The sequence below is a fragment of the Microplitis demolitor genome, chromosome 2, assembly GCF_026212275.2.
Source record: "Microplitis demolitor isolate Queensland-Clemson2020A chromosome 2, iyMicDemo2.1a, whole genome shotgun sequence".
Taxonomy (NCBI): Eukaryota; Metazoa; Arthropoda; class Insecta; order Hymenoptera; family Braconidae; genus Microplitis; species Microplitis demolitor.
The window spans coordinates 10292621-10364709 of NC_068546.1; the positions used below are offsets into that span (position 1 = coordinate 10292621).

The 72089-nt window shown below is 34.2% G+C and overlaps 1 protein-coding gene across 1 annotated transcript; it reads right to left on the minus strand.

Annotated features, from left to right (window-relative positions):
- Nucleotides 1–44042: 44042 nt before the first annotated feature.
- On the minus strand, nucleotides 44043–51379 carry LOC128667337 (uncharacterized). The gene is made up of 2 exons (XM_053736996.1): nucleotides 51376–51379; nucleotides 44043–44458 (listed from the first exon to the last, which is right to left on the minus strand). The coding sequence occupies exons 1-2, from the start codon at nucleotides 51377–51379 to the stop codon at nucleotides 44043–44045; spliced, it is 420 nt and encodes a 139-aa protein (XP_053592971.1).
- Between the last annotated feature and the right edge of the window lie 20710 nt (nucleotides 51380–72089).

Genomic DNA, 72089 nt, shown 5'->3' on the forward strand with positions numbered 1-72089 from the left:
TCCATTTCTTTGAGCTCCGTAGGCTAGCTTTGCAATAATTTGGAGTCGTTTCGCAACTGTTTTTCTTAAGCAGCGACCGCGTTTTCTCGCTCAACCAGGTCACGTTCTTGGTTATCCAGTTTTTCCTGAATTTCCGACAACGCGTGCTCTCGATTGGTTAGCGTAATCTCGCGCTTATTCAGACGCTATGTCTGCATGATTTTAGCCTGCTTCAGAAGCTAACTAGATTTTGCTTCACGCTCTTTCAATTTTCGAAACCGATGTTTGAACTCGGCCTTGATTTCATTGGGTTAAGCTCTATTTATTAATTCACGTGATTTTAACTCGAGTTAAAAAAAAATTTTTAAGTATGGAATTTTATGTCTCGCCAATTGTTTAGCGTACAGATAAGGTCAAGACGTAAGTTTTTGGTGAATAAAATGCTCTACAAAAAAAGTCTCTTATAATTTTTTGATAAATCTATCTGTTCAAAAGTTATTGGAGCCAGAAGTCAAGTTAGATTAAATATCGAGATCGCTTTACTTTTCCGGCGAAACTATTGGACTTATCATAAAAGCTTTTTTGTAGATAAATTTATTATCTACAAATAATCATTGATAATTTTTTTTTAATTCTGTATGGTTTTCTAGTTATTTCCATTTTAATGCCAAGCTCTTCAAATTTATCAGAACACTATTTTTTTAGGAGCTTGGCATTAAAATGGCAATAACTATAAACCAATGTAGAATTTTAAAAAAATTATCAATGAATATTGGTAGATAATAAAATTGTCTACAAAAAAGATTTTACGACATTTTAGGATAAGTCCAATTGTTCAGTCACGAGCTTAGTTAATTTAAATAAGCTTCGTGCATTTTCGCTAAGTCCGGGAGCTTCCGAATTCTCTACTGACTTCAAGGTCAGAAGAGTGCCGGGTCACTCGCTACCTGGGCCCGAGACGCACAAATTCTAGCTCATAGCTGTGTCAAGATGCCATGAGAACCCGCAAGAAGCCCGCCTAACAGATCATTCGTTTTAGATTGGCCAGCCAATGAGTGCCTTCGCTATCAACTACTTCCCGTTGGTGCGCTTTGAAGCCAATGGGAAAATTCGTCTTATGCAGCAAGGCTGCCACGTCGACACCAAGCTTTCTCGACGACTCAACGACTCAACGACTCTACTATCATTACCAATTCTGGAACGTCCTTTGCTACTTGCAATCTCGTGTTCTAAAGCCACTTTGATAATTTCATTCTTGTGTGATATAAATCTAAACCATTACGCTAAATTCTGTCTTGCACTGAGAGAAAAAATCGGTTTTCTGAACTAAGAAATCGTAGTTCACAGACGACTCAGCTTAACTAAATCAGTTTCAGTAACTAATACACCATAGTAAAGTGATTTATGACTACATAGTCATTCTTACTATTTTCAGTTACATATACTAAGATAAAGTTAACATAACTATAATTTATAGTGTAGTAAATAATTTATTCTTAGTCCAATGAGCAATAAGATTATAGTGATGTTAATAATGTACACTTAGTTCTTCAGATCATTTATAATTGTAGGAATAAGTATTTGTGTCTAGATGTACACACTAAAAAATCGAAGTTTCTGAGAATGTACTGATTTGACTTATTGTAACTAAACATTCATAGTTACCATTTCCATGATTTAGTACTGCGAGAAATAAAATTATTTAGCGATCTGTACTGCAGATTTTGGTTCATTATTACTGGATTTTTTTTTATTTACTAGCCAATATTTACGTGACAAATTCACAATTTTTTTTTTTCTTTCACAATAAACGTACTTGATATTTTTTTATTATAACAAAAATTATTTTAGGAAACATTAATATTAAACATGAATATCTTAATGTAATTTAGTATATACTATATTACAATCAAAAATGACTTTTGTCACTCGGTCAGATAACAGAGAAGTATTTATGCCAGGATCGTTCTCAAGCTAGGAATATAATACTTCTGAAATAAGTTTCTTACCAGGGACACTATACAAAAGGTGGGCGCGATCTGGTGGCGAGCATCAAACTACTCCCGCTGCTGTTGCTTTATTCTGGTGACTTTTATCTCTTAGTTTAAGCAACTTTTTTGTTTTGGTTGGAGCATAAAAAATTATTGCGTTAACACATACATAGACGACTTCAGCTCTAACTCTTATTTTTTATTGTAATCTCACATTTGGTTTTATCAAATACATTGTTTTTGACAGAAATATTTCTATAGTAAGCCTAAAACCGTAAAGTCTTTGATTCAAATCTCCCTATGAACTTGTTTCAATTTCCATGTTTGTAAATCAATTGAAATTCAGTTGACTCAAGTTCGGATAGGCCAAGTACGCAGCGTATTTCGGAAGAAAACACGATTTTTATCAGTGCAGGTAAAACAGTTAATTTAAGTCAAAAATAAATATTCTTGATTTTAGATCATTTTTTTATCAATGCAGAAAATCAAAATTTTCTTGCAGTAAAAAGTCATTTTGAATCAAAATATTTTTTTTCAAGTCAACATATACTTACGCTTGAATCAAACAATTTTTACTTGTTTAAAGAGTTTTATTTTGTTAACAGAGGAGATATTTTTTGTAGCAAGATATATATGTTAGTTTTTAGAACCAATAGCATTTTTTAGTATGAAGAAAATAAACTTTCTTAGAATAACTACTAATTTTTTAACGTGAGATTTGTTGTACGCTTCGACAAAAAAAAAGTTTAAGCTAAAAAAAAAATTTACTGGGAGAAAAGATATATATTATCTTGATTGATTTTTACTTTAATAAATAATCCCGAATTGATTCGCAACACAAAATTTTTACACGTCCTTTTGGTATAAAAAAAAATTTTTTTTTTTACTTTTTTAATCGACCTCCAAATGTTTAACGATTTGGAACTGATAAACAAAAAAAAAATGTTTGATACGCTTTTTTGGCTTATGTTTTGCAACACGCACTTTCGGCATTAGGAATGCAATTTAGAGGCAGGGAAACTAAATATTAATGGTATTTATAACGATATTCTATTTTAAATTTTTTTTTAAATTTGATTACTAGTCAGCAGAAATATTCCATAATTATTAAATCAACTAGAAATCGACTGTTTAGAGATCTAACATAAAATAGTACGGTTAATACTTTTGTCAGTAGTAAAACGAACTAAATAAATGACATTGTATGAGACGACAACTAAATTCTTAGTTGTGTCAACTATTAAAACTATTTTTACCAACTATCACACAGTCACTAAGCTAACGTAGTTACTGTATCTATTGTATGTTAATTGAGCCCACGATAAAGATTATATTATGTTTACTACTAAGTCTTGTTTTAAAATGATTAAAGTTTTGTAGTGACCACAATAAGGCAAAAATGGTTTCTTAAATTTAGTTAATGTAACTATTTTTCCGTGCTGATTCACACTAGTACATAGTTCCAGTAACAATAAATATTGGTTAGGGAGACTATATTTTTATATCTGTCGCTGCATAGTTCAGGTTACTAAGCACTTTTCTCTCAGTGTGATTTAGCCAGTATATTAAGACTGCTATTTACTGAGAGTAAATAAATTGATCTTCACGTATAATCATTTTATAAATAAGAATCGTATTGCTAACCAATATTGACCACGTGTCACTTTAATTATACGTGGTTCTTTCCTTTAGTTTGCATTTGCTATCACGTTATTTATTGAGTCGCATTCGCTCTAACAGTTAAGTTTCTTACAATTTTCAGTGTATATAGTGCAAATAAATATCTAATTTATTTGTTGATAAGAACTGTGTAATTTTTAATTGTTGAAATTCCTCACGCCTAAGCCAAATCCATTTAGTTTTATCGCTCATTTTACACCAATAGTTTCGCCGGAAAAGTGAAAGGATGATTGAAGCCTAAGAGAGGGTGCAACTTGCGAATTCTAGTGGCTGCTGGTTAAAATCGCAAAGAAAAACAGCGATTTTTCTCAATGAATATCTATAACTTGTAACACGTAGAAAATTAGACACCGACACGTGGTCACCAATGCCAGCATAATGAAATTCCTGGATTTAGTGACTCGATAATTGGTTTTTTTTACTGTTTTAATTTGACTTTTTGACAGCTCACTCGGCGGATTTCGTCGTTAACTGGTAAGTAACTTGGAAGTAAATTAGGTTGGCACCCCCGGGACAAGAAGGATCCGAGGCTCAACTCCTTAATTCTCACCAAGTAGCATACATCTAGTACTAAGTTAGACGTAAATAGGATAAGTTGTTAGCCTAAATATTTAGATGTTAAGTGACGTAGGAGGAAAAACAACTCGCTTACGGAAAGGTGGAGCCACTGCAAGAGACGGAGCCGAGACGCCAAACGATGTCAACTGCTGAGCTTGCGACCAGAGCGATTAGCCAAGCCACCAATTAACGTCAAGTACCGAGATGGGGGCTAGCCAACAGAGAGTCGGGGCGAGACAGTGACGTTTAGTGGACGGTCCAGTGACGGGTAACCGGTGGATGTTAAGTGCCGAGTATAAGCCCCATAATATTCAGCTATTGCTCCAAGGTACTATAACTGAATGAGTAAACAGCAGTGGAAAAAAGGCTGTTAAGTGTTACTATAGCCAGGCCTGATGGGATGTCTTGAGGAGCCCGTATTGCCACCATCAGACGACTGGGAAAGTTAAGAGAGAAGAGCCCGGTTTGAATGGAGACGTCGTCGAGTGACCAAGAGTGCTGCCACCTGATAGCCCGTTCAGAGACTAAAAAACAAAACGGGACTTGGAAGGAATGATAACGACTGGCGGCCATTCTGGATCATATCACGAGGTTGTCAACACGTGTTTCTTGGTGATTTAAAATAAATTCTGTGTTTGCTGCCGTTGACGGGACTTATCAAGTTAATACTAATAATAAAGTAGCGTACGAGTTCGTATAATCAATTACTTCGGTAATTAGTTGAAGTGGTGTTACAATACCCGGAGATATTGTTGCCGTGAGCGGCCAGGGTTTGCCGAGTGAGGTGTTGCTGCGTGGCCGGGGTCGAGAGGACAAAGTGGTGACATTGCTGGCTGCGTGGAGTGACAACGTGGGATTTGACGATTGACGAGTTGACGACGGTGAGCGAGTAGTTTTTCCTCTTCCTCGTAAATAAATCGAGCCTAGATCGGATTGACGTATTGAAGGTAAATTGAGTGACTTAGTTTTATTCTTGGGGTTGCGGGGTCAGTGACACCTGCAAGTCGTTATCGCGAATAGAGAGAAGATACTGGCTCAAATTATTGCCGCTGATGCGCTTGTTTACTGAATAGTCTTAAGAAAAAGAGATATTATTTTTGTTTGTTTGGTTGTTCCGAGCAGTTTTTTTTTAGTAATCCAGAAACCTCTGGAATTCGTTTATTTTTTTTTTTTTGATCATTCGTATTAATTTTTTTGTTTTACTATTATTTTTTTTGAATCTCTGGAATTGTTTACTTTATTATTACTATTATATTGTATTTTTTTTAGTTTCATTAGGGCTCTGTGCCACAGTTACGTTCATTAACTAACTATTAAAAATTACATAGGTTGTTCATAACCCGGACTTGAGCCTCGTCGATTTTGCGGGAGTCGGGAGAATAAAGTGTGAAACGGGATTTGACGGTGGGTTTACCTCGTGTATGAGTTATGTGAAATGATCAGTACGTAGACGGAGGCAAGTTGACATCCGGTCGCTGCTAACTCTGTAATTTAACGAATTGGTCGTGACTGCAGCGTGGGTTATGTGTGTGGGTGCTTCGTTTGTCGTGCGAAGGATGATGTGAAACGAATTGGTACTGACGGCTATCGGAACGATCCCATTGATCTATATCTTTGAGTTTATATCGAGTCTGCGGCCGGTAAACCGGCTAGAGATTGTAAATTGACGCCTGGAGGCTGTTAAAAATGAATAAAGTTACCATTGCTGTTCGTTCTTTTAATAATAATCGCGAATTTATTGGAGTTAGTACGTAAGTGCCTACCCTTTGTCCCGACCCGCTATCCTGAGTCGAATACTATTCAAGCGAGACTACGAACCTGGATGTGAGATTCACCTGGCGCCCAACAACTGACGGATAAAGGTAAGCCACATGTGAGTCGTATTGGGTCACAGAACGGATTCCACGAGCCTAGGTATACGATTACAAACTATATGCAACGCTTCACCAACGCTGTATATATATATATATATATATATATATATATATATATATATATATATATATTGTGTAACACGATGAAAAATTCGACATCGACTCGTAATTTGAATTTTTTGGAAATAATCAATAGTTACCGGATGAGCAAATTTTAATGGCATCTAGAATCAAAAAATTTCGATTTCGACCGAGCCATCGATCCACCGCATGGATTGAAACGATAGACCCGGGGATAGACGCCGTCGTGAACGGCTGCGTTTTTGTAATTGAACAATTCGTTTCCGACCAATCGACAAATTTCGATCCCGACTATTAAACAATTTGATTTACGATGCTAGGAACAATCCGAGTTTGGAAAAAGACATAATAAATCGCGACAAACAAGCTCGACTGATAATAAGCGCCTTCGTCAACAAGTGCACAAGCCAAAGTTTTGGCACGCGATATTTAAAGAAAAAAGTTGAAAAACTAAAAAAATTGCGAAATTTTGAATTTTGCATTTCTTTTGGAGAAACATTTCCAAATTTTTTTCCTTTGGCAGAATTGCGTTATGTGAAGTTACAACGTCAAATACCTACTGAATTCTAACGAACTACCAGAACGCCAACAGATATCAATAAATCTAATGCGATTGAGTTTCAGTTTTTATTATTTTATGCTGGACCTATCATTTTTAAAAAAGTATTATCTAAAAACATATATCGTCATTTTTTATTGCTTCATGCAGGATGTAAGATAGCATGTTCTAGAGGGGTTGCAGTTACGAAGAATCACCATGTGAAGTTTTTATTACTAAAATTTGTGTCTATATATTCGGATTATATATAGACGCAAACAGAATGTATTAAATTTTTTTTATATACTACTGGTTTTTCCTCTTCATGTAAGTAAGAATCTTTGTCCTTTTCTGTTCCATAGTATATATAAAAAATATATGTAAAAAATATTTTTGTGTCGGTAATCATCACAGTAATTATGACTGATAAGTAGAATCAATTTAACGATCGAAAATAATGATCCTGAAGTTAGCAATTAACGATATCCGGATTTCTTTTTTAACAAATCAACTACGGAAAAAAAAATACAAAAAAACTCAAAATACGTACATGTAAAAAATTCAAAAATCTACTGTCAATTTAAAAAATTTTTTTTATAATTTATCGTTTTAAAAAAAAGAGAAAATTTTATTGTCTTTATATGTTTATATGTGTAACGTTGCTCAGTAATTACGATCGATTAATTTCGACAATCTACGCAGAACATCGATTTTTCCATATTCCGTCTCTACCTCATTCGTAGAAACATAAAAATACGGTACACCGTTGAACTGCGTACAGGCATTCGAGCATTTTTCATTTTGTATACTTTCTTTTACTGTGTTTGATACGTTGGTTAAATAAAATATTTATTTAACATAATTAGTTGGTTTGAATAATGTATTTTAATATAATTAATTTTTACCCTTAACCGCTGAATTGGTGATCCCGACGTGATCTCTTTTTAAGGGAAGCGTTGGACACGTGCGTTACACAGTTTGTAAAAATTTCACAAGTACTCATGCCGTTTTGCCGTGAATATTTTGTCGCGTTGCCGTTTAATCGGTGAGACCGTGATTTTTTATTCACAGTTATTTTTGTGTGAATTTATGTTTGAGTTAATCAGGGCAGTGATTTTTTATCATTGTGCAGCTTTACATCATTTTCATCACCATTGCCGCATTGCTGGGTATCTTATGGACGTTATGCCGCATCAGTGTTGATTCAAGGGACCTTTAGTGCAGATTGAATAGTGATAAAAGTTTTCGCGAGCTGTGATAAAAAATTGCGATTAATTTTTCGTGCAGTGTCGCGTATAATTTTCTTTCCGTTACCGGTAACACCATCAAGGATTAAGCCGATACACCGGCTGCACATTCCTGAGCTGTGCGTCATCGATAATATTTCGGTAGCATTGTACCGAATTAAAGACATTGTTGACGGGTGATTTCAGACTCTGAAACTGAGAGTGACAAGAAAATAAAATAATTTTAAGTGCAGGTTATATTATTATTATTATTATTATTATTTGAAATATTTTTTTTTCATTCTATATTTCAAAATATACGCATCCAGCGCAGAGGAAACCGCTGCTTTGCGTAAGGAACTTGCACTATTGACTTCCGAGGTTAGCGAAATGCTTGCTCAGGAGCAAAGTTCGAACACACAATGTAAATGGCAGGAGGACTCAAACGAGAATCAGTAGAGGTGGCTAATGATTTTCAATCGATTTCTCGCCGCCTGTTTATCCGAGACCGAACTACAAGAACAAAATGTTTTGTTGATTCCGGCACCGATTTGTCCGTCTTTCCACGTGGATGGCTGAAATCAGTTAGTACACAAATAGGTTACCAATTTTATGCCGCAAATGGCTTGATAATTCAAATCTATGGTTTAAAATCGATTACATTGAACCTTGGACTTCGCAGTGAATTCTTATGGAATTTTATCATTGCTGACATCACTAAACCGATTATAGGTGCAGACTTCTTAAGTCATTATGACTTACTAGTCAACCTAAAACGAAAATGCCTTCGTGATGACATCACTGGTTTATTGACACCGCGAAATTCTCATACGACATCGGCAGAAACAAATATCGACGCAGTCGATGGTAATTCCGCGTATATAGAATTATTAAGAAAATTTATCGATATTACACGACCTGATGCTACTCACCGTCAAACTAAAACATATTCAACAGTGATTCATATTCGAACGTCACCTGAGCCGCCAGTTTCGAGCAAAGCAAAACGCCTGGCTCCAAATAAGCTGAAAATTGCACAAGCCGAGTTTCGCAAAATGATCGAAGAAGGTATTTGCAGACCTTCTAACAGCGCCTGGGCTTTACCACTTCATCTAGCACAGAAGAAGTCTAGAGAGTGGAGGTCGTGCGGTGATTATCGTACGCTTAAAGATCGAACGCTCATCAATGAATATTCGTTGCGTAATCTTGACGACTTTGCCTTATTTTTACACGGTAAAAACGTACTTTCAGTCGTCGATTTTGCAAAGGCATTTTTGCAAATTCCGGTTGCACCCGAAGACGTGCCGGAAACGGTGATCATTACACTGTTCGGACTATTCGAGTTCCGATTTATGACGTTTGGGCTTAAAAACGCGGCTCAAACATTTCAACAATTCATCGACGAGATCACTCGTGACATTGACTTCGTCTTTCCATACGTTGACGATATCTTAATCGCATCCAACGATGAAAAGCAACACATGGAGTCGAATATCGGATGAAGTTGCCAGAATTTGCTTATGAATCTACCTTCAGCTTTATCATAAAACCTGTAATATAATAGTGTTAAATATTGGAGTGTAAATTTTTAGTTAAAAACTTTCATGTTTTGTAAAATAAATAAGATTCATAAGTTTACCTGACGACTATACACATAGATTTTACTGTTGAAACATCTGTCAACTCATCGATCAAAATGCTAAATTTTTTTTTCTTTAATTTGTCGCACAAATTTTCTTTTTGAGATTCTCCGAGTACATTCTTAATAACAGCTGCAGTTTTTGTTGATTTTAATAGGACATTTTCTAATATTTTTGAATCCGGAAAACAACTTTTCAGTAAATCTGTCATATGGTCCATTACGCGAAACGATGAATTATGTTCTACTATAAAACCACATAATTTTAATTCTGCTCTTCTTACAGAATTATCGATAGAGTTCCTGGTACTTGCATGTTGATGGACAAATGTATCTTTTTTTTCTTGACGAGTCGATGACTTTAACTTCAAATTACCTTTAGACGGCATGATTTCTTATCACAAATATTTGAGCGGTAAAAGAAGTATGACATAATTTACATTTAGCTTTATATATATTTTCAGGATCTCGAGTTAACCATTGCCGAAAGTCTGCTTCCTTCAACCAACAATCTCTAAATTTTTGTGTTTTACCGGAAGTAAAATTTATCGGCCTTGTCATCATCAAAGATGGAATTAAGCTGTTACCGGAAAAAGTCGAGGCTATTGTCAATTTGAGCCTCCTACCACCATAAAAGCTCTTCGTTGATTTCTCGGCACACTGGATTTATACAGAAAGTTCATCAAGAACGCTGCAGAAATTCTTGCACCGTTAAACAAAATACTGGAAGGACAAAAAGTCAAAGGCTCTCATCCAGTCAACTGGACATCTAACCTTCACGAGTCGTTCAAGTCAGCTAAACAAGCTCTCGTGGAAGCTACTTTATTGGTACACCCTAAAATCGATGCTGACTGGGCAATATTTACCGATGCATCCGAAATCGGTATTGGAGCCGTATTACAACAAAGAGTAGATAACAACTAGCAATCACTGGCGTTTTCCAGTCGAAAAGTGTTCCCGTCGATTCAAAAATTGTTGACGTACGATCGAGAGTTGAACGCCTTCTACGAGGCTGTAAAATACTTTCGGCATATTTTCGAAGGCCAGCATGTTACAATCTACACCGATCACAAGCCACTTCAGCACGCTTACAAACAGCGCACCGAAAGAGCATCGCTTTAGCAATTTCGTCGACTCGATTCCATCGGTCAATTTACGACTGACATTAGATATGTGTCGGGTAACGACAATATTGTCGCTGACACATTGTCACAAGTCGAAACAGAGGCTACTGCCATTACATCAGAAGAACTTGCCGATGCACAGAAGCAAGATCTCGAGCTTCAACAGCTGCTGCGACAGATAATCGCGTTGCAGCTTCGACGAATCAATTTCGACAACGGTTTAGCATTATACTGTGACATTGCGTCAGGTACGGTGCGACCTTACGTTCCAAAGCCGCTGAAAAAAAAGGTGTTTAATTTACTGCACTCGCTAGCTCATCCCAGAATCAAAGGATCATTGAAAATGATCTCTAAACGATACGTCTTGCCGTCGATTAATAAAGATTTCCTAGAATGGGTGAAATTTTGCATCGATTGCCAGAAGAATAAAATCCAGAGACACGTGTCATCGCCGATCGTCAGTTTTGAACCTCCAACTGAACGATTCGAGCACATGCATATTGACTTAGTGTCTTTAAGAGCGTCAAGAGGCTTCATTCAATGCCTAACGATCATCGACCGATTCACGAGATTTCCTGAGGCTATTCCGTTATCTAATTGAAGAGACAATAGCATATGCACTATCGCTGCACTGGATTTCATGCGACAGAGTACCGAAACGTACAATTTTGGACCAAGGTCCGCAATTCGAATCTTCGGTATTCCAATCGCTAATGAAGATGTATGGAATAAAACACCTGCATACCACGCCGTATCATCCGCAAGCCAATCTTTTATTGTGTTTAATACGTTGGTTAAATGAAAAATTTATTTAACATAATTAGTTAGTTTGAATAATTTATTTTAATATAATTAATTCTTACCCTTAACCGCTAAATGTGTATATATATATATATATATATATATATATATATATATATATATATATATATTGTGACGTTATTTTTTTTATGAGGCTTGGTTAAAGTTAAGGTCACAAGCACCAACTGATTTTATTGTATTTTCGAGCATGGTAACTCAAGACTTATAGTTTAGCTTATAGTAATTAACGATTTTGATACAAATTTTTGATTCAAGTCATAGTTTAAAAATGAAATATAGAGTGACGTCTGGCTACAGATACAGCTGTTGATAAGAAAAATTAGAGTAAAGAATTAGGATCAGATTTATGGAAAATTATTATGGGATATGGCTTGAGATTGGAGTTTGGTTGGAGTTTTGGATTTACAGTTTTGGGTGTATTGGGTATGTGGACAAGTCAGAACAACCGTGAAGTAGGGCTCAAGTAATTGCCACCCGATTGTATCTGATGTCAGGATGCTTGCCTGACCCTATGAGACTTCCATGTGGATTGCATAGGTCTAGCTGAAATGCTAGTGCTCTAAAATACGGACTTTGGATTAGGTACATGAGCCATTATTTCTGGTCATTTTTTGAGTTTTGGGTTTAGTTGGTAGGCCTCAGTGGACAGTTTTGACCAGTGTGCTGCTGAGGGTAACCACTGGTCACTTAAATTTAGGAATTTGGTCTGCGATCTCAACCGAAGCCAAATCCAGAAGAGCAACCACATCGGGATATCCATGCTCGATAGAAAGCGCCTTAATTATTTCCTGTTGAGTTTTTGCTATTGGGTTGGAGTTATGGAGTTAAGTATAGAGCTGATAAAAATGGCGATAATGTTTTTAGTTTGGGGAGTAGGGACTCAAGCATTTGAGCTCTGGTCACTCGAAGCGAGCAGACATGTCCAGAAATGGCGCTACAATTCATGGCATTGCAGAAAGCTACGGATTCAGATTACTGTTACAGAAGTATTATTTAAAAACAGTGTAAGAGATTGCTCGGTATTTTATTCATTAGTAATCAGGTATGAATTAATTATTATAATTATTAATAATTAATTGAGTTTGAGTCTGAGTCTTGAGGTATTATGCTACCGTTTTAATTAAAAAAAAGTTGTAAGATCTAAGAGAATTATGGGAATATTGTTACAGTCTAGAGTCAAGATCACGATTTATTGTTAATATCATTTTGTAAAAATAATTGCAAGAAATATGATCAGTTATTGAACTAATTATTACCTAATTAACATCAATATGAGACCCATGTATGTTAGTTCTACGATTTTGTTAAAGAAAATGTTCGAGAGTATCGGATTCATAATTATTGGTCTAGTTCACCTAATACTAATCGAGTATCGGCTAGCTCCAGTTACTTAATTAATTAATTTATTTATTTATAAGGTCTCGTTACGCATTATTTAGGTGTCAATTTACTGCTGTTAAGATTACTTTTATTATTATTATTATTAGATTCTGTGCTTTGTTATAAAGAAAAATTATCTGTATAATGCTATAATATCTTGTCTATTGTTAAACAGAGATTTTGAGTAATTTGTTCCTTAATAAAACTTGCAAATTTACTAATAATCTACACGAATTTGGAATGATGTAACCCGGACCACTCCCTCTCTCCATAAACCTACACATTGAGCGACACCATGGCATACCGTAACTCTGTTTTTAGTTTTCCAGTCGCTGTTTTGATTTTGCTTATAAGTTCTGAGTATTTTGTTAAGTTTTAGCTTTAGTCTTATTTATGCGTGGTTTTGGTGATAATTCCACAGATCAAAAATTATCCGGTTTTATTCATGCGTGGTTTTGAGATAAATCCGCAGATTAAAAATTTATCTAATTTTCATGATTTACTGGTTTGATGATTCCAGTGATAAAAATTATCTGGCGCCCTGTCAGTGTTGAGACTGGAGGCTAAAGATAGAGAACGACGTTGTAGCGCAAAATTTAACGTATAGTGTGTTCAATTGTTGCGTTATAATATATATATGTTATCATTAAAAAAAATTTTTATTAGAAATTCAATTTTTTAATTTCTTGACCTGAAATATTTTTAAATTATAGATATGGAATATGAATATCGGATAATTTTATTCGAAGATGAAACAAACAAAGATTCCAAGAAATTAATTGACATTATTCCGGTATCTTGATTGATTCATGATGAATCAAAACCAGATAGAATCTTCTGTAAATTTATACCACCATCGTATATGATACCTAGGACAAAGAAACTAAAAGATTTGGTAGAAAAAGATAGGAAGACTGATAACTCTTATGCTCTCGTATGCTATAGACATCAAAGGCTGAGCTAGTAACTATTTTATATAATGTGTGATCTTATACTATGCGCTTAATTACTGACTAAATTAAATTGTAATGTTAAAAAGACATTTGAATAAGTGGAAGATGAGGCTATGTTACTTCAGCGACAAGATAATGTTTATACGAGCGATGCTGGAATATTAGTGGCAAGGAATGCTGCAGATGATGAAAAATCATTAAAATTTCGTCATGTCAAACCGGGTGCTCTGAAACGAAAATTGGAATCATCTTCCATAAATTTAAACGCCGGTCGCCAAGAAAGTCAACGTAATATTTTAAGATATTGAACTTAATCGAAGTAAAAATATATTTACGTTTATCTTTTTCTGTTTTTTAGGTTGTCAGTCATCAAGCAACAATAGTAGTAGCCTATTATTTGATGATGAAGTGAAAATAAAATAAAGTTCAAACGAAAACTTATAAAACTAAAAAGACACATCAAGCCGATGATTCGTCAACTGATGATGATGATGATGAACGATACTCGAATAATTATAAACTAACAACACTGTCATCTCAGTTTGATAAAAACAATTCTCACAGTATAGATAAAGATATAACTGTAACCCTAAAACAACAATAAGATGACATAAAAATTGCAGATGAAATTTTAGAAAGAGATTTGTCTTATCCTGCAAATAACAATAAAAATGAAGATGATTTATCTATTACTCTGAATGATAAAATAATAAATCTTCTAGCTGCTCTCGAAACGATTCAGATGTTAGTCGCGAAGGAGAAAAAATTTTAATGTTCAAAAATTAATGAGTTATCCATCTTTTAACGACTATTCTTTATCAGATTATCTGGCTAATTTGATGCGCACGTTTTATCAGAATTTGTCGAAAAATTCAGCGTATTCAAATGGTAAAATCACTGACATTAGTGTCAGAATGGATGGCCTGGAAAAAAGCGTTGCCAAAATACACAAGTATATCGATTTTAGTGAAGTACATGATACCAATAATGATAATGATCAAAGACAAAGTACTGAAGAAACGAAACGAACTACTCCCGAAACTATGACACTACCTATTGCGACCATCGAAAAAGTTAATGAATTTGATTAAAAACTTTTCGCAGATAATCCGTTTCAAAGAATAATTGTAAGTTTGGTTTTGTAAAATTACTATTGCTATTACTGTAATTTTATTTTTAGGTTTACAAAAAATGAAACATTTATGAAATTGCATTTCGAGTTAATTAGTAAATGTTTTTAGTATAATAAATAAAAACCATTATTATTATTGATAGGAATGGAAAATCAACAAGCAAATTGATTCCAATAATTGGTTGAAAATAAATTATAATTTAAATTAGTTATCACTGTAGATAAAAAAAAAAAATTCAATATATTGTAAATATTAATTTAAAAAAAAAAAAAAAGCAATCACAAATATTTTTTTCATAAATTAAAGACTTCTGTTTCAGATTCTTCGACTATTACGCGTGATCAATGAGGATAATGGAATGACCCCCAATATTGGATCTATTATGCGTACCTACCTTACAAGAGATGTCGCGTTACAATTTACTTCTATAAAAAAAGTTGCGGAAAAAAAAATGTTAATAGACACGAATTTTTACCAATGTATATCCGGTAAATTTGAAAACTAATCAAAAACTTAATTTTTCTGAAAATAGTGAAAATCTGAATAAAACTTAATTTTCTTACTGAAGTGATGACAAAAAAATTTTCAAAAAGCTTAACGAGTCCACTATCAGATAGTAAATTCAAAAAATCGTTACAAAGCGTCGTAAATAACGTTAAAGATTGGGACGGACAACGATTAATGAGAAAATCAAAACCAATAAATAAAAATCCTCAAACACCACTTGAACCGTAATAAAATAAAATGTGTGTTTACAAGATGTTTAGCGAATATTATAGAAAAGATTTTTGTTTAAATGAAGATTTACATGTTTAGGTAAATATTCTTATTACATAAAATATTTTTGTTTGAAAAAAAATCTAGTTGTATAATGAATATTATTATTATTATTATTATTATACAAAATATTTTTGTTTAAAAAACAGATCTACATGTTTAGATAAATATTATTATTACATAAAATATTTTTTTTTTTAAATAAATTTATATGTTTAGTGAATATTATTATTATATAAAAGATTTTTGTTTAAAATAAAGATCTACATGTTTAGATAAATATTTTTATTATTTCAAATATTTTTATTTAAAAAAAAACTACATGTTTAAATGAATATTTTTATTACTATATACAATGCTTTTGTTTGCTATTTTAATTATTACCCGACTAGAATTTTTCATATGGACTTGACGAGGTCCTCATCAGGTTAACCCTATTTCAAATAAGGACCAGGTAAGGATTTCCTGATAAGGAGCTGATGAGGATGTAACACTCAAGATCCATGAGGACCTGATCAGGATAACCTTATCAGGTTCCGATTAGGATAACCTCATTAGGCTCCATATCGGGATTACCTTATCAGGTCTTGATTAGGATAACCTCTATAGGTTCCCGATAAGGTAATCCTGATCTGGAGCCTAATGGAAATATCTTAATCGGGATCTGATAAGGTAATCCTGATCCGGAGCCTAATGAGGTTACTCTAATCGGGACCGGGTAAGGTTATTCTGATGAGATCCTCATGGGTCTTATGCGTTACATCCTCATCAGTTCCTTATCAGGAAATCCTGGTCTGGTCCTGGTTTGAAATAGGGTTAACCTGATGAGGACCTCGTCAGGTCCTTATGAAAAATTCCATTTGAGAAGTTAAGCAATCACATTATTGAGTAAATTTCAGCAGCAAATATTTAACTTATTGTCATAATCATGTGGAAAAGACTGTCATTGATAGTTATATTCTTATTTATTTGATATCTATTGACTGTATTTTTTGCTTTTTAAACAATATGAAATTTTGAACTATATTGAATGACTTTTTTTTGTTTATCTTCAGTTAAGTCAAGATGAGAAATCAATCAATTTTGTAAATTTTAGCAGTAAAAATTTTGCTTATTGACATGATAATCTAAGGAAAGACCATTACTGGCGGATATATTCTATGTTCTTTGATATCTATCAAATATAATTATTCTATTCCATATAATAATGTGTAAAAAGACCATTAGTGATGGTTATATTCTTATTTATTTAATATCTATCAAATGAGTGAGAATATAATCATCAGTACTGGTCGTTTTCACATTATTATGTCAATAAGTGGAATTTTTACTGCTGAAATTTACATAATTACGTGATTGCTTAACTTTACTTAACAAAAAAAATTAAGAAAAAAAATACATAACTGCAAAAACAAAAAACACAACTCGGAAAATTCAGGATCTTTCAACAGAAGTACAAGGTTGTATACAAAAAAAATTGAGCCAAAAATTTAATGTCGATCGTCATTTTTTACAAATTTAAAGAATTCAAAATTTGAAAAATTTGTCGTTTTTGCCCTAATTTTTTTTTTTTCAATTATTTTTTTTCCATAGCCTCTAGTATCCCTGTCAAAATGAGCTTTGGGTCATTATTGTAACTATCATAGATATCGAGATATTTAAAGAATAAAGTTGAAAAACTGGAAAAATCGCGAAATTTTGAATTTTGCATAACTTTTGGAGAAAAATTTTAAAATTTTTTTCCTTTGGCAGAATTGCGTTATATGATAATAGAAAGCTTCTGACCGAAATTCGTCTAAATCAAAAGGGGTCGATTCTAACCAATGGTCGATTTGACATGGTATGACCCATATATATTGTAACAGGTTTTTCACCACCGGGAATTTGCCAAAGTGAAGTCCGAGTACACGCACTATTTCGCAACCTTGTAGAAAAATTTAAATGTTGGGCGCCAGGTGATTCAATAATCATCAGATAAACCATTACCAAAGTACATCGGCTTAGGGTGGTGGATCGGGGAAAGGTCAAACTCTTAAGATTGCGATAAATGATTGATTAAAATTAAAGAAAACAAAATATTCGTATATTAAACAGAAGCGAAAATTGATCAGTATAACAAATAAAAATAATCAGTTACAAACCAAAATATACTTTGCCGGTTTCGGCTTGACTCGATATAAACAAAAAAAGGCCATTCGGCAGCCGAAATGGTAGGTAGATTTTTCAATTTATCTATATAAAAAATTTCATATATATCTTGTAAAACATGTTAGTGTATTGTCATGATATAAAATTAGGCTCGTTATTAAAGAGTGAGGGTAGAAAAAGACAACAACTATTTTCAATAGAGAACTTGAGATAGTTCATTTGACAGAATATTATATAGGTGATATACCAAACTAACCTTTACGTAAGCAAAGTATAGAAAATTTAATTAGTATGAGATTATAATTGTAATCGCTATGACAATGGCGAGACCAGTTAGTGATAGGACATACTGGTACGATTGAAACGTCATAAATAATAAAAGAAATCCTTTTAAACTATAAAATAGCTGTAAAATTTACGGGTTATTTTGTTCACAATAAGATACAACTGACAAAACTGTATTATATTGGGAAATGCATAAGCTATTTGTAATAAACATAGTAATTTCCACATTTTTCGATTCTATCAAAATTTTCAAGGCTATCAAATTATTGAAAAAAATGGTCAAAAAATAAAGTTTAAGATCAAAAATTAAAGCTTACTAAACAAGCTTGGATACTTTTTATTGAAATTGTTTATCAGTTTTAGTTTTAATGTTATATGAACTTCGACTGTAAATGAAAACTGATTTTTTCGAAAAATCGTGAAAATTTCAAACAGCGATTACTTAAAAACTAATCGACCGATTTAGCTTATCTTTAAATTTGATTAAAGTAATCACTTGTATAATAAGTATAGAAAATTTCATTGAGAACCGATAAGAACTGTGTGTGCTATCGTAATGACAAGACCAGTAATAATCATAGGGCGTAGAGGTACATTTAATACATCATGAATAAATACTCATAAAGTATAAAATAGCTGTGAAATTTACAGGTTTTTTTGTTAACAATAAAATACAACTAATGAAACTGGATTATAATAGAAAATGCATAAGGTATATGAAATGAAAACCATATTTTCAACATTTTTTGATTCCATTCAAATTTCCAAGGCTATCCGATTATTAGAAGACATGGTCAAAATTTAAAAGTTAAGGTCATCAATGAAAGCTTACTAGTTCAGATTTTAGATAATTTTGACGGGAATCGTCTATGAGGATTAGTTTTAAAATTATATGAACTTGTAGGTGGATAAAAACTGATTTTTTCAAAAAACCGTGGAATTTAAAAATAGCCATAACTTCTAAACTAATTGACGGGTTTAGCCTCTCTTCAAACTTAATCGCGATAATCGTCCAAAGAATAAGTGTGAAAAATTTCATTAAGATCAGATAAGAATCGTAGACGCAATCGTGTCCTGAAAACTTGGTTATATTACATATATATACAGGGTGTCCCCAAAAAAGTGTAACAGTGGTATATAACGTCAAAGAAAAAAATATTTAGAATCTAAAGTTCCTGAGCCATTTCTGCGAATTAACAATAAAATTTAAATTACAGCTAATCAAACTTGACGAATGAGAAATCCGGTAATTGGCGCCTGAAGGGTCAAAGAGTAGAGGATCTAGGTCGATAATATGAAATAAAAATGAACTTATGGTAAGGCCTACTTTATTTTAAAAACCTGAAGATGGCAATAGCTTTTCTTTCTGACCCAAGGGCCTCACATAACTCGGGGTCCCGGTGGTTGTTAATTATAATATCAGTATGCTGCCAGCAGTTTAACAAAAAGAAAGGATGATTTGATTTTTCTTTTTTTTTTTTTTTGTTTCGAAAAAAAATTCTCTGAATTGAAAAAAATATCGATTAGTAAAAACTTTAATGTCCCTAATAAATAATATTTTTCATCAGTTACTGAAAATTACAGACATAAATGGAGGTTTGTCTATAACCTTCCTAAAAATTAATTTCCAAAAATTTTCCATTAAACATTGAGAAAATAGATAGTTAGCCCAATTATTTATATTTTAAACTATCAATATAACAATGTTTACAGTAAAAATGCTTACATTTTTCCCTCCCTTTTGGCTTCTGCCTTATAGCATTCCCAACATTTTCCCAATGATCTAACATCTAAAAAATAATAATCTAAATGTCAGTATGACATTTTGGATACATAAAAAAAAAATTAATCTTTCTATTACCTGTGAGCTTATACCTTAATGTTCTTACTGCGTAACTGAACTTACCGTGCCTAGCTCAGCGTCTCTAGAAATTTGATAGGATGTTATAAAGGGTGTGGGTCGCTCAGTGAAGGAATGACTATATGTGAATTATATGGATATTTATTTATTGGGCGTCCCCAAATATGAGAGTACCCAGAAAAAGTCCTGCTGGTCTCTTTTATAAATCTAAGTGGTATGTCCGCCGCTTAAATTTAAATCAATTATCCGGGATTTCTCCCTTTGGTAGCGATAAAAAAATTTAGACGAGCGATTTGGAGGTTGCGGACAACATTAGAGAATACGAGGAATAGGTATCTTCCTATAATTTATTATTTATGGTGGATCTTTTGCAAAGTAAGAACCCAAACGTCTCGGAAGAGACTGATGATCTTGTGTTGAACCCGTTATCTTATGAAAGAATAGAACGTAAATCTTTTACCTACCTTTCGATGTTTCTTTCTTTCTAGTCACGGCAGGTTAGATTCCTCCAGAAAGTTGCAGCTCACTCAGTTTCCTCCTGTATGATTTGGTTGGATGGGCGCGGCTGGGGTAGTAGGATGTAAACTTATGTGCTACTCTCGAATGAAACTCGGAAGGCTGAACTTATGATTTTCGGCTTTTTATTACTGATTTAGCTACAATTTACTTGTACACTGAATCCTTTACACAAATTTTTAACAATTGATATTTTAAGAATATTTATTATTCACGGATATTTGTATAAGATTTTTATTTTCTTTTAAATACGTCCTTTTCACACACCCGAAAAGTGATTTTATGCGCAAAAAAAACTCAGCCCGAGATGGAATCGCAAATACACGTGATTTGCGTCACTATTTCAATCGGATCGGAAGTTTTTATTAATCTTTGAGGATTTTTAATAGATAAAGAGGTCGATTATTGCTTTTTCAACGCCTAAGCGGAATCCTGCAATAATTGACTGCAAAAAGATGTCAATTTTAGAATGCCTTATTGATTATTCAACGCTGAAGCGGATTCCTGCAATAAGGTTAAAATAGAAAATATTAAAGATCCTCTTATTGACCTTTCAACGCCTGGGGCGGAATCCTGCAATAAGAGTGCACGAAAGTTCGACGTTTGAATATTCGCGGACCGTAAGTTATATGAACCGACTAGCCGTGAGCTATGGATGCTCAGGCTTTTTATAAACTTCGATTTGGCGATTGATGGGGAATTTTTAATTATTGTCATTGGTGGACGGTGACGACAGTTTATTAATTGTTCGTTCGTCTTATTGCAGTTATCTTCCCACTATTCTTTGTCGCATAAAAGGTGGAAAAAGCTGACGCTGCATTTTCACGCGCTTTTGAAAAGAAGAGCTCTATAATAATTATTTTTAAATAATTGTTAGAATAAAAAAAAATTATTTGGACATAACAATCCCCCGGAAAGTAAGAGGGTTGCAAAACTCTCTTGCTTTCCTAAACATATGTCCCTTCTTTTACAAAAGCTTGCGATAACGCTTACAATTCTAAAAAGTCTTATAACTAGGAGATTATATAACCTACCAAAAACAGATTCTCTGTAAAAAGTCACGCCAAGTACACGTTTAAAATTTTTTATAAATAAGAAAAGCTTCTTTTTTACAAAAAAATGAATCAAATCTAAAAAATACCAAGTACCTCATATAATTCAAAATTATAGAAAATATTTTCATAAAATTGAAAAAAAATTGAAAGAAAAAAAAATTAAATGTACTTGGTGAGCCTGTAAACTGAAAAAAAATACTTTTCAATTTTATTAGAAATCAATCCTAAAAATTGATTTCGCTTGAACAAATTTAGTGAGGCACACCAAGTACATTGAATTTTTTTTTCTTTCAATTTTTTTTCAATTTTATGAAAATATTTTCTATAATTGTGAATTATATGAGGTACTTGGTATTTTTTAGATTTGATTCATTTTTTTGTAAAAAAGAATCTTTTCTTATTTGTAAAAAATTTTAAACGTGTACTTGGCGCGACTTTTTACAGAGAATCTGTTTTTGATAGGATTCGTTTTTTTTTTTTTGTCGTGTTGATTGTTAATGATATCAATGTATACTATTAGAAATCGACTTATGATTTAAGCTCGAAAAATTCGTCATCAAGTATAGTACAATTGTGATATATAACACGTGAGCCTATATTGCTTATAGTATTATTTAGATTGTTATGTAGAAAAAATAAAATTGTTTTTTAATAATACTATTAATTAATTTTATACTGCCAAACATTAAAACCTGATTGATCAATTTTTATAAGACAAATAGCTGCAGTTATTAAACAATAGTTCCCTTCAAAATGTACGTCAATTATATACGTTAACGTCGGACTTTTTGTTCCACTGCATTTTGGACCCAAAACAAAATATCCCTGCGACAAAAAATCCCCGACAAAATATCCCCGTGACAAATACCTCCCCGTGACAAAAAATCATGGCAGCATAAATATGAGATTGCAGAATAATCATTTGTTAAATCATTGATAAATATTTGTAAGAATAAATTTTTATATTTACAAAATTTTCACTAGCCATTTATTTTTTATTGTTGTTTATAATATACTTTATAAAATATGTATAACAAGATGCTTTTTTTTCATAGATTTTGTGTGCGTGGAATTAACATATTTATAAAAACCTATGCGCTTGAAACAATGCTGTGCCCTTTTTTTACATGTTATATGTATGTAATTATAAAATATATAAACCTATACGATTGAAATAGTACTGTGGCCTTTCTTCACAGGCTATATGTGCGTGTAATTATAAAATATATAAACCTATACGCTTGAAATAGTACTGTGCTATTTTTCACAGGTTATATGTGGTGTAATTAGAAGGCCAATACTTTTTGGAAAATTTTCGTCAATGAAATAACTGATATTAATTAATTGTCATGCGGATATATTTTCTGGGGATGTTTTGTCAGAGGACATTTTGTCGCAGGGATATTTTGTCTTGGGCCCAAAACGCGTGTCACCGGACTTTTTTATTAGTAATTTAGAGCATTGAATGGCTTAGTGTAGTTTGTCCTCTCTTCCAGCATCTTCTACTCTGCTTGAGAAATACGATAGATTCTTATAGCTCTGTGTATAAGGCCCTATACTTAACTATAGCATTTCTTATAGAACTTATTTATTCTTATAAAATCTCTATGAGAATTTATGAGAATCTATTGGATTGTATGAGACTTTCTGAACAGGGCACTTATTACAACTAGTATATGGTGCTAAGTATTTATCCTCCCTCCCCTCTGACCCAACGGAATGTTTTTTTTTCAGAATCTTAATATATATATATATATATATATATATATATATATATATATATATATATATATATATGCATGTATGTATATGTATATATTCGAGTATATGAACGTGAACACAATATTTGGTGAAAGACTAAGTCAATTAATTGAATCCATTTTTTTTTCATTATATTGAAAGTTTCTACAAATAGAGTTTCCTGAATTTTACTACTGAAACTATTATCATTTTCTTATAACTAATAAATTTAGTTATCACTGGTAGAATTTGTTTTCATTAAAAACATAGATTTGGAGTTATTTTTGCCTCTGAGACAATGACTTTGTGAGACCACTGGTCGAATTAGTGGTATACTTATCGCCATTAAAATAGTGACTATCTACTGATTTGCAGCGAATTTCACTTATTAATTTTTAAAGAAAATTCTGATGAAATATGTTTTATATTTACTAACATTCAGGCTTAAACTTTTTTATTTCCTAAACTTTTCTATAATTCATATTATTAAAATGTGAGCTTTTATATTATTATATTTGTTAATAGTATATATTTAAATAGCATCAAGGTGACAATTTCTCATAAAATTATTATCACATTAAGTATATATGAATATTTTTTAGCCAATCATCTATTGAGTTGTTGAGATACTTGATTATATATTTTTCTACTTTTTCTGTAAAAACAATACGTAAGCATTTTTAGAATTAGTGGGCCATCGAACTGATTGCACATTGTTATCATCTATTTTGACCCATTTTGAATTATCCTTAATCATAGCAACATAATGAGTGCCATTATAATTTTCTTCAGAGTAAAATTTTGCACTTACGACATTATATGTCTTATTACACAAAGATATCTTGGCTTGTGGTACTGATTTTATATATCCTTTTTTCTGAATCATCGTGTTATTTTTTACTGATGATAAATTTAATTTCACTACTACTATCGATTGCAAGTTATGTAATAGAAGTTTTGTGTGTGTTTTTTCAATCTTTTTGCAGTTGTTACAAAATTTCAAAGTATCGAACCAATAACCGAAAGATGAACCAAATAATTCTGGTAAATTGGTTAGTTTTTTCTCACCGGTTATAGAAATACACATAATATTTTCTAGTATTTTGATTGAATTAATGTAATTACATTTTTACAACGATCCATGCATTCTTGCTCTAATTGTACTAAATTCCTAATATCATGATTATCATTACATAGTGTAGTGAATATTGCTACAGGATCAGCCTCTGTATTAGGACACGTTTGTTTGTACACAGACTTTTTTATGTCACTAGATTTTAAAACAGTTTCGTGACTATTGTATACATTAAATAAATTGTTTAAGTTTTCGTTGTTGAACTGATTTTTTGGATCACGATTCAATGCCGTTCTGAGTATTGTATTATTAAAAATACACTGTATGATTGAATTTAAACCACTAGAAATACAATCAGAATTTTCGATATCTCGAAATATTAATAACTTTTCACGTGATTTTTTCACAGTTTTTGTTACAATTTTCAACAGAACTTTCATCAACAGCCCAAATTAAATCCCAAACTTTATGCCAACGTGTACTAGAAAGTGAAATAGGAGGAAGGTCAGGTCTATAAATTTTTCGTAAACGATTGAATTCTTCGATTGCTAAAAGATTAGCTTTAACTGAATGAGGATCGAATTTGATTAAATGTAATCCATCAAGTTTTGTAACTCACGAAAGAGCTACGTATATTTGTCCAACATTAAAAATACTGTTGCCTGCTTTAATAATAGCATTTTTGAGACTTAAATTTTGACTCTTATGAATAGTAACTGCATAACTTAGACACAATGGAAACTGTTCTCTTATGACAAAAGCTCTTTCCAGTAATTGAAATTTAACTTTTGCCCTCTCAATAGTGTTTACTTTACCTGAACCGAAATCTACATTAACACCTTGTATCTTATTGGCATCTACAGATTTTGAGATTGATATAACTGTACCAATGGCACCATTAACTAGACCAAGCGTGACATCAATATTTCGTCGAAGCATAACTTTTGCACCAATTTTAATTACAATTGTTCCAGCAAGTCCAGCTGATCGACTAGCATCTTCTTCTATTTTTCTCAAAGTGTCGCATGCTTTCTTTTTTAATGATGCAGGACAATCGATATAATCATTAGCCATAAGTATAATTTCTTCAGATGAAATTTTATTCGTCATTACTGAATTTATTAAATCACACTGTTTACAAGTGGGTACCAAGCAAACTGTATCTAATGGTAATTTTTCAATATAATTACATACTTCTTGCAATCTATCATGATATGACAATGAAGAATCAATTGTAATTTTTCTTTGTTCTAATAATTTGATATCGTCAACTGTCATTGAGCCAACTCGTACTCTAGAGAGTAATTCACCGTAAATTTTATCAGTTTTTTGTCGCATATTGATGGTTAGTTCTTCATAGCTGAATAACTCACTCCATAAATTCACAGATGTTAATGACCCAATATATTTTTGCGCATCTTCTGACGATAGCGTCATATAACTTGGGTCTTCATGAACAGGAGGAAGTTGGAGTAAGTCTCCGAAAACAACCACGTGTCTTCCACCAAACCAGTCATCAACATCAAAAATTTCTATTAATCGCAAATTTATGTATATTAAAGTTATATTAGAAATCATTGATAAATAATCAATGAATTTTACATTATTTATCATTGATAAAGAATCAATGATAAATAATGTAACGTTTTTTAATTTATCACGTAATACTTGTAGTGCATTGTCTGATAGTTGTTTATAAGACGGTGTAAAACCGTATTCAACCGGCAATTGAGATACTCGATGTACAGTAAGGCCATTGATATTAAAGGCTGCAATACCGGTTGGAGCAGTTACAATAGTATCTTGATTCATTTCTTCTTTCATCCAACGTTTAATTACATTGATCAGAAAACTTTTTCCCGTACCTCCTTCTCCACTAACATACAATCGAATTTTTGTATGGTTAGACATTACTTCGTTTTTAATTTTTGGAAAAACTTTAGTCTGATCAGCGTTCATATTATTGATCATATCGGTTAAGGTGTAGTTATTATCTTCTCTTTTCGCTGCCTCATCTAATTCTTTAGCTATTAATTTCATTTCAGCATCATTACAATCTGCTGCTTTCTAACTCTTTAGGGCGATTAGGATAATAATTATCTATCCATGAAGAACAAAATATATCGGTTGATTTAGGATTAATTTTTTCCAATTGTTCAATTTCATCTTTTGTCTTTAATTTTCTGTTTCTTATCATTCGAACATCCAACCATCTGATGACTGTGTCTGAATCTGTTCCATATAAAGAAATACCCAGCAAGGTGTCTGCAGCTTCTAGAGCTCCAATTTCTCGATGATTTAAACTGCGAAATCCTATACTCCATAAAAGCTGAGGTAGAGTTTTAGTTGACTTATTTTCGTCTACTGTTTTCGATTTAGTTGAAACAATTTCGTCGATTGTTTCTGATGTTTTAGCAGTTTCTGTTTTTGTAGCATATTTAGTCACATAATGTGTCAGTAACGTCGATTTTTCTCCAATAAATTGTACATCCATGTTTCCTTCCCATACACATAAAATTGAAGGATTATAATCGTTAATGTTAGCTTCAATATCAGTACGAGGAAGATCGTAAAGCCGACTTTTGTTTCTTAAATTTCTACGCCCAGCTACTGAAGTAGCAACGTCACGAAGTACAAAATGTTCAGTAGTAGGTCGTGGAAATCCAAATCGACAAGATTTAATAACTCTACCTGATTTTGGTTTTTTTGTTCGTAAGCAATAACTATTATGATGATGTTGTTGATGTGTAGGCCACACGTCTGTACAGTGTTGGTGAAGTTCTTTTGTTAGGTAACTTACAAGTTACATATTTCATTATAAATTCAGCAACTTCTTCATTTGTATTTAAACCAATGATTGGGGCACCTTTCACCCAAAGTATAAGATGAAAATGCTGAATTTCTCTACCTTGATATTCTCGTCGCCAAAAGTAATGGCTTATTTTACCAAGAGGTTGACTATCCGACAAAATAAAGTCAAGAACAGCTTGAAATTTATTGTCTATAAACCTTGATATTGATACTGGATCTGCTGCGATCACTGCGCTAGCAGATAACTTGTCGAAACGTGGTGCATTTACATCTTTTGCATATTCTATTGAATCATCCCAAAGCCGTTCAGCAGGACTCACTGTCAAAAACCATGTTGCAGGGCCATAGTGACGTGACATACAATGTAAATTATTTTTAGCTTTACTCCAAAATTGTTCTGAATTCCGAAGTCAAGCAAAAAGAGTTGTTAAATTTGCTTCAAGTTGACCACTTTTTAAATGCTTTAAATAACCTTCAGCTGTATATTTTTCACGAAGATTTGTAACATTTAATGTATGAAAAAAACCTTGACCAAGTTGCCGAATATTAGAATCATTCAATAAATAAAAGAGATATTGTTGATTTAAACGAAAACGTGGATCGGCTGACATTAATCTTGCTTTGATGTATTCAAAAGAAGTTACAGGTACTTTTCTGTCTTCATATTGACCATTTTTACCATAAGGGTATAAATCTGGAAAACATTGTAAATCGAGTGTTTTCATTCGGTTATCTAATGCTTTATCATTGACTTTCAACATTTGATACATATTCGTTGAGGAGGCGTTAATTCTTTTATCATGAAGAGGATATATAGTGAAATGGGCATATTGCGATCCATCTGGATCTGATACTGGAGTTATCATCGCTCGCTGACGAGTATCTTTACACTCCTTAATTTCATCGACTTCAATTTTTTCATTCATATCTTTATCGTCGTTTACTAATGAAGTTAACTTATTATCGCAGTGATCTTCAACAATATTTTCGTGTGTAGAGAAAGATACTTTGGTGTAGCTATGATCTTGATCAATATCTCCTCGCATTGATCGCAATGAATTACTATAAGAATGATCTTGAACAACTTGCATTGTTGATAAAGATAGATTTCTATTTTGATTGATATTAATTTTTTTTTTTTTTGCTCTTCTACTCCAATATTGTTTTTTTTTGTATTTATAGTATCATCAATTGCCATGTCTTCTTCACCAGCATTTTCAACACTCACATTAGGTTCAGAAGTTTCAATATTTTCAATATTAATTTCATTCACGTAATTTTTATCTCCACTAGCTTCGATATGAAATTCAATATTTTTCTTATCTAGCCAATCACGTAAATTATTGGGACATTCTGGTAATTTGATTTGAGCGTAAAGAACATTATTCTTCTTCAACCATATTAATGTTTTAAAAATTTTTTCTAAGTTAACCAAATTTTCCCATATGGTTTTTGATTTTGTAGGTATACTACGAACTACAATGTATAATTCGTGATTCATGTTTATTGGATCCGTCGTAGAACAAATTCTTTTTAACGTTTCTTCTATGGGTAAAGGAAAATCCCACAAAAAACAGATTCTCTGTAAAAAAACCGCGCCAAGTACACGTTCAACACTATCTATGAATGGAAAAAATGTACTTTACAAAAAGCTATAAAATCTTGAAAACACCAAGTAACTGGTAGCATTGGAAATCATGAGAAAAATCTGAATCAAAATATATAATAAAAAAAAATGATCCGAATGTACTTGGTGTGCGTCACGATTTCATTGAGTCAAGTAATTCACTGCAAATCCACTCTATAAGTGTATTATTTTAACACACATGGAGTGTATCCCATGTTTGTCATACGCAAACTATAGTTTTTTTGTAGTCATTTCCCTGTTTAGAAAATCTCATAGAATCCAATAGATTCTCATGCATTCCTATAGGGATTTTATAAGAATGAATAAGTTCTATAAGAAGCGCTATAGTTAAGTATAGGGCCTTATACATACAGCTATGAGAATCTATCGGATTTTTTAAGCAGGGTTGATACACGTTTAACGGTGTGTTAAATTTCTATAGCTTGCTTGCCGCATTTCAATGTTTTTCGGCAAGTGTGTAAATTTTGACTACACGCTTTTGATTTTACAGTCAATTTCTATGATCGATTCTGAATTTTAGTAAACTGCAAAGAAATGACGATAAAAAGAAAATTTATTGTTTAAACGCACACCAAGTACATTCGGATCATTTTTTTTTATTATATATTTTGATTCAGATTTTTCTCATGATTTCCAATGCTACTAGTTACTTGGTGTTTTCGAGATTTTATAGCTTTTTGTAAAGTACATTTTTTCCATTCATTAATAGTGTTGAACGTGTACTTGGCGCGATTTTTTACAGAGAATCTGTTTTTGGTGGGATTTCTCTTTTTTTTGTAAAGCAAAGCAACTTCAAATATTATCTGAAAGTTACATTGTTTTTTATATTTCTGAATAGAATCCTTTGATACAATAATTATAAATTTTTTAATATTACGAAACATTTACATGAAATAATCTTAGCAACTAAGAAATATGAGTTTTTTTTTCATTTTGCCGTCCTACATCCACCGCAGATTGAGGGAAAATTTAATTCAGAGTTGTCAGAAAATTTTTGTCTGCGTCGCCCCATCTACGATCAAACGTAGTGTAATATTTTGTCAAGTCGTCAAATCATTTTAAAGTTTAAAATCATTCTATTGGCTCACAGTTTAATCATTATTAGACAATAATAGTACACTATAATTTACCGCATAAATTGAAATTAACTTTTAAAAAAGTATTATTGTAATGATTTTTTTTTCTTGTGAGAAAATAGAGAATATTTTTAGGAAAAATTCTTTTTAAGAACAATGACCCCCACTATTGTTTTACTTTTAAGCACCACTTTTTTTAAGATATAACACATGCCAACTTAAATAAACATCAATAAACTAATCAATCGAATTCTTGACTTCTATGGTAATTTTTAGTTATTATACCATTATCGAGTTTAACAAAACTGTTGAGATACACGAAATTATTTAGATCGAGTTTGTTATAAAAATTGTGATGTAAATAATTTATTAGTATTTTCAGTTGATGGAAACAGTTATAATTAATTTTTTAATATTGAAAATACTTTCGTGATTATAACTCATCATTTAGTCATACAATAGGATTGAAATCCAAGTTCAGTTGAGCGGGTAAATAAGGATAGTTTAAAATTACCACTTTGTAGTGGATAATGTCACTTGCGTGTGACTAACAACATTAAAAATATAAAAATATTTTAGTTTGTTTCCGTTGGCCAAACTGAGTTCCTGGTAAACTTACCATATTATCAGATTTGCCGAGCATACCCCCTAATAGCACGATTTGCTTTAGCAAAAGTTTACTTACAAAAGTTTCCTTGAATTTTTTGTCAAATGACCGTCAGTTTCAGACTTTTTCGTTTTTGATGACAATTGGTATACAACTTGCCATACAATTTGACGTTAAATTACCACCCGAATTGGAATGCAAATTCACTTCAAAAGTTTTATACAAATTGTCTTCAAAAACAAAAATGCCTGAAGTTGACCGACATTTGACGAAAAATTAAAGGATTTTTTCGTAAAGTTGAACTTTTGCTAAGCAAACCGTGCTAATTGGGTTTTGTTTCTAATAAAAAAAAGTTACCTCTATATTGGGGAAAAATTAACCGCAAATTTTACTATTCAACTTTCGCTGTTAAACTGACAGCAAAGTCAGGCAGCGAATTGCAGGTAATTTCATTGTCAAATTATTGTCAATTACAAGCTAAAGTAGCCATTAGGGTAGTTAATAGTTGACCCAAACTTGCTTATTCATTTGTCATGGGTAAAATAATATTACGCATTAGGCCTCTTTGTTTGTGCATACGAGGGTAATGAAAGCGCTCTCTAGTGTCGAAAAATCAAGACAGATTTTAAAAATTTTAATGTTGAGTCTATGGAGACTATATAGTCTCCATAGTTGAGTTACTCATGCTCCTTCTTGAAACTATTTATTCTAAGACGGTAATAAATAAGCATATATTATAGATGGAAAAAATTTCTGAAATCTCAATTTTTAAGGTACTATAGTATATGCTAACGTTTTTTTATATTTTAAAAGATAAATAATAATAAAATGTGATAAAATTCAGTTGGTAAACTTTGAGTAAGACACAAATATTTCAGAAAAACCAGAAATGAGCCGTGTTTTAGTCTTAATAAAAAAAAATGTAACTCATAACCATAAAACGACACTCCGACTCAAGAAAAGAGACAGGTAGGCTCGCGCTACACACTCACACATATACATGTGTTTGACCGTGTACTTGGCGCGAGATACTACCGTGTCTCTGGATGGAATATTTGACCTTTTAGTTTCTGTATTCGCATAGTATGCGGTAAATTTTTTTTAGCAACCGTTCCTAATCTTTGAACTACTTGAAATGATTTCGCTCGTTGAATAAGAATTTTTTCTAAATCATTCAATGTAATTATTTCACTTGGCATTGTTCCGACATACATATTATTTAATATGCAAGTCGGAGGTAAGATTTTTGAGCGAATTTTCAATAAGCAATATGAACAAATAAAATTATTGCTCAAACTCGGATCTTGTTCATTAATGAAATTAGTTAAATTATCCCATATTTCACCTGACATCGGATTACGCTGTCATGATCGGAGAGAGTGAAGGCGACGGGCGAAGGGTTATTTTTAATTAATTACTTGGTAAAATTACCCACAATATTTATTCTATTACTCAACCAAGGAGCCTAATAGGACCGTCACGTGGCTAGTGTGAGAATGTTTAATATTTGGCTAGTTTCGATTACTAAATAAGTCTATTTCGTACCGAGCGGAAGTACGATAGACAATCCCGATCGTTGACCTGCGTAGCTTGCGTCTGTCTCTTTCTGTACCCGTTGACTTAGGAATGTTAGAGTAAGAGGTATAAATAAGAGAAAGATGATTTTTAAAAAAAAAAGAAAAGAATCTGTTTATTCTTATAAAATTATAATGTTGTTTACATGTGTGTACTAAAATTAACAATTATGATTAACTTACCACTCAGCTTGAGGTGGTTTACAATCTCGCTGATCACACTCTCTCACAATTCACCACTTTGAATTTATGATCGCGGAATTGTTTTCTTTGATTCGCTGGGACCCTGCCCGTGGCTTAGGGATTTTACTCAGCGGAATTTGATGCACTTTTCGGACTCGGAGCTACTGGGGTGCCAAGCGGATACACTCCCCTATCTGTCGAGTACGAGTATGAGTATTTAATTTTATTTAGGATTTCGATCTAGGAGTCTGGTTTCCTAGGCTATAGACCGTCACGAGACCGATGATCCTGGTGAGTCGAATCGACCGCGATTTTTGCAAGATTAAAATCTAGGTATTTGGCCAAGGAGCCCGATTGCCTAGGCGGTGGACCGTCACGTGGACAACGATTAAGATTTTATCTCTGATTAGCGGTACTAGTCGGATCTGGGCCGATAAAACTAATCGGAGATTTTAACTTATAGAACTTCGGAGCGAATGAATCGTGATCCGACAGAGGTTAGTTCAGATTAGCGATTGACTGCCTTCGTTAGATTTTCGGCAGTTTATATACTCTAGTTTTGATGGGAAAGTCATGTGTTTTCTGATGCAATCATTGGGTACAGCTCATCATCTTCGACAAACAAATGACTAAGTATGCAGTTCCGGGTATAGCTTTCTAAAAATTTAGAAAAGTCCATATATGGAAATTGGATGATATTTTTTTTGTAAACAACAAAGAATGTGTAAGTGCTCTAATACAAAACGAATGATCATGTACATAGGTCCAAGTTTAGTCATATCATTAGAACATACGCGGCGATTTCGAAATATGGAAATTGGATGGTCGTAAAATTTTTATGACCGATCAGTTAATTAGAGGTCCGGTGCACACGTGCAGGTGTCCCGCTGAGTCGCAGCTATAGATATTTTTCGGTACTACGCCCGTACATGCATACACATTCTCTTATGAATGTATTGTAAATAGATGTACGCAGGTAATGTGGATGCAAGATGAGTATACAGCTAGATGACGTAGTTGGGTTTGAGAAAGGGGCTCTGCCCTTTTTGATGGAGAGAGAGTGAGACAGGTATATTGTCTTATCTATCGATCTTTGTCTATTCTTACTCATCGTGCATGCACTTACATAGATACCTGCAAAACGTGAGAGGATCTCAATACGCAGATTTTGGGTGCGGCTAGTATATCTTTTCATAAAAGAAAATTATTAGGTGTACAAAAAAGTTCTACCCGTTTTTTATCAAAAAAAAAAATATATTTAAAAATTTTAAATAAGATACAAATTTTAATAAAAATAACTACCATCAGCATCTACTACCCTTTGCCAACGCTCAGGCAACTGATGGATCCCACGGCGATAAAAGGCTTGATCTTTTGTCGAAATGAAATCATCTATTGTTTTTTGCATTTCGTTTTCATTTTGTAAATATTTGTCAGCCAAGTAATTTTGCAATGAACGGAATAGGTGAAAATCACACGGTACAAGGTCTGGTGAATACGCCGGGTGCGGTAAAACTTCCCACTGTAAATCATTTATAGTGTGGTGGACGATTGAACTTCTATGAGGCCTGGCGTTATCATGCAGTATCACTGGTCGAGGTTTTTGTCCCGCAAATCGTCTTTTACTGTTGATTTCATCTGCTAATTTTTTTAATTGACAACTGTAGCATTCTCCAGTAACGGTTTCTCCTGGTTTGAGTAACTCATAATATAGCACGTCCCACTCATCCCACCAAATACAAAGCAATATTTTTTTCCCAAAAACATTACGTTTTGGTGTTGATGTCGTTGGTTGTCCTGGGTCTACCCAATGTTTTCGACGTTTAGGATTCTCATAGTAAACCCACTTTTCGTCCCCTGTTACAAGTTTCCACAAAAAACTTTTTTTTTTATGTCGTGAAAGCAACGACAGGCAGGTGTCAACTCGTCTCTCTCGTTGTTCTGGAGTTAATTTATGAGTTACCCATTTTCCTTCTTTTTGAATCTTACCTAAAGCATGTAATCTTTCAGAAATAGCTTGTTGAGTAACGTTTAACTTTTTCGCAAGTTCTTGTTGTGTTTGTGCAGAATCTTGATTCAGTAATTCTTCCAATTTCTCGTCACTGATTGTTGAAGGTCTTCCAGAGCGTGGTTTATCATTTAAATTAAAATCTCCGTTTGTGAATTTCCGAAACCATCTTCGACAAGTACTGTCATCAATAACACTGTCACCATAAGTTGCACAGATTATTCTTTGAGCTTCAGCAGCACTTTTTCCTTGATGAAATTCATATAAAAGACAATGGCGGATATGCTCATTACTTACTTCCATTTTTAACTTAATAAAAAAATATATATATCGCAGATTAATATATTAAAAGTTTGATGAATTTAAAGAGTACAAACAGCTGTGCATGTACATATACGCATTCATAGCTAACCTATAAATAGCTGTTAGATAACTCCATCTTTGAAAAACGGGTAGAACTTTTTTGTACACCTAATAAAAAAAAAGAAGAATGTTATTTCAGAAGTTAAATCGCAATTCGTATGTATTAATCGTTACAACGCATTTTACTCAGATTAGTGACATTTTTTAAAAAACATAATTTTTGACAGGATATGCACTTGTAGCGAGGTAATTCCAAGGACCGCTTTGTAAAGGCTGTAAATGCTGATTTGAATTCACTTCGAATTTGATCTTCGTCCAAACATGATTCATCTTGTTCGTTATCTAATAATTTTCCTTCCTCTTTCATTTTATTCATTGTACTTACTAAAAAGTTCAAGTCCGCGGTTTCCAATGCTTTATTCAATTTACTTAATTTATTCAGGATTTCTCTCATTCTATATATAAGTCGTTTAATACACCTTACAGAAGAAAAATGAGATGATAATAATTCGATACTAGTGAATTGTGATTTATAAGAACTGAAAACTTCCTAACAAAAGTGGTAATGACCTAATTAATCAACTGAATGATTCAAAAATAGTAGATTTAAAAATGACGTAAAATAATTTAAATTTTTCGTTTTCAAGTTTTCCAAAAAGTTTTCATATTGTTGATATATTTCTACTTTTAAATTAGTTCGACAATAACTATTGCAATGCCATTTTTTTCTAACTTTTTTGTCTTTTATTAATGGTAAAATGTTCACAGACTGGCCTAATTAATTTATAGCAATACTTTGATTCTGTAAAGTATCGAATGAATATGATGTATCATAATAATATGGTTCAGTGGATTGATAATGAAGTGACTTACCACTCATATTTTGGTAGTTGTTTATATCTTTTATTGAATTAGAATTTAAATTTGAAAGATGGTATTCAGCTTTATTTCTTAATTTTCGTAACGTATATGTTAATATATTCATGTAATTTTTCCTCTGACACATACACCATTTAATAATTAATTGACCCTCTAAATACTTCTCAACTGAATTGTTTATGTCCATGGCTATAACTAGTCGCTTAATACACTCTTCAGTAGATACTTTCATTTTTATGTAACTTTTGTTCATATCACTCCGACAATATTTTGCCACAATTTTTTTGGCAGCAGTCACTTTTCGTTTTAGTGAAACTTTATTAGTTGTACTATAACAATGATCAATTTTTATTTTTTCGAAATTTTTTTTTTTATTAGGAACGTTAGTTGTTGCAACGGAATTTGTCGTGCAATCATTTTGACTAATATTAACAATCATCGGCTCTGTGGCAGTAACTTTGTCAAGGAAATCTGAAGTTTCTGGCCCTACAGAAATTAAATTGTCTCCATTTTGATTTGAAATAGGTTCTGCTCGAATTATTGTTTCAATCAAATCCAATAAGTCATTTTGTTTATTATCTAATAATGATTGAGACACATCATTTTTTGCAATTCTTAAATTTTCTCTGCGGATACGGGAACGGAGAGCTCTACTTTCTGCAATTTTTATTTGGTTTAGAGTTTTATGTCCGGATGAATCAGTATTATTAAGAGTTGGAAATGATTTTAGCACATTCGTTTGAAATATTGTGAATAAATGTGAACGCATAAGATGATGATTATAAACAATGTTCTCTGGTTTTTGTTTATATAATAAGGATACTGCAAAAGCAATAGCAAACACTCCACAGTCACTGCCATTTAGTTGGTTCTGTACTTTAAGATACACAACTGATGATGCTAAATTAATATCTAAGTATGGATATAAATATATAAATTTTTTTTGTGTCATAATATGTACATATCCAATTTTTGTCGTTGCTATATAATATTTGAATGTGTTTTTCAAGTCGTGGAACAGGTACAATTTTTTCAGGTCTTGCTAAATACAGTGTGTCACGATGATCATAATTTGAACAACTAGCTAAGATTAATTTGAATTGGTAGATGTGTTCATCTTGTAGTTGATCTCCATTTAACACCATATTTGAAAAGTTTTTATGCATTAGCGGTAAATTATTCTCGTTTTTAGTTTTTCTACGTTTTGATGGTGCTAATTGCTTTAATGCGGTAATTTCTATTTTTCTTTTGAGTGAATTCGTTAATGACTGCTTATTAAAATTCAATTGTTGCTGAAGTTGACAGTTATTGTTCGAATTCTCATCTTTAATATTTAAATTTGTATTAGATTGCTTATCATTACGAAGAATCGGCTTTATTAATTGATTACATTCACGAATCTTTAATTTTTTTCGTTTAGAATTATTATCGTTTTTTAACGATTCAGCTTTAATATTCAAATTTTTCATATATTGCTTGCCATTATTATTCATTAGCTTCATTGATTGGGCATATTCATGAATCTTTAAATTTCTTCTTTGAAAATTATTTTCTCTTTTGACCGATTTTAATGTTGTATCACTGCCGATTTGTTGATTACATTTATTCGTAACTGTTGAATACACTCTATGCGTAACTGGTTTGTTAATTGTTTTTGAAAAACCAGAGATAATCTTTTTCTGAAATATTCCATTCAAATGTAGGCGCATTTTATTATGATCATAAAGAAAATTGCTTATTATTGGCCACTCGCCCAAAGCTAAAGAAGTAGCGAATGCTATTGAATAAACACCACCGTCAGAATTATGTGGCTGTGCTTGTACATCAGGAGATTCAATCGAACTATCATTAAATACAAATTTGGGGTCAAATATTTCTAGAACAATTTTATGATTATTGTGAAGAAGATTTTTTTTCGCTGAATCAAAAATGTAAATTTTTTTTGTATCATAATAGCAGCAAACCCAATGATCAGTACCAAATTTATCATTTGCATTGTAATCATACGCCGTATCACGGCTATGCAATATTTGAATATGAGCTTTATTAGCATCTAATTCACTAATTAATTCTGGATATTGAACATACCAACTTTTTAAAAATGGATACCTAAATTGTTCATGAAGAAGAAAAGCAAAATAATCAATATGATGATCTCCTAATAAACCATTATTTATTATGATAGATAAATCTTGTTGATTTAATGGCTGCATGTTTTGTGAAAAGGAGTTGGAAAAATAAAGATAATAAATAAAATTGATTTATTAAATTTAAATATTCCTTTATTATTATTAAAAAATGGCTTAGAATAAATTAGCTAAATAATTAAAAATATAAATAAAAAAAGATTTATTTATTAAATTAATTGAATCACTTAAGATTAATAAAAATATATCAATAAAACTGCATGTATTTCTTCAAAATCTAGTTATAATAAATATACAGTTAAATAAATAGGCTTAAATAAATTTTTAAGTCGCACAGCAGAAAATTTCTTTTGAGTCGCACCGCAGACTATTTTTCAATGTCGCACAGCTGACAATTTCTATTGAGTCGCACAGCAGACTATTCTTATTAAGTGTCGCACAGCAGAAAATTTCTTTTGAGTCGCACCGCAGACTATTTTTCAATGTCGCACAGCTGACAATTTCTATTGAGTCGCACAGCAGACTCTTTTATTTGTGTCGCACAGCAGATTCTTTTGTTGGTGTCGCACAGCGGACAATTTCTTTCAGTCGCACAGCAGACTATTTTTTAATGTTGCACTGTTGACAATTTTTATTGAGTCGCACAGCAGACTTTTTTTTGGTGTCTCACAATAGATAATCTCTTTAAAGCCAATCAATGAGTTTGAGAAAACTATTTTCTATTTATGAAACTTTAAATTAATGAAAAATATTAATATTTATATCCAAAATGGCAACTTAGTTGCAAATGTGTTTGAATAATTATAATTATTATTCCAAATTAATAATTATCAAAAATTATTAATATGGAATAATAATTATTAAAACTCCAAATTGCAACTTAGTTGCAACTGTTTTTAGATGATTGTGATTATTATTAAGAATTAATAATTATCAAAAATTATCAATACAGAATATTAATAATAATTATAATGATATTTTTTAATATCTATGATTTATTTTTCATTAATATAATAAAAATATTATTAAATGTAAAGTCACAGGTTAGAATAGCGTGTTGTTGTGATTAACGGTACAACTTAATATAAAGGTCATTTTCACGAAAACACTTGTCGCAATCATGACGGCTGCGCTTGTCCGCTCAATTTCTGAATTGAACGTTTTAGGTCAATTTGATGTCAAGTTTCGGACAAACTATTGACTGAGGAACGTTTGCTTGAAAATTTATGTAAATCGACAGGCATGTTTGACCGAACGAAATCCTGAGCGTTATGTTCTGAGAGGTTACTAGAGTCGGAGCTAACGCCACCTTCTGGACAGTAGGTAGTTTGTTATCGCGCGGGATCATTTATGAATTTGAAATCAATTAATAAATTTATTGTTGGCTACGATGATGATTATTATTATGATTAGTATGATTACTATTTAATTAAATAATGAAATTACCCTGATAGCCAGACATTGCTTTACAAGTGTTGTAGAGTAACACTTTCGGCTAACTTAACGAGAAAGTTTCTGGCAAACTTTGGCCGTAAAATACATTCCTTTACGTTGGCTTCAGAATACGGCAATAGCTTGAATGTAAGTTGCCAGAAAAACTTTTTGTCAATTTAAAGTGAAACTTTCAATCAACTTAACGTCATTGTCTGACGTTAATACTTGTAGTCAAATTGAATAGAAAGTTGCAGACAATTTACTGTCAACTTAAAGGCAACTGCTTGCTCTCTAACACCTACCTTTAAGTTACCTTTAAAATACCGCAGTAGCTTGTAGTTAACTTATAGTTAGGGTGGCTATCAGGGTATGGATGAAGATAAATGTAATTGACAAAATAACTTTTATCTGAAAATTAAATTTTATTTAAAAATAAAGATAAGATCATGAAATACCCATATCGACTAAATATTGATAAGATGCAATAAATGTTGTATGATCTCAACATGTGAATTACGAATAGAAGTTCCATGCACGCCCATTTATGTTTTTCAAGTGCACTAATTGATTAACAGGTGGAGGCACTTAAGGCCATGGAGGACATAACATGAGAAAACTTCCCTAATAGCACAGTTTGCTTTGGCAAAAGTTTACTAACAAAAGTGTCCTTGATTTTTTCGTCAAATGTCCCTGAACTTCGGACTTTTCCGTTGTTGAGGACAATTTATATACAACCTGATATACAATTTGACTTAAATTTACTATCCGAATTCGAATGCGAATTCTCTTCAAAAGTTAACTAAAAAAAATTTTTCGTCAATTTTCAGGCCAATTTGTACATCAATTTATTGTTAAGTTAACTTGAAAAATTGTAAAGTGTTTTTTTGCAGTCAAACTTGATAGCTCGAGTTGCTTATTGAAAATTTGGTATTCATTAGTTGCAACAAACTTGACGAACAAGTTGTCGACAACTTTAACTTTTGTAACTTTTGGCTACAGGTTACCACCAACTTTCTGAGAAAGTTGGCGCCAGTATCGAGCCGCAACTGAAATGTGGGTTTCTGGTTGGGCCGTACTAACCGAATTTTCGAATTTTACTTTTCTAATTACATTTTTAATAATTACGTCACTCGAATGATGAAAACTTTCCGAAAAAGTTAGTCTTATACATTTTTTCGGAAGCTATAAAAATTTCTATAATAACAATTAATTTATTAATTAAAAGAAAAATAAAATTCAAAAATTCATTTAGTACGGCCCAGCCTTCTGAGAAAATTGAAGGCAACTTTTCGTCAACTTATATTGCCAACTTTTGCCACCAACTTTTTCAGAAAGTGACCGTCAACTTATTGGATTTCCAACTTTTGCCACCAACTTTCTTAGAAAGTGTCTATCAACTTTGAAAGTTCCAAGTTTTGCGGCCAACTTGGTGTCTAGTTGCGGCTGTAAGTTTGACGCCAATTTCTTGCCAACTTGGCTATCAGGACAAACATTGTTGCCCTGATAGCCAGATCTTGCTTTGCAAGTTTTGCAGAACAACACTTTTGGCTAACTTAACGTGGAAGTTTCTGGCAAACCTTGGCTGGATAATACTTTTCTTTAAATAGGCTTCAGAATACGGCAGTAGCTTGAACGTAACTTGACAGAAAAACTTGACGTCAATTTGAAGTAAAACTTTTAATCAACTTAACGTCATTGGCTGACAGTAACACTTGTAGTCAAATTAAATTCAAGTTACAGACAATTTACTATCAACTTCAAGGTAACTGCTTGCTTTACAGCACTTCCCTTTAAGTTACCTTTAAAATACAGCAGCAGCCTGTGGTAAACTTACGGTTAGGGTGGCTATCAGAGTAGATACCAAATATTTCAAGTACACAACTCTAATGGTAATAACTATAGATTATCATCAAGAGCCGACAGTTCAATTAATCTATTTATCGATGTAAATTTTTAAAGTTGCGTGCTAAAAGAAAAATAAATTAAAACAAAGGATCAACAATTATAAAATAGTTATTCAACAAATGCATATTGTCGCTCAAATTGGAAAGTTGATGAAGCAACCCCTATAGCCAAGCTGGTAGCAACCTACTGCAGCAACTTGTCACTAAGTTAGTCGCTATAGTTTGTATTTCATTAGTTAACGAGAAGTTGCCATCAATTTTCTCAGAAAGTTGGTGAAAACTTGGAGTGAACAGTTACATTTGTCATTAAAAATTACCACTCTAAAAAACAGACAAAAATTTTATTATTAATTCATTGGGAATCATTTGTGTAAATTTAAGAATGTAATTTTATTATTTAAGACTAATTCATAATTAATGAGTCTACATAATAAAATTACATTTCCAAATCGTTCAAATTAAGCCCCAATTGATGAAAAATAAATTTTTTGTTTTTTAAATAGGTTGAGCGTAAAAAAAAAGTTTTTAATTGTGTCACGATATTTTAATATCGCGGCAGTCTCGCATCAGGTCGGTGGGCAACAGAGGGCAGCACACGCTGCTCACACGTCTCATCCGACACTGTATTATAATTGTTGTTTGTTTACATGTAAGATTTTATTCAATTATTGTGTTAATAATACGTTATTGTTTTCTTAGGTATAAATTGTATTGGAAGCAGGAGATTTCACTGACTTATTAGAGTATATATTTGGATTTTGTAGCGCTGGGGAAAATAGTTGCGCATTTCATTTACGTGCTTATGATTATTTTGAATTGGTTGGCGCATGCGCGTCAACACAACAGTTGGCATCCGTAGGTTTATTCATTATAAATAAATCTACTAGTTTTATGAATAAATAATTGGTTGATTTATCGGTAAATAATATTAAGAATTAATTATGGAAAATACAATTGGTCATTTAGCGTCGGGAACTTGATAAATTACACGGCCACAGTTATGTAGTACGTTGGTGGTACTGTAAAAAGAAATAACATGCGACAGTTGTATATCTCGATTGGTCAAAGTGAGATATACGACAAAATGGCGTCGGCCTAGGTGCCGGCGTGAGATTCACGTGCTGCCATGGTCAGACGTGGAATAGTCTCTGTAAGAGTAGCGTGTGTGCTCTGTTACATTAACTTAAGTATAAATTTGTCGCCATTGGGTATTTTGGGTAGTTAATATACACCCAGTGGCATTAGTTGAGCATTTGATAAATCGCATAAAGGGAAAATCCATTTACCGTATTAGCGTGCAACCGAGGGAGTTGAATAATACGTAAACTGTAAGTACTTTTTGGCTAATACATTGGCGTGTAATTTTGGTTCCCGAGTTGGTGATCATTTGTATATAGCCTAAGCGTGAGAGAGAGATAGTAAATTCTGAGGATTAGTAACTGGTCAGAAGCATATGATGGAATGCGTGAATGTTATACTCAGTAAATACGAGTACAGTCAGTGAAATTATTCAATAGTTGAGTATTATTTATGAATTATTATTGATTTGATTTATTACTTATTATTCAACGGAATATTGCTTACGAATTATTATTATTTAGCGTATTGATTATTCCTAAATTGAATTATTGATTATTATTTACTTGAATATTGATTATGAATTATTATTCAATTGCGTATTAATATTAATAATTTGAGTTATTGCTTATTGTGTAACTGGATATTGAGTGTAAATTATTATTAATTTGAGTTATTAATTATTGTTAATTTGAATTATTATTATATTTACTTTGAGTTGATTCCTCAAATTATTAGTTAATTATCACGTGAGAGTGATCAGGGTAAATAACCTTCATAATTATATTACTCAAGAGGTGATATTTATTTTATTATTTGCGTCCAAAACCAATAGTATTTTGAAATACCTTAAATTCACCAGTAGAATTTACGGGGAATTTGTACTGGAGAATAATTTATCTATTTCTTTTGTTTATTTTCATGTGCGAGTGAAATATTAAGTATTACCAGAACTTTTATTATACAATACATTTATTGTTTATGCATTATTATTATTATTTGAATTATAATTTTATATGCGCATAGTATTATTATTATTTTCTTTGTAAGTAATTTACTATTATTTTTGAACATTATTTATGTGAGTATGCGTTATATATTGAACTGATTATTTCATTAATTAATGGATAATTAAACAAATGGTCATCAACCCGGTATTTATTTAATTTTATTATTTTAATTACTGCTATCTTTCTTGCTATCCTTATTCCTAAATCTGAAATCGCTATCCTGTTATTTATTTATTTTCATTTTCATTTTCTCCGTTGTGTAATTTTTGAGTTAATTTTGTTCGTGGGGCACACGAACTGGCGCCCAACTAGGTTTTCTAACCTAGCCTGAGCAGAGCAGTCAGTCCAGGGAGATTCAGGATATCTCCAGGTGGGACATTTGTTTTCTGGGTTTATTTTGTTTTTCAGTTTTCGACCAGCGGAGAGCCATAACGGCTATTCAGCGCCAACCACACTCCGCCGTGGGACGCGTGAAATAGTAGAGAACGTTATAATTGAAAAAAAGTCGGTTTTAGGTTTTTTTTTTTCAAGTACTAGTTTTATTAATTTATTTTTTTTTTAATACATATAATAATTTTTAATAATCGCCCCTCTCCCGCAGCCGCCTCTGTTGCCTCTCCAATTATTTTTAGAGCCACGGTTCCGACCTCTTCGTCCCCTGGCTACGCCTCCAGCGGCCCACCGATTTGAAGTATCTGAAAAGCAAATCAAATCTTTAGATTTCTTTAAATCTAATAGGAAAAAATAATATATTTGAAGATCTCATAAATCCAAAAGTTTCTCATAAATCCCTATAAAAATTTCATGAGAATAAATGAGTTCTTTGAGAAGTGCTACAGTTAAGTGAAGGCCTTAAACATACAGCTTTGAAAATCTCTTGGAATTTTCATGGATCAAACGTACCAACTGCTGATGGAGCTACTGCCGGAGCTGGTGCTGGAGCTGGAGCTGGTGCTAGAGCTACTGCCGGAGCTGGTGCTGGAGCTGGTGCTGGTACTGGAGGTAGTACTGGTGCAGGAGCTCCTGGTGGGACTACCGCTGCCACTTGTACTCCTGCTTCTGCTACTGGAAGAGGTATGTCGGCTACAATTATGTTAGCTGCACCCGACACCCCTCCTCTATTTCCAGCTGGCAGGCACGGTGGTGGTGATGGTGGTGGTGGTGGCAGTAGCTGCCAGTAATTTGGGTTGGCCTGTGGAAAAGGTGGCTGATAATAATATTGGGCACGTCCACGGGCCAACCTGTTGTATGTTTGAATGGCTGCATCAGCAGCCGCTCCAGCTTCAATGAGCTCCCTTTCTTCTGAAAAAAAATGCCATTAATTAATATGATTTTAATATATACATACAAACATGACGTTCGTATATACATACATAAACATTTAGATATATATATATATATATATATATATATATATATATATATACACATATATATATATATATATATATATATATATATATATATATATATATACATATATATATTTAATCTATTTAAAATTACTACTTAAACCTTAAAAGACAAAACAAGACATTTGTCAAAAAAATGCATCTGTTATTAATTTCTTACGTTCTATTCAGTAAAATTTACTGAGATTCGATCTAGGCGCGCTGTTGACGAGAATATCAGTAATATTTACTAATATTTTTTTTCCGTGTACACACACACACACACACACACACACATATATATAAAAATATATATATAAATATGTATATATACGAATGACAACGAGTGTACTTACCGTTGAAATTCTCTCTGTTGTTCATAATTTTCTGTAAATAAATAAATAAATAGTTAATAATTAACAAATTTTTGTTTATTTGCATAAATATTATTATTATTTTACTTCAAGCATGCTTAATAATAAAAATAGCAGACATTAGACATTCGTTTATTTTTTAATAAACATAACTTGATTGTAAGTAAATAGATGAAAGTTTTTAACATGTAATTGATACAATTTTGTTTTATAAGTATTTAAGTTGTTTATTTAAAAAAAAAAAAAATTATTTAATTATCTGCCACTTTCAGAATTCTTCAAATATATTTGAATGCTTAAGGTAAAAAATAGAAAAAAACGGTGTACTTACGCGTTTTTTGTTAGCAAATGAATGATGACCGGCTTTTCGCAGTTACGTTTTTGGTCCTTTGTTTTAGTTATTTTTTTTTTTTTTTGGCGCGCAACTTATAAAACAACATCAATAAAGGGATCAATTGACCTGTTAGCTCGTATGGTAATCTATACTTCTTACCGTTAGAGTTGTTTATTCTCAATGTTGGTATTACAGAATGACGATAAATTCGACAACAGCCCTGATAGCTAAGCTGGCAGCAAGCTAACCTGCTGAAGCAAATTGTCACCAAGTTGGCTGCGAAAATTGGCATGTTCATAAGTTGACGATAACTACCCGCCAACTGTCTAAGAAACTTCATCAGAAAGTTGGCAAGTGATTGTGGCAGTAGATTGTTGTCAACTTTCTAGAAAAGTTAGTAACAATTGTAGTCAACATGCAGTTACGGAACTCAAAAAATTTCATGACCACTTCTCTACACCTTGATAGCAACTAATTGACATAAATTTTCTGACCAAAAAATCTCGCTATCACGGAGCTGAAAGCAACTCTACACTATGTAAATATTAGCTACATGATGAATAAAATGAAATCTCTCTCATATCAAATACACCTCGATGACCTGTTGAGCTCAATCCACAGTCACATTGAAGCTGATGAAAACTCTCTTACAGATAAACATTTTAACTCGAAAACTGAAAGAAAAAATTTGACATCCCGGTGACGTTTAGTACCCATAAAAAATTTCATTTCAATTTTTTTTTCTCTCACACAGAAAATTACATAAAAACTTGTAGTTAAATATCGGTTTTGATTTTTCTTCAAATTTATAAGCTATTTTGCGTATAAGAGAGCTAACAGGTTAAAATAATACTTTTTATATATACTTTACGTTATTAAGATACTAAAAGTTTCATTTCAATTTTAATTTCTTAGCTGAAACTCTGGTTTCCTGGGTTGCCGCTAAAATTGGAAATCTTGACGCAGCACGAAAATTGGTATACAACTTGCTATACAATTTGACGTAAATTTACTAACCAAATGTGAATGCAAGTTCATTTCAAAAATTGTATACTACTTATCGTCAAAAATGAAAAAGCTAGAAGTTGACGGATATTTGACAAAAAATTCAAGGAAGGGTTTACGTCCTCAGTGGCCTCAAGTGCCTCCACCTTTCAATCAATTAGTGAACTTGAAAAACACAAATAGTGTATACAGGCTGTCGTCAGTAACGAAGAAGCCCGAAATCGACAGACATTTGACGAAAAATTCAAGGTAACTTATTCCAGTTTTTCTGTCAAATCGTCGGTAAATTTTGTCAAATTACCGTCAATTTTAAGCTAAAGTGGCTATTGGGGTATTTACTACACTAAATCTTACTGAACCTAATAGCACAGTTTGCTTTAGCAAAAGTTTACTTACAAAAGTTTCCTTAAATTTTTTGCCAAATCTCCGTCAACTTTAGACTTTTCCGTTCTTGACGACAGTTTGTATGTAACTTTCTCTACAATCGTACGTAAATTTACTACCCGAATAAGAATGCAAATTCATTTCAAAAATCGACTTAAAAAAAGTTGTCGTCAATTTTCAGGCAAATTGTATGTCAATTTATTGTTAATTTGACTTGAAAACTTGGTAAGTATTTTCTTACTGTCAAATTGTAGTTATTTTCAGGTATTAATTTAATTACATTCTGAAATAGTAAAATACAAATGATCATTACCGATATTTTTTTTCGTAAAAAGTTACCTCTAAATTAAGCAAAAATTTCCCGTAATACTTCTTCCTAACTTTTGCTATTGGCCAGAAAATTTCAGGCAATTTTAATGTCAAATTCCAGTCAGTTTTGAGATAAAGTGGCTATCCTGATTAGGGGAGTTTTATAAATCAGGACTTACTTCAGCCAAAGACGGTTAATTACAACGTCTGTATCTGTCATCGCGCTAAATTATACGATTTTGATACCACCTAGCGGATTTAACTAGAATAGAACTTGAGAAAATAAGGAAAAAAAATTCTAGCAACCTACAAATATAATATTTTTGTGATACATGTACGCAAAATCAACAAACATTAAAAAAAAACAAGTAAAACTCTGAATGTAAAATGAATAAGAAAAAAATTTATCTTAGATATTAATAAGGATTTATTTTATAGTCCATTTAACTCAATGTAACTATAGTAAAAAAATACAGACTGAAGCACTGCTGGTGGCGTAAAAATGAATCATTGCTATAAAAAAATTTCAATGGTTTACTCAATCTTGGCTTTTCTTATAACTTTTTATTCTCTGGCAGTGCCCCTAACGCATGAAAAAGTTTATAAAAGTGTCTAAATTGGGGGTGCTATAGTATATGCTGGCCTAATTTCATAATTTAAATTAGTTCTCATAACTAAAATGAATAAAGTTTTAGAATTTTGAGACGAACAATCAATTATCTTTCGAATAGAGAAGGATTTTTTTGAAAATTTATTATTTTAAAAAAGTTTTTAAAAATGAGAGCTAAAAACCACTATGTGAACAGTATAGATATACGGTAAGCTCGCGTCATGACACTTCACACATATACAAGTGTTTGTTGAACGTGTACTTGGCGCGAGACACTACCGTGTCTCCTGATTATATAAAATATAGAAGATTATTTTTGGTTTTCTGATCTTTCTAAATATATATATATATATATATATATATATATATATATATATATACATATATATATATATATGTATGTATATAAATATATAAATAGCAAATATTTATGATATGATTTTATATATTATTGTATTAATTTATATAGTTTTTCTCTAAAATCTATTATTTTCCCATCACCAACATAATAACTATTTTTAAACATAACGATTCCATAGGATATTTACCACAAATTAGGATTATAAGGTTATTGTGTGATTTATCTCTCTACATGCATGTGACACATACCCATTTGCATATGTGTATGAATGACCTTGAGACTGTAAAAAGGTACAGGAATAAGCTGGAGAGAATAATTCATTCGCGCTGTGCGAATCTGCATTTAGCTAATATCTAGCGCTATTTAATTGCGAATAGATTTGCCGCGTCTGCATGAAGAATTTGATCTCCGGCTATCGTCTTATCTCGAGGCGCATTTCGCTGACGCTCAGTGCGATTTGTGGGTAGGAATACTTAGTGCGAAATTAGCATCGAGCCCGGCAACTTGCAAGGTATATAAAAAAAAAAAAAATATAAATATTCAACAAGAAAGATGTACGTCACCCGCCACCATTATAGAGCGTTTTCGACATGGTTTCAGCTGCTGAGGCACCAATGCAGTTTCAATGTAAGTACTGTTTACTTCCGTTGACTAAATTTAATTAAATTTCACAAAAAAAAAAAAAAAAAAAAAATTTAAATTATATATATTTTTACTCTTTTTCAGACGTTACTGGAAATCGGGATCCTCGTGTATGTTTTTACGAGGCCGATCAATCCGCTGCTGGGGATGAGGCTGTTCCTCGACGTCAAAGAGCCTCCTCGGGTTCAGTTGGAAGCGCCGAACACCGAAGAGATTTGGGTCTTGGCTACCAGCCTAATAGAAATGGCTGAGGACCTTATGAGGTAGGGAGACAAGCTAAGAATTTATTAGAACGTTTTTTTTATGATTTTTTTGTTAATTCTTTTTTTTTTTTATATAGAGCTGACCTGCCGAGGGCCCCCGAGGAAGCTTAATCATCTCCAGCAGCGGTTCAACCTCTATTTTTTTTTCTTCGTTTTTTTTTTTTTTTTAAAAAGGAAATTTTGTATTCCCAAGAAATATGTTTGTATATATTCACCTTTGAGATGTAAAATAAAAACCTCTCTTTTTTTTTTTTTTATTTAGTGGGATTTTTTCTTTTTTTCTTATCTTTTATAAGATATTTCTTTTAATAATTAGTTTGGTTTTTAGAATTTAGTTTTAATTATAATTTTAAGGTAATTTTAGTATTTTTTTTCTCTTTTTTTTTTCCTTTTTTTTTTGTTTAACTGAATTTTAGGACAGAATTATTTTTAACTTAAGTATAGGTTTTTACTACGGCCGTATATGAGTGGGAGTGAGCGCGTGATATAAGAAGTTGAGAGTGAGTGAGAACGAATGCTCAGCATAGGGGGGGGGGGGTGCTAATCGGTCTCTTCTTTGCCCGTATTCGCAGCTCCCGCGGTAGCATAGCATCAATGAGATGTTAATTATCGACCGTCGGATTGATCTCTTCTTAATAGATCTTAACCGGCAAGTGGCGCCATCTTACGGTAGTCAAAGGAACCATTCTCTCAAACAGCTTATTTCGTTGACGACATAGATTATATGGTTCTTACATGAATAATCCTCATATTGGATGGATTTTAACAATAATAAAAGATGAAATTCTACTAAAATAGATAATAATTGACATGTATGAATGTGGAATGCATGGAGAGAGGTTTTTACAGGTTTTTGAAATTGTAATATAGGCGAAACATTTCCTTTCTATGCTTCCTGGCAATATCACAAATTTAAAAATTATTACAAATTCGTGTTCAGCTTAGTATAGATTATAGTTGAATTGTCATATTACATGAACTTTTCCGCTGATTTAGCAAGGTCATGTTTATTTTTATTTAATTTATTCTTTTTGAAGGAAAAGATAATATTTGAATATAGCGTTTAGTTGAGTCGTTCTTATAGCTAGTGGACGTTCATTGCAATACGTGGTAAGTTGGCTACTTTTGATTAAAACCCATTTTCAATTTTAAATATACGGAATTTGGTAGTATCTGGTTCAGTTCACGATCTGAAATTCGGTAATTCCAGGATTTGTTGCTGGAAATGTGTTTTAATCGCCCACCTGCCGAGATTATCGATCCAGAATTGGATCCTTTACCGATCCCACTGGAGGAGGTTCTCATCGAAGTACAAGCCCGTTGGTACTTGGATTCGGACCCCATCTTTTTGTTCGTGACCAACCAGTGTAAGATCGATTGGATCCGTTCTGTGGCACCACCGTCATCCCCGCTGGATGCCGATAGTCGTGTTCTTACCCTATTAGAGGTAAACGGATTTGTCTTGTTTTTTTTTTTTTTTGAAAAATGATTTAACTATAATGAGAGAAGGAAACTTTCTTCTATATTTTGTTAACTTATAGATTTCAGTATATGGTGGTCAATTTGCATTTGCATTTTACTGATAATACCAAGGTTTGTGACAGTTATTTATTGGAAGTTTTAAGAAATTTTCGTGACGTTCGAGAAAACAGGAATAATTTGCGATTATTGAACTCAAGTTTAAAAAGTTCCTCTATAGCCTGGCTATTCCAAAGACGTCAATGATTGTAAATTTTGGGGAGTAAAATTTTTTTTTTGGAATAAAATTTTTTGAATGGATTTCCAAAATGTTGCAATTTTATTTTGTTATTTTTCAAGAGTTTCCTCAGTATATTTTATTCTCTAATTTTTACTTCTTTTACTGTGATAACTCTCTCACGACTAGCGCGTCTTATTACTGCTGACTAGCCATTTATGCGCAAAGTCAGGCATTTAGTCATCTGGTTTGAAGCTAGCATAATGTGTGTGTCTATTGGTCAGAAGTACGACCTTGGGGATCCCATTTATTATTTTGTAAGAATCTATGCCGAATTCGCTTATATTCGGAGTATTTTTGCAATCTGGGATCCCAAAATTCATATTTGTGAGTGTTATTACTCGTGTGGTGTACGCAACAATCTATAACACGTAAGTGTTCAAGTATTAAGTCAAGGTCAATTGTGTTTGTAACGTTATGATTCTATTTGTTTGTCCGGTATTTTTTAAGCTGTGGTTCTTTGCCCTACTGTCCTGACCGATTGAAGCGTGAGCTTTTTCTGGCCTGGAGTAAACATCTTTGGAGGGAAAAGGACGAGGATTTAGATGATTGGATGAAAGATTGGATACGGATCTCCTGGCTCTTTGAGGAGGATAGGAAAGTTGAGCGGGAGGGGGGAAAATTCAAGGAATTGGACTAAAATGGTGCAATTCGGTCATCACCAGCGTTTGCTGGGTAACTCAGGAGATGTTATCACTCTCGAGTCACTTTTAGCTGTCAATTTTCTCTTTTCAATAAAGAGGAAATGAGCTTGAAGATCGTTTGTTCCTTCTTTTAACCCAAAACTTACCCATCCTTTTTAATAACCGTATACAATCTCGGATATAAATATGCGAGTGTAAACGGAGAGAAAAAGCAGTTTTTACTTTCTATCCCTTTTTTCCTTTAAATTTATTATTATTATTATTAAATGGCGCGATTGGCCAGGTAAGTTAATTAAAATTTTTAAGGAACATGTGACCATTATGAGGTGAGTAACATCCTGATGTTCGTTTCTGAGAGGAAATATCTTTTCTATTTCTTGCTTCCATTTCCTGTTATTATAGGAGGTGAAATCGGAGTAATAAGGAGGTTTTCCTGGAGCTGAAGTTTTGTTTAAAAGGTGAATTTTAGTAGAGAATGGTGTTTTTTCAGGAGTCATGTCAACGGCTGTAATAATGTTCGGAGTTGCGCGTGCGCTGTGAGAGGTAAGCACTTGTCTCTCAGCTAGATTTTTAAAAATAATTTCTTTAGTTTTGACAGGAATTACCAATTCTCTTGTTTTCTCAAATGTCCAGGTGACTTAAAAATTTGTTATAATTTAAATGAATTTGAATTTAGAAATATAATTTTTCAAAACTTAATCTTATAAATTTAGATTTTAAATATTTCCTTAATTAAAATATAGTAATATAATTTTCTTAAAATGTTATGTCGGTAAAATAGGAATCCTCTTTCAGGACGACGTAAAGTGTCGGTAAATGTATAAGAATTTATAAAGTCACAGAAAGGCCGAAAATTATTTTGGGTCTGGATTTCGAGTACTTTAAAAGAGGATTTCTATTTTTCCGTGAAATTTTGATTTAACTTATACATTATTCTTATCTTGTTTAGGATGATTAGATCGGAGCGTTGAAGTCTGAGAGATGAAGGCCTCTCGTGGTACGAGTTGGAGTTGCTGATTTACTTGCAGAGAAGACGACACGACTTGAAAGAGCTGGTGGAGTTTCCTGGAGCTCGATGACTTCTGGTTGGTCCTTGATTTGGACAGACCTCGATTTGGAGTCTGGGTACGTCTGGTTTCATTTATTATTTCGGGATGTACCTCGCCTGGCTGCTTGTTTTTCTTGTAGGTGAAGCAGCGCTTCTTGCATGAGCATATGCAACATTTGAAGAATATTGGAATGACGAGGATAGCACACAGGACAGCTAGGATGGACATGTTTCCTACCGTCATCGTTCGATGGATATCGTCTTCTTGATGGTGCAACGATATTTCGGACATTCGATTTTCCGTTTCTTCCAATCCTGCTTCCCAGGGTTGGAATTTATCTGCTGTTTTTAACGGATTGACGTTTTTCTTGAAGAGAAATCTAGATATTTTGGGTTCAGCTGTTAAATTCGTTGATAGCGTTTCCAAGGTTAAGTTTAACCTTGGCAAGGTGATGTTCAGCTGAGTGACCTCTTTATCTGTGCTTTTGATTATATATTTTCCGCTTCTAATTTCGCATCTACCGTGAACATGGACCATTCCTGTTCCGTTGATGTGATATTCTTTCTCAACTGGATTTAAGCACTTGAAGATTAGCTTTTCTTCCTTACAAGTCGAATACGCCCAAGAATTTGGTTGATTGAGCTTGATTCAAGTGGTTTTACACTCTGGGATGATGCGGACATTGCACGTTCTTGAGATATCTTCAGTTGACTTCAAAAGCAGCTTCATTTCGCAGTCTACTTCTATTTGGACTTTCGCAGACTGGAATGGTATGTCGGGACGACAAGACAAATCGTCCCCGATAGATTTGCAATTGTTGATATATTCAGAATCTGCTAGGTAGAATCTCCTCAAGCCTGGATCAGTAACTAGGAACCTTTTTGATGGTAGTATCGTCAGTGTTTGAATTTTTCCATTGAGATTTTCTGGCTTTGGCAGTGGTCTCATCTCATATGACAATAACGGAATTTTATGGAACAGGGGTAAGGCTACTATGATAAGTAGGTAACCTTTCGCCTTTGCTACCTTTACTGTAGACACAAGTTGACAAGGTTGAAATATCCATTCGGTCAATTGGTTGAAGTGGATTCAAGTCCGGATGCTTCCTCATGATGTCGACGGTTGCTCGGTAGAGTTGGCTTGGTGACATAGCTTATGGGGAAAGTCGGCCGGCCTTAGCTTCCTCTATGATGGTTTCAGCTTCCTTCAGGACTCGAAGATGGTTACTGGCAATCTCCTTTCGTTCATCCCCCAGCATCATGACTTTCATCAAATACGCGAATTTTTCCAAGGAATTAGTGGTGGGATTCATAAACTTCGTAGTAGCGTCAGCGAGATTATTCAGATTGGACTGCATTTGCATCTCGCTTTGGAGAATAGTATTGATTTCACACTTGACGAGGTGAGTGGCGTTCTGTACTAGGTGCACCATTGTGCATTGTCTTGATATAATTTGTTGATCTCTTTGGTGATATGTTATTTGTCTTTGTAGTCCATGGTTTCTTACAGTTTTTGGGCAATTGTGCCGACGAACCCGAACCATGGAGCTCGTTGATTACGGTCAAACGGCGGAGTTTTAAATGTTGTTTCTTCAAGGAGCTGGTCCAAGCGGCTTTTAGCTTGATTTATTGAGGTTTGTATTTCGGTTATCAGGTCCATCTTCAGGTAGTGCATGCAGGACCCAGAGCCGATAATTTTGGTACAGCCTAGCATGGTTGAGTGGAGATGGTCCCACTCAAAGGGATACATATCGACCAATCCTCTGACGTTAATAAAAGAAATGATGCACCAGTTTTCTTCTACCTGGTGAATCTTCTTAAACGGGTCATACAGTAGACCCGGGTTGTCTGCCAGTGGCTGGATGGTCAGGTCGTCCTTGGATTGACATCCTTCGATGGTGATGATGATCAGGAATATCAACAATTGTCTCATGATGGTAAGAGATTTGAAGATCTGAAACAGAGAACTTTATGAAGGGTTAGCCTTATGGTCGAAAGCAGGTTTAGCTTTATTAGGGTTTACCAATTTGCGGTTCCCTTTGTCGTCCAGGTGAATCAGGCTCCCAAATTCGTTAATTTTGACGATTTTATAGGGCCCGGTATAATTAACATCGAGTTTATTTTTCCGTGGTACCTTTAGAACATAAATAAAGTGGCCTAGCTTGAAGGTTTTGGCGTGTATGTGTCGATCGTAAAGAATTTTGGAATCTGGTTTTGCCTTATTGAGACATTTAGCAGCGATTTCTCTGACTTCTGACAGTCTACTCATAAGATCGGCGAGGTAGTCGGAATAAGTTTTGATTCTGGAATAATCGGGGAATTGAGTTGGTAACCGAGCTTTTCGACCAAACATCAGCTCAAATGGAGTGAATTTGGTTGAAGTATGCACATTGGTATTGTAATTCAACGCCACAAGACTTACATATCGATCCCAGTCCGAATACTTATCCGAGATTACTCTTAAGAAATCTATCAGTGGTTGATGGCTCCTTTCTAGAGAACCATTTGATTTGGCGTAATAACCCGAAGTCGTCATTCTCGGATTTTTAGAGCTTTCGCAAGTTGTTGTATTATTTTAGAGGTAAATGAAGTACCTTTATCTGAGAGGATAACTCTCGGACAACCATAATAGCACATATAACGATCTACAAGAGCTTCTGCCACGGTTGCCGATCGGATATCAGGTATCGGGATTGCTGTTACGGCTTTCGAAAAATTATCCTAAATAGTCAATATGTGGACATTCCCACTCCTAGTCATAGGAAGTGGTCCCACGGTATCAATAGAGATTTTCTCGAAGGGTTCGAAGGGAGTATCGGTTATCATCATTGGTTGTTTCGTTTTGATTCTGGTGAGTTTATTCTTCTGGCAGATTTCGCATTTCCAGATGAATCTATAGATTCTTTCCTTCATGCCTGGCCAGTAGAATCATTTTCGAATTCGCCAATAAGTTTTCACGAAACCCTTGTGGCCCGCAATATGGCTGCAGTGGTTTTCTTCAATGACTTTATCGCGTAACTCTTCGGTAGGAACTTCTATATTTACTTCGCAAAGTGTTACCTCGATAGGACAGTCGCCCAATTCTTGTATAACATAAGGCTTAATGTTTATATCATCGAATTCATCCCCCTGTTTCGCCATGCAGAATTTATAGACTTCATGTTTGAACATGGACACTCTTAAATTTCGTAATCCTTTAATTAAATTATTTAAATCGATTTTTTCGAAATGATTCTTCTAGACAAAGACCGTGAAGATAAAGCACTGACCCAATTTTGTGATAATACATCACTCATTTTTGGTTTGGCTGTCTTCAGGTCTTCCTGATCGATGAAAGTGAGATCTCTTAACAATCGTTAAACTGGTTTCACCAACTCACAATCCAGAGACAGAAAATGTACCATGTGGTCTCTCACATACGTAATTCCATCTCGACTGTCCTTGAATTTGATTCGATTTTCAGGTAGTTTCCGAGGTCTATCAGACTCGGAGCTCGAGGAAGACGAAACTTCCGGTGGTGAATAGCGTTGATCACTCAGATCCCCCGCTATATCTGAGGAAGGAGGATCAAATACGTACCACGGAGCTTGATTCGGAATTTTACGAGGTAAATCAACATTTATCTCCGGCTCATCCCCAAGTTGTTCGTCAACAACTTCCGGAAGAGTCGTGTGGAGAGGGTCAGATTCATTTACCTGAGCATTTCCGACGTCTTGTTCTCGATGTACTTCCACTTGAATCACTGTGGTTCCATCAAATTGGCTGTCATCTGATTGGTCTGATTGGGAAGATCTCTCCGCTACGATTATACGATTATTTGCAGGGTTTCGATTTGGTGAATTGGGCTGCTGATTTTCGTTCAGCAAGGTCTTTTCTTGTGCTGGATTTTTACTTGTGGATGTCACTTGTGGTTTGGGCGTTTCCACGTGTGCCATACTGGATGAGGCTGCAGGAACATCTTCGACGTTCAGAGTTTGGCAGGTAGAAGGCCTCGCGATGACTGGAGATGTGTTGTCATTAGAACTTCCGGTGTCCTTCCAATAAAAGCTTTTTGTATGATCGTCGTAGTCAAGTTCCTTGCAATTTGCCTGCGCAGCTTTCAGCACCGTGTTCTTCCACATAGGAGTTGAAGGACTACTACCTGCGGTGAGATATTTCTCTGGAATCTCATCAGCTCGCGGTGTCTGTGGAGTTGCAGGGGTTATTTCCACTTGGAATTCCGGTTCAGAGCAGCTGGCTTCACTTGAATCTTCATTTTCTTCTATATCTTGATTTTCACGAAGGAATTCTTCTTCTCCTTCTTCGTCGGACTCATCTGAGTCTTTAGATTCGTCGTGTTCGTCTGATAAGTAGCCCCGTTCCAGATATTTTCTGACTTCCTTGGCTACTTGAGGGCTGACTACAGGCAGTGGATTGTAATAATCATCTGGACGAACAGTACGATCTGCTTCTTCATCTGAAACGTTAATTGCTCGTTTTTCTAGGGCTTTATTGAAGCGTTCAAATGATTTTCTCAAATCTTCGCGCATTTGCTGTCGATTCATCGCTTCAGGAGTATTTTCATCTTCCTGATCACTGGAACTTTTCTCCAATTCGTTGAGCAGATGTTCTTCATTCATAAGTCGGACTGCTTCTTCTTCCTCCTCATCTGTTTCTTCTAGTTCTTGTCCGGGCTCTTGCCCAATCTCCACTTCCGGGTAGACTGGAGCCTGAGGTGCTGAGGATGGCCCTGGTTGATTTACTTCAAAACTGTCATTTTCGAAACTTCCTGAGACGTCGGGTTCGGTCGTACTTATTTCACAATAGTTTACCTTCTTCCGGTTTTGTGTCAGTTCCGTAGCCCGTCTCATTCGTAATCGGGATGCAATTGTGTCACGAGGTTGTAGAGCGCTGTTAACCCGAGGTTTGTTTTTACTTCCAGGTTTTCTTCCTCGTTTTACAGCTGCTATGGCTTCATCGTCATGACAAGAAGTTTTCTTGAGTGGGAGCATCACTGCTTCCTCGACCGATTTTTGGTTTGAAGCCATTTCTTCTGGAGATCCACCTTCAGGGTTGTAGGACAACCCTTCGGCATACTGTTCTGAGATTTTATGCCGAACGATAACCGAAAATTTATATTCACTTAATTTAGATCTCCATTTAATTTGTCGTTCGGTGACAGTTTGGCTGTCTTTCAACCAAGATATACAAGGGCTGCTTGTATACAAGGTGAAAGGCTTACCATAAAGGTAAGGCCGACATCGTTGTACTGCGTACAAAACTGCCAAACACTCTTTTTCATTGTGTGTGTATCTTGTCTCAGTCTCTTGCAAGACTCGGGACGTACAGGAGACGATTTTCTCAAAATTTTCATCGGGGTTTCCAGGCGTACGATCTTCATTCTCCAGTTCCTGGCTCAAGATGCCTGAAATAGTGAAATCGGAGGAACTGGTTGCCAATATGAAAGGTCGATTGAAGTTTGGATAGGCAACGAATGAGTTTTCGCATAACGCGTTCTTAATATCCTCGGAAGCCTTTTGCGAATGAATCAATTAGACAAACGGTTTGGTTTTTCTGGTAAGGTCAGTGATCGGTTTTGCTCTTTCAGCGAAGTTTTCAATGAATCGTCGGTAGTAGTTTGCTAATCCCATAAATTTTCGCGCTTCCATATGATTACGGGGGTGCGGAGCGTTTTTAAGGGATGAAATTTTCTTTGGGTCAGGTTTCACACCATCTTTAGTGATAATGTAACCCAAATATCCCACCTCGGGGCAGAGAAATTTGCATTTCTCGGGCTGAAGAGTTAGCCCAGCCTCTCGAAGGCGGATGAAGAGTCTTTGGACCCGTACCTCATGTTCTTCAAGTGAAGATGCATAACTTACGAAGTCGTCGAGATAGATTAATAGTTCTGTACCTTTTAGACCACTCAACGTGGAATCTATCATGCGTTGAAAAATTGCTGGAGCACACTCAAGCCCAAAAGGCATACAGCAATATTCCCAATGACCGTCAGGGGTGGTAAACGCCGTTTTTTCAGTGTCTCTGGGGTCCATTGGTACTGGTGGAACCTACTGGCAAGGTCAAATACACTGAAGTACTTGGCCCCGCCGAGTTGGTCAAAAATATTGATTATGAGTGGGAGAGGGTAAGCATCCCCGATGGTCGTCTTATTTAGATTTCGAAAATCGATAACCATTCTCCACTTTTTGTTTCCTTGAGCGTCCGATATCTTAGGGATAATCCATAAAGGAGAATCATACGGAGATTTTGATTTTCGAATAATTCCTTGTTTAAGTAAATTATCCACTTGTTTCTTAATTTCGTCACAGTGTTCTTGAGGAAACCGATATTGCTTGATTCGGACCGGTTTGTCACTCGTGGTTTCGATTTTGCAGGTGAACTTTTTAGAACGTTCCGGGCGATCACCAGGGGGGTGAAATATGTCATGATTTTTCTGAATAAGTCGGAAAATTTGCTTCCTCTCGGTGCGACTAAGATGAATGGTAAGAATTTTATCAAAGATTGCTTGGATACGATCTCGCTTAGAGAGTGAATGTGTTCCAGATGGAGTTTCTGCTATGTCAGAAAATTCATCGGATGGATCAAGATGATAAAATTCAAATTCCTCAAGCATTTGAGGCTCAATTTCGATTTTTGCTGGATCTGATGTGGTATTGATGACTATACACATCGCTTGATCGTCATCAACTGAGACAACGGCTTCGCCCATTAAGAGTCCCTCTTTGAGAGGAATCTTACGGAAGTAGCCTTGTTTGATCTCAGGATTTACAACAGGTATCGACACGGACATCCGCGTACGGGGTGGAATTACGTATTAACGCGATGGTTTTATTTCGAGACTGAAAGGTAAAGGTCGGGAAGGTTGAGACGATAAATTCAGAGATTGATGATGGTATGAAATCTCCGCTTGTTCATTTTTCAGGAAGTTGTTGTCCAAAATTCCGACACTATGGAAGGGTAAATTCCCATTACAAACATGGAATCCGATTTTTGAACCCAAAACCTTTAATTCTACAGTACGAATTGTTTTCATAAACTGTCTATTCTAATCACGGAGTAGCATCGTATTACCACGATCCACTCTAATTTCGGGTTTAAGGGCGGATAAATTTATCAAACACACATCCTCCCCCCTGTATCTATGTGAAAGCATGGTAATTCTCCATGAAGCGAATTACATGAGTCAAAAATTTTTGGCCCTGTCCCTAGAGACAGGATATATCTCACATCAAGGTCGTTATCTATTGAAAAAGGAATAGGACGAGTAGGTCGATTTTTGAGGACCAGCGTATTTTGATAAAAGGAAATGCCAGCTCGTTCTTTGATGAAAAATTCTATTACAAGGATGCCCAGATAACCACCTGGTGATCTAGGTACAACCTGGAAACAAACATCTACGTCATAGATCTTGAGGGTTACAGTTCCAATTATTGGCATACTGCTGGTCGCTATGCCTCCCACCACACCGCCATTTTCAGGGTAAAAGGTGGTATCATCCCCCAGAGCATCGATGCATAGGAGATTCAGGTCAGAACCTGTATCCAACAAAACTTCGCATCCGTCCTGGGAGAGGTCTGGAGATGTGATCCAGACTCGTGGACCTTTACCGATGACTAGTGTGAGGGTTTCGAACGTTGAAGGATTCTGAACTCCTTCACCGTCTCAGTTTTCTGATGAAGATTCGTAGGTCGGCGAGACTTTCGGGGCATACTTGCAGTCGCTTTGGTCTGTCGAGTGCCCGTTGAGTTTAAATGTTTGTCATTGTCTTTTAAAGAGACAGATTTACTTGCCTTGCGATGAGGACAGAAGGGACAGTTACAGCAAGGAGCCTCTAGTTTCAGATGTTCAAGTTTTGCTGTGTCAATGTCTGCAGAGTCGAAGGTCACAACCTTTTTCTTCGTTGAAGAAGATTCTTCTGTTCGTTAACGTGATGAACTTTTCTTTAACGTTCGTGACGTCGAGTCATCGTCGTAGGTCCGTCCACGTCCCCCTTTACTTGAGGTGTAAGTGTACGTTCGGTAGTCAGCTGACGCTGAGCTATCGTCGGAGTCCACACTGTCTTCGCTGTCTGTAGCGTATTTACTCGGTCTGTAATGCTTTTAAGAGTAAGAGAACGTTCGTCCTCTGGTTTCTCGACGGTCGTCGTAATCGTCATAATCCTTGCGAGGTCTCTGATAGTCATCTCTCGAGTAACGTCTGTTATAGTCTCGGTCGTAGCCTCTGTCTCTCTGAAATTAACGCTGATAGTCGTTAGATTCGCATTGACGCCTTGGTCGTATGCATTTGCGAGTTCGTTCTTCTTTTACTGCCTTATAATGATCTTCGAGCGTCTTTGGATCTTTTAGACTCGCAAGGCATTTTTAAAGGTCAGGCAAAGCGGAATAAAGAGTATCGAATGCAACCTTCTCTTGTTGCGACATGATGGCTTCGCGATTCTCCTCTGGTAACGCGGCTTCCAGGCCTCTGATAATTTTGCCCAACCTGAAAAAGAAATCTTCGATAGTTTCGCCCTCTCTCGGGCTGGCTGAAGCTAGACGTTTGTGCCAAACAAGAGCTGGATCACCGTCCCGATAACTTTCTCCCAGTATCACGAGAAGTTCTACGATACTGTGAATTGGAGTGTATTCAATTTGATGACTAGCACGACCGGAAATTCTTTTTACGATTTTTGCAACGGATAAGTCCTGATGTTCCGGGATGATGCAAGGTAACCAACTCCGTACGATTGCGTCAAATTCCTTGAAATCTTGTTCGCAATTTGGACCTCCGTTAAATTTAGGGCGCTCTCGATAGAGCTCCTTGGCCATGTCATACTGAGAAGGTGGAGTGTTTGCATCGTGTAAAGTAGCATCTAGCTGGATAACAGGTCTTTCCTCGTTATTGACCATTTCGCCCCTTAGACCACCGACTGGAGGAGGCATTAAATTTCTTCGCCTCCTGTTTTTATTGGTATGGGTAATGGTGATGACACACCCTAAGGTAAAGCGTAAGACAAGGATGTCAAACGTCTCTGAACTCTGAGCAAAATTGCTGACTTGGTCAGAAAGAGAAAGAGAGAATTAATAAAAATTTCTTTCCAACAGCTCAAAAGCTGCACAGTAAGGTCGATGTGCGACTTGTTGCTGACTTTGCGATTTGGTCGTGAAGTCGCGGACGGTGAACTCAGGCGTTTCGCAACTCGAATCGAGGGGCGAAAATTGCTGAATTTACAATACGTGGAATTCTGCCTGTTAAGGTGTGGCATTCTCAAGAAAATGCCACGAAACTCGAAATTCGAAGATGTGAAAATTTCGAGAAGAAAAAAAAATAACCACAAAAATCTACCTTTTCTCAAAAATGGTAGAAGAATTATAACTGTGGCTCAACAAGAAGGATTTTTACTTTTTAAATCCCACCGCTGCCACCAGTGTTCTTTATGTTATGTCCGCCGCTTAAATTTAAATTAATTATCCGGGATTTCTCCCTTTGGTAGCGATAGAAAAATTTAGACGAGCGATTTGGAGGTTACGGACAACATTAAAGAATACGAGGAAGAGGTATCTTCTATAATTTCTTTTTTATGGTGGATCTTTTTCAAAGTAAGAACCCATACGTCTCCGAAGAGACTGGTGATTTTGTGTTGAACCCGTTATCTTATAAAAGAATAGAACGTAAATCTTTTACCTATCTTTTGATGTTTCATTCTTTCTAGCCACGGCAGGTTAGATTCCTCCAGAACGTTGCAGCTCACTCAGCTTTTTCCTGTAGGATTTGGTTGGATGGGCGCGGCTGGGGTAGTAGGATGTATACTTATGTGCTACTCTCGAATGAAACTCGAAAGGCTGAACTTATGATTCTCGGCTTTTTATTACTGATTTAGCCACAATTTACTTGTACACTGAATCCTTTACACAAATTTTTAACAATTGATATTTTAAGAATATTTATTATTCACGGATATTTTTATAAGATTTTTCTTTTATGTTTAATGCGTCTTTTTACACACCCGAAAAGTGATTTTACGCGTAAAATAACTCAGCCCGAGATGGAATCGCAAATACATGTGATTTGCATGACTATTTCAATCAGATCGGAAGTTTCTATTAATCTTTGAGGATTTTTAATAGATAAAGAGGTCGATTATTGCTTTTTCAACGCCTAAGCGGAATCCTGCAATAATTGACTGCAAAAAAATGTCAATTTTAAAATGCCTTATTGATTACTCAACGCCGAAGCGGATTCCTGCAATAAGGTTGAAATAGAAAATATTAAAGATCCTCTTATTGACCTTTCAACGCCTGGGGGGGAATCCTGCAATAAGAGTGCACGAAAGTTCAACGTTCGAATATTCGCGGACCGTAAGTTATATGAACCGACTAGCCGTGAGCTATGGGTGCTCAGGCTTTTTATAAACTTCGATTTGGCGATTGATAGGGAATTTTTAATTATTGTCATTAGTGGACGGTGACGACAGTTTATTAATTGTTCGTTCGTCTTATTGCAGCTATCTTCCCATTATTCTTTGTCGCATAAAAGGTGGAAAAAGCTGACGCTGTGTTTTCGCGCGCTTTTGAAAAGAAGAGCTTTGCAATAATTATATTCAAATAATTGTTAGAGTAAAAAAAAAATTATTTGGACATAACATAAGATAGAATATAAATTATACGGATACAAATACAATATATTTATTCAACAATAGCGATGTTAATTGTATTCTGTAACGTAATTCTTTTTAGCTTACCACTTAGATAACTCGATTAAACGTACGGAAAATTTACACGTAACTTATACTCAATAAATTACCTCCAATATTCAAACTCAAAATACACAAATCGGGCTACGTTACACTTCGCCCACCGATCACTCCTCTCATTTCCTCCAGATCCTGACGGGCGCCAGCCGACTTTTATTTCTCCGGTATCGGCAACCGGTCTAAACGTACACGTAAATTAAAATCTATTATCTAAATCCTTTGGAGATGAGAGAAATGAACGGTGGTAGCGGCAGGTCCTGGTGCGCTCAGTATGCTAGGTTGTGGAGAGAGGGTCGCGGTTCTTTTTACGCGGAAGAAGCCGAGTAATTAAAATTAAATTAAACAAAATAAAGTAAAGAAGACTACATAAAATATCGTAAAGAGGACGCGAGAGCGACGCGAAGGGCCTAATCGGCTTGCGGTCGAGTACTCTCGGTCCCTCAGACAAATAAATACCTGGGTATGACATCGGGAACCTCTCGTGGACGACGAATCACAAAACTCAACACTATTCTAGATAATAATGAAATTAAAATAAATAATGCGGTAACTCAAGACGGCAAAATCACGACAAACGGCTCCAAAACTCAACAAATAGAGCCACAAGCTCCAACGACATCAGCCAAGGGTGTGGTCGAGGCCTACCTTTGGGGCTCTCCGACTCACAACCACTCGCTACACGACTCCAAACTCGACTACTGGGTCGACTCATACTCGAGCGTCTCCAAAGTCCAACTCTCGGACACCATGGTCAGTTCTCCACTCCCGTGCTCTCATCTCCTACTCCAATCATGTCTCCCCTCTACTACTCCCAGTCACTCTCACATTCTCGCCTGTCCATCCATTCTTCCCCCACCGCATACAAGCCGCGGACTCGCGGGTCTTCCCGCGGTGTCACTCCCCGTGATATCCGGAGTTAGCGAATCTTTGGCTTCCTCGAGCATCGCAAACGAGGCCTGCCATTCCCAAATAAACGTAAACGTACCCCAGCTAACTCCGGGTACCAACTCGTAGGGGCGGCGACATCTCAGTCGCTCTTCCGTGATCACCGCGTCAACCCCGAGAGCTAAGCCTAGGCCTAGTCGTCATCACTGGTCGGGAGGCACGGTATTTTTGGCCACTATCCGCAACACAGCTAGACATCCCTCGTTGAATTCACGCTCAACCACACAGACACTCCAACACCGACAACATAACGTACCCATACTCGTACTCTCCACACACTTACTTCCCTGCACACGTACTCCATACTCTCTACTCACTATTTCCTACACTCAACTCAACACACGTACTAACTCTATCACTTTCTAACACACAGACTCACGCTTACTCCCCTTCTACTCCATCTCCTCGGCAATGTAACGTCACAATTCTTATAGTGATCCACAGTCTCCAACGGAACTTTTTTTTCCCACAGTCAGAACGGCTGACCACGCAAAACATCTGCTTGTCACGTTCATTATAAACGTAAGACTTAATGCGACTAATGTATTGTGATACTTATGTGCAGCTGTATAGCGCCTAATGAAATGCAATCAAATGTATTACGTTCTGAATTTTGACTCATCTATTTATTATTTGTTAATTACTATTAGACAGATGGGCGTTAGCCACACGCTTTCCTGGCTAGAAAAAGAAAGCCATTCCTCCGAATGGTAAAAGGGACAATCCTATTTACAGGGTAGGTCAAATGTGAACTCGTTGATACCACTCGAAATCACGATCCCCCTCCTTGTCCGGCTGAAACTCATATTAATTCTCAACTGCACAGTAATATACATTTTGCATTTCTATTATCAAAAGCAAACAAACAAAAAAATAGTATATATAAAAAGATAAAGATTATATTTCGCTGAAGAGACTCTACATACTAAAGAAAATAGAATATTTGTCGACATCACAATACATGTGAGGATAATAATATTAGATATCTACTAATGAAATAATCATTTGTGTTCCACTGTTTGCACGATGTAGTTGGGACCCCATCAACCCCAATCCTCCTGATCCTGAATTCCTATAGACCTGGGCAACCGTCATATTGCTGCGTTTTCTTGTGTTGCGTAGCTGCGACAACAAAATAGATTGGAAAAAGGGAAAAGGGAGGGGATAGGATGCTTATTATTCCCTTACAGTCTCAAATTCTTATAGTGCCAAATACTGCGACGAGCAGTGGTGGCTCTGGTTAATCCCTCTGGTTCGTCATCGTAATGGGGAAGTTGCATTGACTGCATCATCTCTAAGTCCGCATACGATACTTCTGATTGTTTCTGTTCCTCAGCATTTCCAATAGCTCTGAATTTCGCCTTTAATCCGATGATATCCACTCTTTTCTCCTTTTTTGTCAGAAGGACACGGCCAAGGTCTTGATTTCCACGATTTCAGGTAGTATTTCTTCAATCTTTACCATATACCACAGCTTCTGCCACACCTCTGCGAACTTGACACCTCCTTTTTCCACGGTGGTTTTATCATTTTGCATTTGCCCCACCACGGCCATTAATTCGTCAAGAACAATATGAGTTCCTTCCAGTATTCCATCCAACTCTTTCCTAATCTCTGGAAAACCAAGCTCTCTATCTATAATCTTGGCCACGACATGTACTCCTTGAGTTGGAGTCAAAAATGTTTCGCCCGTTATTCCCTCACATACTTCCCGCATCCACATAACTCCAGTTCCGTTCACTGTCAATTCCTCGGTCTTATTTCCCACACAACCAATTTTTATAAAATCATCGCCCCTTGCAACAAACAACCAAGCATTCATATTGTCTAACTTCATCCAAAATGTCCTTTCCAACTTGACTACCCTAAATTCACACTCGTTGATATCGACAGTCTTTCCTGTATACAGCCTTGCTTCGCATTTTTTTCCGTCTTCCATCTCATGTGTAACAACTCTACCCACCTCAAATCATCGATTACCAATTACCTTACTCCTTCCTATGTCGTTTTCCGTAAGTGGTACATATCCGCCTTCCTTTATAACGGTGTATGGTGTAGTTGGCATTATGATCATCCTGTACTTTGAAGTTGCTGACAGTATGGCGGGAAATGGGTGATGTTTGATCAATCTATATTTTGTATTCAGCATCAACGGCACCCTCCAAACGTATATGATTCTTTTGTTATAAACCCATACCTCTTTATCTATAATCGCCAGCAATGATTTTATCCCATCTGAATCTGTTCCAGTAGGAAGTTCCATCCCCTTACTGTCTTCTAAAATAACGTCGAAGGCCCACTAAAAATCCGACACCGACAATATTCTATTGTAAATCTGGCCTTCAGCTACCATGAAGGAGGCGAAAAACACTCTTCTACTAACAGACTTGCGCACTTCTAACTCCCCTTCAAACTGATTCAAGTCGACCTCGTTTCCTTCACTCCCTTTTTCAATGATAAATTCCTCTTGGAATCTGAGTATGACTGCGTTATCCTTTGTTTTTGCTAAACTATTATTACCCCCCCACAAATTTAGATATTCTCTCATAATGACTCATTAGCTCAGGCGTTGATTCCGCTGTCTTCAGCCTACACCGATCGTCAATATATCTCTATAAAGAAATCTCATTTGTCGTTTAATATGTTTTTCTACATACACAAAGTTCGAATTTATGTATGCAAATATATCAAGGTCTCACGTCGAGATTGATTTTACTTTCGTTGTTTCTTCCCCTGGTTTGAGTACCTTAATTAATAATTCAGGATGTTCTGTTTGTTTCAGAGTGTACCCACATATCTTCTTTTCCATCTTTTTCGCTAGGGCAAATGTTATCTCTTCTGTATTGATTGTATAGATTTCCGGTTCTCCTTTTTCTCCGGACAATAACAAAATTATGTTACTCGCTGTTTGACATGATTCCTCTCTTATGACCTCCCAAAATGTGTTACTTCCTGTCTGGACTATTTACCCTCCTTTAGCCCAGTCGCATCTTGCTTCACTGCTAAGAACTACCCTATTGTTCGTACGTTCCACTATGGCAACGTCATTCCTGACCGTTTTCCTAACGGTCGCCTCCACAATTACATTATCCCAGGTGCCAAATGGGTCACTATATTGCGTTCCTGCACACTTCCCATCCACCGTGGTAGTTTCTGCTAACATGATCGTCCTATAATGCGTTGCGTTCCTTGTTAATCCCTTCAGTTCTGTATTATAGCCCATCTTCAAACTGCCAGTTTCATGTAGCCTCTTACACTGTCTATATTCTAATTCTAAAATGTATTCTCTTCTTCCGTTTATCACCAAAAATACATGGTACCACTTTCTACAATATGTTACCACCCAATTTATTTCCACCCGACATTCAAATACTTCTGTATTGCCGAATTCTGCTAACTGGAGTAATTGAAGCGATACCGACTTTTCCTCTGGATTTTTCAACGGTATGTCACACTCGCCCACCTTATTTGCCGATATGGTAGTGACGTTCATAGATATGCCTCCGCAATCGTACCCCAATAGTGCCTGTAGGAGTTGAGCCAACAGGATTATTGCAAGCAGTGCCATTTTATTGTTGCGCTCCATCCTGTATTCAAATAAATCTTTTGTAAATTAGCAAAATTCTACACTTTGCGATTCAAATTTATACTTGTTATAATTAATTTATTATTAACATCACTTTCACTCTCTGTTATATAACAAAACAAATTATTATCATTAATCGTGACTGAGCATACTTCCATTGTTTCATTTTTTTATTCAAAATATCATTTATTACTAAAAAAATTATTTTAACCCCTTTTTTTTTATTTCAATGCGCTTAACATAACATTGGAAATAATGAAATTAACCCGCTGATTCGAATTCCTGATTCAATTGCAAAAAAAAATATTATAATCTTATTTCATTCGAGTATTTTCCACACGAGTAACAAAAGAGGACGGAAGGAAAGAAAAATACGATGTGAGGAAAACGAAAATGAAAGGGAAACAAAAAATTTAATCCTCCTAACTGGTTCTTATACTGTTAGTTTGATACTATTTACTACTCCTTTCCTGATACGTCAGTGTTTATATATAATATTCCTAGTTATAATGTAACTTACAGGTGAGTATTTCTATTAGAATTCCATGAACTTTAAATATTTCCTACAAAGGTGATTTACCAGACTATTATTTCCTGGAACATACTTAAAAATTTTTTTTTTACTCAAAATCTATGCAAAACGTTTCCAACGATCAATTTCCAATTTCCAATAAGATCTTTTGCCCTTTTAAATTTTCCTGACCACACCACTTTTCACTTTATTGCTTCTCTTGTTTATAGAATAACCACAACCGAGGAAAAATTCAAAAAAAAAAAAAAAAAAAGATCGTCCCTCTTTCCTAGAAAAGTCTATTTTAAAACTAAAATTGTATTATTATTATTTTTTTTTCTTATTAAGTAAGTACTTTTTTTTTTTTTTTTTTTTTTTCAATTCATTGATAACTATGACTAAAAACAAAATTTGTGACAAATGTATTTCTTCATTGTAATTTAAAGGATAGGCTTATTATCTGAAAAGTCTAAAATCTTAAAAAAAAAATTCTTTTATAATTGTAATCATTCTGTCATTTACTTATGCAATTTGTTAATAAGATTTGGCTTTTATGATGTATCCATATTTAAAAAAAAAATGTGTGAGAAATAATAATAAAAATTTTTTTTAAGCAATCCTGAAGGTTGTTCTAAATTTTATGTCATTCTATTTGATTTTTGAAATCTAACAGCCGATTTCTCTCTTTTCTTTTCGCCGATAACATTATTAGTAATTTAAAATTTTATTGAGAGGAGAGAAAAAAAAATTTGTACGGTTTTACTAATTCCTGTTTTTTTAATTTTTTTTTTTTTTGCAAAAAAACGTTTATTTTAATCTCCTTTTGGAATTAAAAATACGATCTTTAATGTTAGATTAATATTCCTAAAATTTAATGAGTTCGTATGTAACTTTACCTGATTTTGTTTTTCTTTTTTTTTTTTTTTTTATAAAAAAATTCATCTGCATATAAATTTCTATCTTCCGATGCCTTATTTTGCACGTGTGCGTCTCGACAATCCATTTGCCGTTATCAAAGCTGATGATGCTATTTTAGCGATATCTTCGCCTGCTCTCTATGCCTTTTACAATTGCGATCATTCATTTTGCCAAGTTAATTGTTTCAATACGTTGGTGCATGTAGAACACTAAGATAAAATTTAACATGGATCAACTCCTCACTCTCGAACAATGTTGCGAGCGATTTACCCCTGTTGATGTAAGTTACATTTCTATGTATTTTTGTTTTTCTTTTAACTCGGTAATTTATTTCTTTTTCATATATTCTCCAGATCATCCTCCGTATTTTCATATATCTCCGAACCCTAACTTATGACCGACATCCTCCACAACGCGGCGTTCTCTTGTGTGACCAGGTCGATCAACTCATTCGCTCGTACCTTCCTCCGGGTCTGTCATTTGAACGCGGTTATTTTTTAGCGCTCAAACACTTCAGCCAGGGGCTACACCGCACCGGACTACCGAGTTTCATGGTCTGCATTGTTTGTCATCTGACCCTAAAGTTATTGCAGTAAATAAGATTTTCAACCAATAGTAAGTCCTAACTTATCTAAATAGAATTAAAGACAACGAAAGAAAAAAAAATTTTACTTCTATTTACTTATATATTTTCAGGACCTTACGTTCTCGTCTCGCTGCGTTAGACGCTACCGATTAACCAAGATTTTATGCATATATATATTCTCGTTACCCATTTATAATAGTAAAATAATCAAGTTGAGAGAGAGAAAAAAAAATTCTGCTTGATTTCACATCATTACTTATCCCAGATTACGTCAATTCAAAATTTCGCCTCATTTTTATTTCAACATTCTCCCTTTTTCATGTTTCAGACATAACTCTTTGGTTAAAAAAATTCAACATCTTAATTCGAGGCTTCACGTTTACTCAACAGTACTTAAAAATTTAACTGTAAAATCTATAGTTCATTCAGAATTAATCTAGTTAGATTAAAATTCTACATTCCTAAAATCCAAGTCTGGTGCTTATTATTTTACCTAACTTGTAATTCGGAGTCCTAGAATAATAATTTTATAAGATAATTATAAGGTAATTAATAATAAGTCAAAAAGTATTCAGAAATTTGATCATATTTGTCATTGTTTACCAAAAAAAAAATTGCTTGATTTACAATTTCTCACTACTTCAGATCCGGAAGCAGCATTTTGACGGGAATTGTCTATGAGTATTAGTTTTAAAATTATATTAACTTGTAAGTGGATAAAAACTGATTTTTTCGAAAAATCGTGGAATTTAAAAATAGCCATAACTTCTAAACTAATTGACGGATTTAGCCTCTCTTCGAAATTAATCGCGATAATCGTCCAACGAATAAGTGTGAAAAATTTCATTAAGATCAGATAAGAATCGTAGACGCAATCGTGTCCTGAAAACTTGGTTATATTACATATATATACAGGGTGTCCCCAAAAAAGTGTAACAGAGGTATAAGCGTCAAAGAAAAAAATATTTAGAATCTAAAGTTCCTGAGCCATTTCTGCGAATTAGCAATAAAATTAAAATTACAGCTAATCAAACTTGACCAATGAGAAATCCGGTAATTGGCGCCTACAGGGTCAAAGAGTAGAGAATCTAGGTCGATAATATGAAATAAAAATGAACTTATGGTAAGGCCTATTTTATTTTAAAAACCTGAAGATGGCAATAGCTTTTCTTTCTGACCTAAGGGCCTCACATAACTCGGGGCCCCGGTGATTGTTAATCATAACATCAGTATGCTGCTAGCAGTCCAACAAAAAGAAAGGATGATTCGATTTTTCTTTTTTTTTATTTCGAAAAAAAAATCTCTGAATTGAAAAAAATATCGATTAGTAAAAACTTTAATGTCCTTAATAAATCATATTTTTCATCAGTTACTGAAAATTACAGGCATAAATGGAGGTTTATCTATAACCTTCCTAAAAATCGATTTCAAAAAATTTTCCATCAAACATTAAGAAAATAGATAGTTAGCTCAATTATTCATATTTTAAACTATCATTATAACAATGTTTACAGTAAAAATGCTTACAAGTAATGGAAGTTAGGTAATTATTTCAGAACTCTTAAGCATTTGTTATTTTTTTAGGTCAGCTTAACAGATCTAAAGAAATAATACTTTAATTAAATTCAGAAATAGTTAAAAATTAAAGATTTGTAATTTTCGTTTTCTTGGCTGTTTAGTCAATTTTTTTAAAAACATTCAAATTTCTCCCCTTCTTTCCTTTTTTTTTGTATTCTGACATTTCTATTTAATTTGTGAGTACGCTTGAAAAAGATCCGTTCTTATTTAAAAGTGTTTAAAAGAAAACCGATGCTATTACTTCTGAAGGGGAAACGCTACTGGACCTTTTTCTCACATTTAGGAAAATAAACAAGACTATCTTTGTTGCACTTGTAGAGTAAATGAGAATTTTAAAACAGTTTTTCTCGCGGACAAAGCAGAATTTTTAGGTTTCTAGCGTTTGTCCGTTAATTCAATTGAATCGAAAATCGGCTCCCATTACACTCCTTAATGATTAAAAACTTTTTTTCCCTTCCTTTTGGCTTCTGCCTTATAACACTCCCAACATTTTTCCAACGATCTAACATCTAAAAAATAATAATCTAAATTTCATTATAATATTTTGGATACATAAAAAAAATTAATCTTTCATGGTAACAATTTTTTCTTACGTTGTAACAATTAACTACCCCGTAAAAATTTCATTTTTGTTTTAAACGGCAATTCTGCAGCTACCAAACATCCTACAAAATTTTGAGCCTTTCAAATTTAAGAGTAACCATCAAACTTAAAAAGTTTTCATAGGGGTTGAACCTTTTTTCTCTATCACTCTCTAATGGACGAATAGTCTTGTCCATGTGGGACTCGAACCAGTAAACGGAAAAACAGGAAAATTAAAATAATTTAATTTGTTATAATTATATTTATCATATTTATCATAATTGTTATTATAAAATTCCATAGAATATTATTTATTATTTGGGTATATAATTTTGTGGGATTTAGAAATATTTATTGTTGAGTTTAGCTGCACG